General features: G+C 39.2%; 2 protein-coding genes across 6 annotated transcripts; one reads left to right on the top strand and one right to left on the bottom strand.

The window, feature by feature from the left end:
* The first annotated feature begins 1,395 nt into the window (after window positions 1-1,395).
* On the top strand, window positions 1,396-7,662 carry LOC148868954 (uncharacterized). The gene is made up of 5 exons (XM_088972882.1): window positions 1,396-2,267; window positions 2,660-2,771; window positions 4,405-4,519; window positions 5,469-6,482; window positions 7,048-7,662. The coding sequence occupies exons 1-5, from the start codon at window positions 2,072-2,074 to the stop codon at window positions 7,315-7,317; spliced, it is 1,707 nt and encodes a 568-aa protein (XP_088829008.1). The 5' UTR covers window positions 1,396-2,071; the 3' UTR covers window positions 7,318-7,662.
* Window positions 7,663-13,482: 5,820 nt separating this feature from the next.
* VLN1 (villin-like 1) lies at window positions 13,483-71,633 on the bottom strand. Of its 5 annotated transcripts, none has more exons than XM_088967367.1 (19): window positions 71,453-71,633; window positions 70,540-70,717; window positions 70,332-70,461; window positions 69,063-69,228; window positions 57,603-57,753; window positions 57,431-57,516; window positions 57,185-57,340; window positions 55,738-55,806; window positions 51,916-51,984; window positions 51,680-51,817; window positions 49,680-49,808; window positions 31,020-31,167; window positions 30,852-30,862; window positions 29,629-29,766; window positions 29,171-29,296; window positions 28,921-28,983; window positions 27,805-28,075; window positions 14,385-14,557; window positions 13,483-13,793 (listed from the first exon to the last, which is right to left on the bottom strand). In XM_088967367.1, exons 1-19 carry the CDS (start codon window positions 71,594-71,596, stop codon window positions 13,680-13,682), a joined length of 2,460 nt encoding a protein of 819 aa, XP_088823493.1. In that variant the 5' UTR covers window positions 71,597-71,633; the 3' UTR covers window positions 13,483-13,679. The 5 variants fall into 5 exon arrangements, with proteins under 5 accessions (XP_088823493.1, XP_088823494.1, XP_088823497.1 ...); XM_088967368.1 differs by having other exon boundaries at window positions 14,385-14,554; XM_088967371.1 differs by having other exon boundaries at window positions 69,063-69,215; window positions 71,453-71,629.
* Window positions 71,634-72,089: the final 456 nt, after the last annotated feature.

The raw sequence follows: 72,089 nt of genomic DNA, 5'->3' as shown, positions 1-72,089 counted from the left end.
ATGAAAAAATATAACTACAAAAATATTTGAAATGCACGGGTTAATGTTATGAGAACTGTACGAAAACAAATTTTATGAGGACTAAATCTAGTTTCCCCATGGAGATGGAGTTTTAGTCCTTGCAAATGGTGAATAAGGGCAAAATTAGAATTTTCTTTTAAATTAATAGTCACGTGTTATTACATGTAAATGGAAATCAACATGGCATTTACATCATCACCCCAAAGGTGCTTTACATTTATATCTCAGCATACATTTGAGATGGTTCTCAATACACGGTTGTGATGTGCTGTGAGACACGCCCGAGGTACTGATGTGAATTGCAACGAAAAGCGAAAAAGGTCTATTCATCCAATTGTCAGAAAATGTAGAGATGTTTAAGTAATTTTGCAAACAGTACGGATAAAATTAATTTGTTAATTCCTTGTAATTATATTTGTTTTAAAAGAAAAGATAGAATCCGGATATGCCCTTCACACATGCGCCACACACTGACTTCATAGCCTTTCTTGACCACACATCAGGAACATCTTCCATACTTAGGAAAAGAAAGAGAAAAATAAGAAAACCTTTACAAGTTAACCAAACACACCATCCAGGCATACAATTTTAACGCCCGAAGGAATGGGATCAAACCAGAACCACCTTAAATGAGTAAAATAGTTCGTGGAAGCTACCCACTTCCCCATGATTCAAAGTTTCACCAATCAGTGGCGACTATCACATTTAAGTTTTAACCATATTGTTAGTAAGACACGTGGAATACATCAAAAGGCTGAGTCATCGTATCTTCAATGTATTATTTTTATTGGATCGTCGATTTATATTTTATACAGTAATACTACTTTGCTCTGCTCCATCCACCACTCCCATGAGGCCATGACGTGTCTTGCACGCCGCCCAATTCCTAAAATTTGTTGGAAGCATTTTGATTTTTTGAGGGGTTACTCACATGAGGAGTAGTGGAGTACTTTCCTTCCTGACGTCGGATTAGGATCTAGCTTAACACCATGCCCCACCTTGTACTGGAACCAAAGTCCCATCTGACAGCAGCCCCGTTGATCGGTGCGTCCTCATCAAAAGAGGCTCTCTTTTTGCCACGTGGCAGAAGCAGCTGCACGGTAAAATCTCTGGGTGGTACAATATGAAATTGGTAACACTGTAACATCTTGGGCATCTACATCACATGCCATGCTCAGCATTAAAGTCTCCCATTTAGGACTTATTTGGGCGGCTCAGATCATCATATCATGGTGGGTCCCAAAGAATTTGTTGACTCGGCACTGTGCTGAAGCAAGCGCGAGAGATCATTGAATCATTCAAAAGAGGAGGGTGTTTGCGTAATTATGCTCACAAAGGCGGGTGTTTTTAAGTCAGTCCATTAAAGCTTCTATTAAATTCAATTTTGTATTCCTATTTTAAAAATCTGAAAACGTAGGCTTCAAGTGAGAGAAAACACAGACGAGAGAGAGAGAGAGAGAGCTGTTGTTGCTCCTCTTGTCCCGGTCTAAAGAAATCAAAAAACAAAACGGGCTCCTGATCTTCCATTGTTTCTCCCCTAAAAGCTCACATCGTTCGAATCGCAGAGTCCGAAGTCCCAACAACAGCACGGCAAAATATTACAAAATCCACTGGCTTTTATTTCACTCATCTCGCATTTTCATCTTTTAAAGCTCCGGAGCTCTGTGTTCAGATCTCTCCATCTCTCCGACCTCTGATTTTGCGACATTGGCGGTGGATTCGTTCTAACGGTTTCCATATGAAATCTAGCGGCGTGGAAACTGGTGTGGTAGGAATGGTGCAGTAACGGCAGAGATCGGGAAGTAGAGACAGCTTTGATCGTTCAAGCACCTGGAAATGCCGTTTCGTTTTCTTCAAGTTTCTCTTTTTCTGTTTACAGCTTTCGAGCTATGCGTCTGATCTGTCTTTCTTGATTTGGCCTTTTGTGAAATTTGAGGGTTTCTGTCTGGCGTTTAACCGGTTGTCCTCGGAGAAGTAGATGAGAAGTTAGATTTTAGGTGGGAGATTTCTTTCTTTTACTCGTTTCTGTTGGTAGAAGCTAGGTTCGGCTATGAATCGCAGTTTCCGGGCTCAGGAATCGCAAATGCAGGCGTCCATACAGCAGAGACAGCAAGGGAGGAATCTTGGTAGTGTAATGAAGGAGAAGGAAGAGGAGCTCGCTTTGTTTCTCGAGATGCGGAAACGCGAGAAGGAGCGGAACAATCTTCTTCTGCTTCAGAACTCAGAGGAGTTTGACGCGCCTCTAGGTAAGCTTTTGCTGTTCCTTGGTGACGTTAGGTTTTTCATTATTCATTTACGAGTTGAAGATTTTGTGCTTTAGCTTACTGTTAATTGATCCGTGAATGGGGTGTCCAGTGTTGAACGTTTTAGTAGTCCGCTTTTAGAAATAATACATTCTTGTAATTTCAAGTGTTTGCCCTCATTTTTTTTAAACCTTTTGTAAAAGTCTCAGAACAAATTCTTGCACTGCCAATAACATACAACGAGGGTAATTCCTCTAAGCTTTATAGTGGAATTTCAAAGGACCAATCTGATTTTCCTCTTTGATGAGTACTACAAAGTGATTGTGTGAGGCTAATGAAAATTTTTCTGTTCAGTCCTTTAGTTTTACTTTTACCTCACACTTTTTTGGCTACAGGATCTAAACCTGGAAGTTCTCCCATATTCAAGATCGTATCGTCTACTCCTGCCCGCAAGACTGGTGCTGATGATTTCCTGAATTCTGACAATGACAAAAATGATTATGATTGGTAATGTGGAAATGAGTCTTCAATTTGCATTAACGTTGATCCTTTAGTTGCATTTTTTCCCTATAAATTGGGAATACATAAATTGCCATTATCTTCTCAGAGAATGTCATGAAGTAAAATTAGCTTTCCCAAGTTCAGAAAGGCCTGTTTTTCTTTAGTTCAAACTATAATTTGTATTAACAAGGAAAGAGAGGGATGCAGTGCCCAATTGTTCATCTAGCTTAATGGTCCCGTCTTAGATGATTAGTTCGTCTTCCATTGGTGGACTATTCATCTTCATGGATTAAAATGAGAAAGCAAAGTTAGAGAGTATATTTTAAGTAAATGTCCTACGGTAGTTAGTAGATGGGCAACTTCCTTTCTCAGTGACTAATCCATTTTATTGGCTTCCTTGGTAAAAGATCTCCCTTGAAATTTGTGTGAAGAGGAATGTCATGATATGTTTGGAAGCCTTAGAAATCCATAGGTTGCCATAAATGCTCAGAAAATTGCATTGTAGAAACTTCATTAAGCATGTATATAGGAGCATTGCGATATATAAGCCTTATTATCACCTCATTGTATCTGCATTTGAGCCAATGAATTCATTAGCTCCTCTAGGTTGGGGAACATCATCTAACTACATTTGACAATCTTTCAATACAGCTTTTGTTGACAGTGAGGTCGGGTTCACTAATAGGTCTTCTGTTAGTTGTGGTTTGGTTTTGATTCCTGACTCCAGATATTTTTACTCCTCAACAGAGTTGAAGGTCCCTCTTTTTATTTTTCATTCACTCCCTCTAGCTTATTGCTAGGACATCAATTTGCGTTTCTGTTGTAGTTGAACTTCTTCAATGTCCCATTGTTTTTGTTTTTGCTTTCCTTTTCCTATCTATCCCGTACCTCTGATGTTCCCAACACCCTCCAAGAAGCAGATCTGGAGGCCATTCTCTCAATAAACCATCCCCATGAGAATACCATTGTCATTGCTCAGGAGTGTCAGCAATTGATTTTCAAGCATTTCAGCAATAAATAACAAATGCATCTCCTGAACAAGATTCTGGAGATCTTGTCCAACATGCAAGTAGACCCAATGGTTAATGTGATCTGGGCATGAAAAGAGACACCAGGATCTTTTTGACCTTAGTTATAGTTTAACTAAATGCTTAAATAACATATGTGCAATACAAACACTTCAAGGCATAAGCTTCATACTCTTTCAGAAAGTGCAAAATTCCTAGGATGCTGAATTTGGTAATAGACACTGCTGGTACTTTTGGGGTAGGAGGGTTTATTATTATTATTTTTGTTATTAAACAGTAGGATCTCTATACTGATCAGTTTACATACTTTTTATAGTGGGTTGACCAGCTGTCCTTGCATTGTGCATCCCCACACATCCTCACATATATTCTCACAATTTTGATATTTTTTTACACCCTTGTCATCTCTCTCTCTCTCTCTCTCTATCTCTTTCTTTCTCAAAAAGAACAAAGATTTCTGACAATAATTTTTATGTACATTTGATAGTTTTGATAGTAATTTATGATAAAGGATGTATTGGGACTATTCTAGATCAAATTTAGCTTGATGAACACAAGGCTTTGGACATATCTTTTGATTTGGTATTTATTGAATTCTCTTTGGTTTTCAGGCTTCTTACACCACCTGGTACTCCTCTTTTTCCTTCACTGGAGATGGAATCTCAGAAAACCATTATGAGTCAGCTTGGCACTCCCAAAGCTAGGCCAACTGCTCTGAAGTCTAGGGTAAGAATCTTAACCCATGGGGGGCATTATATTGGATCTGCTGCTAAATTTGTACATGCTGTTATATGTATTATTTATAGTTGGTTGGCCCATGACATTAACATTCCTACTAATCATATACATCAATTCATTACACTTACGGCGTGGATGCTCCTGTCTAAGGTGGCCATTGAGGTTCTTAGGTGGCTTTACAGTGTTAGGCAATGGATTACATCATTTAGTATCTTTATGCTATTAATAACATAATAACATAATAATACATAGATTTATGTATTAAACATGATTTGGTGACTTTTACCTTTTAATTATATAAATAACTGTATATTCTTATATATTTTTTGCTAGATATTAAATAAGTTGTTGATTAGTTTATATGCAATTCGCTGTTGCTTACTGTGTTATTGCCTCAATGATAACCTTAATTGTGGCCTCTAGGGCAGTGAGTGACAAACCTGATCTTGTAATAAATATCTAGATACTGTGAATATAACATGCATAAGCCAACATACAAACATCCAGAATCACCAGGTTAATTGATAAAACTGTTGAACTATTAAGATATTTCGGAAACTGTGTTGGTGGGTGTATCCCTTTGAAAATGTCAAGTTTAGAGTTGCACCCTTAGAATATAAATTTTGTCCAACAAGACTGGAGTTAGATTTTCATATATTTTAGAATTTCTTTTATATATGCCTATTCCAGTATTGGTTACTGCAGCCTCTGTAAACTTCAATCTCAACTCATTGCATTTTTGAGCTTTATATCATGTGGTTAAATGCTGGTATAAGGGAGAACCAAAACTTGGGAGCTTAATTTGCACTCTGAGTTGCAAAATGATAGAGTTGATCCTAATTATTACTACACCTAGTGTTCAAGAAAAAAGCTTTGCTGAGATCCTTGCAGTTTAATTTATTCTTGATGATCTTTTGATTAAAACTCGTCCCTGCAGTTGGCAAATCCTCAAACAGAACCTGCTTCAAGGGGCAATTTATCTAGGCCTACATTGTCTCCTGGGTTGAATTCCTCCAGTGCAGGAACACGCAGGCCTTCATCATCAGGAGGACCAGGTTCAACTGCATCTAGACCTGCAACACCAACTGGGCGACCAACATTATCCACAACAGCAAAACCCATGACAGCAAAACCCTTGAGACCTTCTACTCCTACTTCGAGGGCCACTTTGCCTTCTTCTAAGTCCACAGCTCCAGCAGCTCCTGCAAGATCGTCAACCCCTTCCTCACGATCTACTGCTCGGTCTTCAACTCCAACAGCCAGATCCTCAATTCCAGCATCCAAATCTACATCAAGGTCAGCAACACCAACACGTCGACCATCAATACCATCCAGTGTATCTACTGTCTCTGCTCCTCCTGTGCGGTCTTCTTCAATCTCCAAGTCAGCTCCAACAGCAGTCACCAAGCCAGCTCCAACAGCAGCAGTCACGAAGCCAGCTCCAACAGCAGCAAGAAATCCAGTGCCATCACGTGGCACTTCACCAACTGTTAAATCCAGACCTTGGAAGCCATCAGAGATGCCTGGTTTCTCACTGGATGCTCCTCCAAATTTAAGGACATCAATGCCAGAAAGGCCAGTTTCAGCCTCTAGAGGTAGGCCTGGAGCTCCGAGCTCTCGATCATCTTCTGTTGAGCCTGGTTCTAACGGAAGACCTAGACGACAATCATGTTCTCCTTCACGAGGCCGGGCTCCCAATGGTAGTATCCATAGTAGTGGGAGTTCTGTTCCTGCAGTGAGTCGATCACATTCAAATGGTAGTGACAATGTGAGCCCTGTTCTTATTGGAACAAAGATGGTTGAAAGGGTAATAAACATGCGAAAATTGGCTCCCCCAAGGCTAGATGACCGCTCTTCCAACTCTGCAGGGAAGTCCACATCGTCCCCAGATAGCTCAGGCTTTGGGAGAACACTTTCAAAGAAATCATTAGATATGGCTCTGAGGCACATGGTATGTAATTCTTTTCCCTTTTACCTAGTAACCAGGTAGGTCACCAAAATGATTATCCATGCAGAAGGTACATGCATGACATTCCAAAAATCCTTGAAAAACCCCAAGAGAAGCCATATCATTTGACACTCGTCTTTTCTAGCTAATCTAATTGGATATGGCTTAATTGAGTGCTCTTCATTCACAGAAATTTCTTTTTTCAAAGATCATAATGTTAAACATAGCTTTGTGTTTAAATATCTCAAATATTTATAATTTGTCAAGTTCTAGAATTTAGAATTACAGGTCCATACACCCAAACTTGGGTAGGATTCTGTTAAGGTTGACCACTTAATGAGTCTCCCCTAGAATGGATTTGATATGGTGACACGGTCTATTCACACCACCATCCCCATGCATGTGCATTAATTGGTTGTTCCTTCTCCTTGGAATGTAGCTGGTTGGTGCCATTACAACATCTTTTTTTGGTACCCGTAATAGCTTTTATTAAACAAAAGTAGAGGTGTGACCTCTATGAACCATTTGGCTTTGGCACATTCCAATTTATGGATTTCCTTTTGAACAGGATATAAGGAGAAGTATACCAGGTAGCCTTCGACCTTTGATGACAAACATTCCGGCCTCGTCCATGTATAGTGTGAGATCTGGGCCAGCAAGGAGCAGGACAGTCAGTGTTTCAGACTCCCCTCTTGCCACAAGCAGTAATGCCAGTTCTGAAAGTGTCAATAACAATGCTCTCTGCTTGGATGGGAGTGACATAGGAGATGATGATCTTGGGAGCGAAAGAGGTGAGAGAGGTGGTCGATCCTCTCCAGCCAGTCAGCATGGCAGGTGATCTTATGGGTTTTGTTCACTAGCTGAAGATGTCACCGCTTATTCTTTACTTGGAAACCTGACCGGCTGGAGATTGGCAAAGCAGGCAGTTTTCATGGTGATCTGTAAGACATGCATCTACGGTTTATGTAAAGTGTATCAGATGGGTTGGCAGCTAAATTATTTTCATGGCCATTTGTACTATTACTAAAACCGGTTAGGCATGTGCCAAACATTCCTCAATCCTCGGTTCAGAATCTATACCATTTGGTGAACTTGTATTCATGCAAATCTCAAATATTATGTCTGGAAATGCAATGTTTGGTAAACTTGAAAAACAAAACTAAAAAAGCACTTTCCCAATTCCCATCTTCTGCTTCAGCCTTCAGGGAGTAGAAATTACTAATTATCCAACTTCTTGTTTATAGTTTTTTTGATTCACCTACATCTACATGCTAAAGAAACTGTTGTGAAAATATTTTCCTCTCGTATTTCCCTCAATTATTGCATTGGTTTAGTTTGTCTTTTAGAGCGTATTTGAAGCCATTGCCAGGACCTTGTGAGTTATAGTGTCAGTGTCCGTGGTATGGGATCTTTCAGTCTTCATATAAAGAAAGGGTATCAAGTGGCAGTGGGGGAGGTTTCAAGTTTCGATCAGCCACCCCACCTCCACCTGTTCACTCCCTCAGCGGTTCAGCCTACATCGTCTCATTTTCATCAAAATTCAAAAGTAAAAACTTCTGTTTTCAAAAGATAGAAAAAAAAAATAATAATAATAAAAAGAGTTTCCATTTTCAACGGCTGGCTTTACAACTCAACCAACCCAACTACTATTAATGGTTGCCGCTTACCCAAAATTGAAAGTGAGGGTTGGGCGGAAGGTCGAAGATGATGGCACAATGCCCCAATTGTGTTGCCGAAAAGTCTGACCAGTCCAAACGAGTTATTTATGTGATGGGCGGTCTAGATTTGGTTTCCTCATCGCTCCCGTGGCTGAGAGGGAGAGGCGGTGAGCTGGAAAAAGGAGCTGAGCACGTTGGGTAGGCGAAAGGCAAATGAATGATTAGTATTAGGGTAGCGCGGTGGGAGCACCGGCACGTGAAGTTCCGAGATGTCAGTGTCTAGGGAACTTGCTCTGGAAAACGGAGAGAGAGAGAGAGAAGTGTTGGATTCAGTGAACCTTGGTTGGGGTGGGGCTAGCCATCGGATACCTTCTTGGCCTTCTTATTTGTGCATTCAAGTCGAATGGTTCCAAGCATCAGCCCTACAAGGCAGGGCAACCAAAGGCATCTTTTGAGGCGAATATATGCCCCTAAAAGTACATAAATATATATTGATGCACGACGGAGGGAGTGGGTGTGGGTCGTAAAGTCACACATTTCACTACTCTTCTCTTCTCTTCTGGCCTTCTGGGACTTCAGGGGGACGAGAAGAATAAGATAGTAACATCAAAGAATACTCTGCAGTCTGCTTCAATTCAAATACTTTGTCTATTGCCTACCCTGACCCTGCCCTTGATTTTCTTTCTGGGGTTTTTAAAATTTTCAAGTTTCAACAACTACCTACATGAACATGGTTCCCAAAACAGAAGCTGAATAATCATTAACCAGTGTTACCACCCTCGTATTCCATTTTCGAAAATGTTTGAAAATTTGTGACACGAGTCCCTAGTTATCTCTCTATTACAAGTAAATGAATAATAAAAGTAAAATAAAATAGCCTATTTAACATACTCCCTGCCTTCTGTCTGAAAATTATCAACACCAAACCACTCTTTCCACGGAACATATTCAATTATTCATCCCCAAATCTTGAACGAGGGCACTAGAGGGTTGGAAGGTCCCACCCGGTTGTGGGTTTTGAGACCGTTACAGATGAAGCAAGTGGGCTGCTTCTCTAATGGTTGTACTATCAGGCCTAATTTGACCTCAGCTCCCCCAACAATTGATAATTTTAATTTGTTCATCTTGGCTCGTGCCTACAAATCTGAGAACACATCTTTTATAAAAGTTTTAGTATATATTTTTTTAAATGGGCTACACAACAGTGCTGCCCTGGCCCAAACCCAAACTCTCCTAACCTGGGTGAAGTCGGGGAATCTATTCCAACAAAATGCGTTCCAACAAACTTCCAACATGACCTGACACCGCACATCCCGTGCATCGTAGGTCTCAGTTTCATGGTGTGAGGTGCAGTTTGGAAGCGTGTCAGAACAGGTTTTATCAGGAGCAGATCCGACTTAAAGCAGGGACTCAATCCCAGGTCTTCACTACATCCAGGCACTGGCCTGAGGCTTTACCAACAGGTTAACAATTGGGGCTAACACTTGTTTTGAATTAACTAGTGACTACTGACTAACCAGATGGATGGTTGTGTTTAGTTTTTTTATAACAGTTAATTAAGAGGTTTACAGATTTACTTAACTACAAGAGTGATTCTCTCTCTCTCTCTCTCTCTCTCTCTCTCTCTCTCTCTCTCTTTTTCTCTTTATATATATATATTAATCCTTAGGGAAATTGTTCAAAAATCACCGTGAATTTTCAGCATTTCTCTTAAACTCACCACAACTTTTCAAAATGTCTAAAACTCATCATGTCTCTAACTTGACGTTAAACTGACTAACGGGTGTTAATATATTACAATTTTAACCTTCATATAAAATATAAAATATATACAAAATAAATTAACGGTGTTAATATGTTACCATTTTAATATTTAGACATGAAAAAAAGAAAAAAATTTAAAAAATATTTTCAAATATAAAATACATAAAAACATAGAAATTACAAAAAATATATAAAAAATTATAAAAATTTCAAAGAATTTTTTTTTTCAAATTATAGAAACTATAGAAATTGAAAACAAAATCAGAAAATAAAAATTGTAGAAAAAACACAAAAATTACAAATAAATAACAAAAATACAGGAAATATTTATAGATTGTAGAAAATAGAAAATGTAAAAAAAACAGAAATTATAAAACATTAGAAATTATAACAAAATACTAAAAATGCAAAAAAAAAAACAAGAAAATAAAAAACTGAAAAAGACCATTTTTCCTCTAACTCACTATTCAAGGGTAATTTGGTCATGAAAATTGTTATTTATGTTGACATGAACACCTCTGTTAAGAAGCATTAACAGAAAGTGAGTTTTGGAAAATAAAAACTTAATGGCATGGTGTGTTTTAGACATTTTGAAAAGTTGTGATATTGAGGGAAATGTTGAGAACTCATGGTGAGTTTTAGACAATTTCCCTAATTTCTAATGTACTTTAGCATTAATTGTACATAGCAAGATCAATAATTTTTTTCGTTTTTTAATAAAATGGGTACTTGAGTTTAGAAGCTAATGATACTAAACAATTAATTTTATGATAATATTCTTCATTTATTGAAATTAGAATAGAGCTGTAATGGTTAAAAAGGTTTGTTGTTGTAATAAAAATATAAAAACTTGTTGGTTATCTAATTGCATGATATCTAATGTTTAAACTTCAAACCCTATCTATACAAAATATGTAATGATTCTCACTTTATAAATATTATAAAAAAATTGTTAGACTATAATCTTGTATTTTCTAATATTAATGAAATATAATAAAAAGTTATATTCTTTGCATGCTTACACAAATGGAGTTTGTTTTCAGTTGCTTCTTTTTACTCATTGAGCAATTTTTAATAAATAAATATTTTAGATTGAATAATTAATCTCTCAACTGATATAACAAACAATGAACTAAAAAAAAAAGAAAATTACCCAATAATTTACTCTAGTTGCTGCATCTACAATAGATGTTCTTTTTTTTTTTTTCTTTTTTTTTCTGCATAAACATCAATGTAGGAACCGTAGAAAACAAATATAAATTTAAGTGGGTATAGTGTGAGAAAAAGTAGAAGTTATCAGGCAATTAGTAGTTTCGGAATTTTTGGTTTGAAATTTGAACAAAACGACAATCAGCGTTGCCTTTACTCAAAATAGAGAATGATATGAATTTTGGAGTGGTGAAAGGAATGGGAGAGGGGACTGTCGGAACAATGGGACCCACCTCTCTCTATTTCAATTGTCTGGAAAGATTCTTTCTGTCAGGTTTAGTGTGTTGGTATCTAAACACAGTCATGAAGCAGATTGAATCCTTATCGGTTTTAGAGACCATGACCTAAGACCTCATGCTTTTGGGAACGGGATCTGCTCCTCACAGTTGGGCGCCTCACATGCACTTCCACCGTGCATTGAAAAATTTTAAGAAAAATAGTATATAGTCGTACTATTTGGTGGAACTCTTTGCTTACGTGGCTAGTTTAAAAACCCCATTTTCTGAACAGTGAACCTGACCACATGATGGAAGAAACCTATTTGAGGGACTCAAATGCGGCTGTAAAAGCTGTGGGTGTGAAGACTGATTTTGTGAGTAACAAATCCTAATTCAGTACTAAGGGCCCATTTTAGGAGGGTTGAAGCATTCATTGAACTGCTTTCACAGAACCGTTTTGAAATTTGAAGAAGCCAGAAGATTTACCAGAAAACCTTTTTTTTTTTTTTTTTACTTTTGCTGAATGACAACATATTTAGGCTTTTTTTTTGTTTTTTAAATTTTCAGCAATCATATAACTTATAGGAGTCTACCTTGTAAAGCCAGAAGGCGCTGCACAAAAGCCCAGCTGCTTCTGTTTTTCAAGGTGAGCCCCACATGAACAGCCTTTAAGCTATGTTTGATGAAAAATCCTCCGGATCCAAATCATCTGTCAGTCATTTATTGGGCTGTCTACATTGGATCATGGCTTATCCGGAACACTTCAAAGCAGTTGATGAGAGGGCTGAAGTGCAAATTGTAGAGCCCAAATTGGAAGCATTTTTATGCTTGGTGAAAGTAAGTATTGCATGCTATATATTATGCCTTAAAAAACCATGGTTTTGAAAACCGGACCGGATCTGATGATCGGACCGATTTACCCAAAAACTGGTCATAGCTCCAGATCTGGTTTTGGACCCCGAAATCATCCAATCAAATTTTAAATAAGATGTTTGGACCGTTTGACCCAGGAACCAGTGGCCAAAATGGTTCCATTAGGGTTGGTTTTTAAAACCATGATGAATTAACTAAAATAGCACTAAATTGATATAGAACGGAATGCTTTAACACCAATTAACGTAAGATAGACTCTTATTTTTCTTATTTCATACAAACTTCTTGTCTTCTCTATTTTGAACTTGAATTTTCTCTATGGATTAGATTATTGGTTCCTTTTCACATACCAAGTTCATTTGAGAAAGATTTTCTTTTTCATCCTACATTAATTTGGTACTAAAGTCAATCATAGAGATTAGCTGGACAGCTACCCTACTACCTTATGCTTGCCAGAAAAAACTAATTTCAATTTTCGAGGCTTATTCTTTAAGCATGAGGCTAAACCACACAAGAAATGCTAGAAATTCAAGATGAATGCAGAGAGATAACTAGAGAGTGCCAAAAAATAGCTGAAATTTGTAAAGCATCAGAGATGATAATTCTTAAAGCTAGAAATGACTAAAAATAGTTTAATAAAGCCTTTGAGGAGAATTGATTTGCTATTATTTTCATCCCTACGGTTCCCATTACTGAATCCATAATTCGTGACTTGGAACAATTACTTGAAAATTCGTGGACGACCCTTTGTTTGTGGGAGCAGAGGGAATATGATGTAGGCAACTAGGCATTGAAGCAGAAAAATGGTGGCATTCCCATGATTTTTGGTGCTCTGAATTTTAATATTCTGAATGATTGACCCAAAGAAATAGGAGACCAAATCCTAATTAATATCGTGGTCTTATTGGATGGATAACTCAATGACGTGTCTAATTATACTATAAGTCATGCAAAATGGACGAGACCCTGAGAAACAGGTTATAAGAAAAATGACGTGGTTGCATATTCAGATTCTCAAAAATGCAAAACCTCTCTGACATGACTCTTTAAATTAATTTGACCTTTTAATTAATCCTATTTCTGAGCACTAACGAAGCAGATTGTTTTTTATTTCTTTAGTTTTAATAGGACTTGTTTAAGTGTCATTAGAGTTATTTTAGCAGTCGTAATCCTTGAGTCTTCCTGTGGCTTACCTATAGGTTTGTCTTAGTCTCAAAGCAACAAGAAGTTTTTATGGATAAGTTTCATTTTGGTCTAAACTGAAATATGCAATAGAAGATCTCTTAATAGTTATTCTAACCATGGGGATTTTTTAGGTAGCAAACTGAACCATTGACTATTGCCAGGATGTACCAAGTCGTGCTTTTTCAGAGATGATAAAAAGTTTAGATGAAAAACCATCCACAGGTTATCCAGAGAGAGAGATGCATTTCCACAAACTGATGCAGGCACCTATCTGTGATTCCAGGTCAAATTTTCTAGAAAAGATTAAGGCTTATCTTGTGTTTGTTCTGTCTCCATTTAGGAAGCTCATAGAAGGCTCTTTTTGTCATCCCAAACATCACTTGGAATTCTTCATGAGATAGATATGCCTGCATATCACCAGAAGTGCAGAAATCTTAATAAAAGTATTTACTAAGGTGGCAGCAACATTGGAACTACTTAGAGCACAAATCCAAAATTAACTACTCACGAGGAAAAGCAAAATGTCCAGAAGGGCCAAAAAGCTATTGAAGAAAGCAAACATAATAACAATCATGAGAAGCTTTAAGTGGATAAGTTCCCTTAAATGGTTTATATGCACCAACTATTATTCCTTCTTACTTGGTCAAAACATAAATCCTTTAACCAGCAAGACTTGCAGCATTACATGCTCAAGTATGGGACAGTACCAAGTAGCATTAAAATATCTTGTTTTTATCATAAATATGACTAAGAGGAAGAACCAACATATAATTATAAATTTAAAGACTCATGGAGGAAAATACACAGACCTCCCCACCCCACCACACACACACATTTAAAGACTGACAAGGATCAAACCATATATCAGAAGATTGCAAAGAGTTTTGATGAATGAAATAGTTTACTTATCAAACATATTAATATTACACTAAGCAAAAATAACTTCTTTTGGAATGTCTAAACCATACACTGAAGGAGGGTTTATTAAAAAGTGATACCTCTCTTCTAGTCACATCTATGCCCTGTACTGGGTCGTCTGATGTCACCTTCAAGCGTTCATATGGGTAAGTGTTCAAGTCATCAAGTTCAGCCTCATCAAGCTTCATGTCATGCCCCTTCCTTGAACTGAAACTTGGCTCCTTACCTGTTTGAGATATAACTGACCCATCTGCTGAAGAAAACATTTCAAAGGTTAGTTCTGTCAAGAGTGACACACGGACTAATTATAATTATAAAGTTCTCTGTGATTCAATGGAAGAGAAAACAAAAAATGAAGTAGCTGTAAATTCCCTATTAAGCAAATAATTGATTCAGGACCAAGGATTTAGATTTCATACCAGGCCAAAACCAAAATTTTCTCCAAAGTTTCAGGAGAAAATTTTGCTTTCAGACATTAACTAGTAATAGTAGTTTTGTTTAAAACGAATTCTTTATTTTCTTTTCCTATTTTTTGTATCTTATCTCTTCTGATCATACCTCATCTAAACAACTTGAATTTTTCTAGTTTTTCTATACTTTAGCACAAAATTAATTGCTCTATATATCTTGTTCCTATCCCTCCTGAAACAGGAATGAATTCTCAAATTTTCAAAAATTTCATCAAAGTTTTAATCCTTGGTCAGGAGATGAAATTTCATAAAAAAATTGCTCTGTATATTTTGTTCCCATCCCTCCTGAAGCCAGAGACCTTCTATAAAATGGCTAACTTGCAGAGGGACTATGCAAAAGAATTGTCATGAGTGGATCAACCAATTTATTCATTATATAGACAATCCTTTTCTTCTCCACCTTGTACACATTTTATTGTCTAAAAGAATGCAATATATTAAACATTAAGGGACATTTGATTGGATTAAGTCTTGGGCTACAAGATCTGACAAGGAGGATATGCCCTCCTTACATCTATGGCAAGGATGGGGAGGTAAAATAGAATAAACCTTGACCCCAAAGAAGCTGACTGCATAGATAAAAAAATGAAAGATATGGAAATATCAGATGCTGAATTATAAGTTAAAGCTGAACCTCGATGGGAGCTCTATAGGAAATCCGGGTATGGTGGGCATTGGTGGTGTGATCAAAGACTCCTCAAACAAAGTGTTGGCTATGTACTCAGGACCTTTAGGGGAAGGTGACTCTTTAAAGGCTGAACTGTTAGCTCTACTTCAAGGGCTAAAGATTGCCAAGCAAGCAGATTTTAGGAACTTGGAAATAGAAGGGGATTCAAAAACAGTGATATCTTGGACCAATTCAAGCAGCAATGTTCCTTGGTACTACAGACATCAGTTAAGGGAGATAATAACCATAGCAAGGGAACTTAATGCTTCGTTTACATGGGTTAGGAGAACTGCAAATGGAATGGCTATTTCTCTAGCTAAACAGGGAGTTCAAAGGCAACAGTTTTTTGGGCTTTATTGTAAAAATTCTCTGTTGGAATGTCTATGTTTTTATCTGCTGTATCTCTGTATTAATACTCTTAATTGAATAAAATTCCCATTTTCACTGATAAAAAAAAAAAAGATCAGATGCTGAATAAAGACAAAAAAAAAAATGATAACTGCTATCCCCATACCCAGAATTAATACTGCGGATAGAATGTTATTGGGAGCTTATAGAAAAAGGGAAATTCATGGTCAAATCTGTATACAAGCCTGCTGGCCCTCAAAATATCAACCCGGTATGGAAAATAAAATAATAAAATGCCCCCCCCCCCCCTCTTGTCATCCATAGGAATAAACATTGATCCAGATTGTGTGACTTGTGGCACTGAAGTAGAAAGTATAAACACATCTTCAAAAATTGTTTTGCACCAATCTTATTTGGCAAACTGCCCAGGGCCCAATGAGAGGGATGAATCCATAAATGATTGGTGGGAAAAATGATTGAACAGAAAAATCAAGAATTTGATAGAAAAGTACTAGGAAAAAGGTGGCCAGATGTGGAAGAGTAGAAATGACATGATCTTCAATAGGATGCAGCATAACTCAAGCCAGATCATAGAAAAGGCTTGGTCAGATTTCAATGAGATGATGGAGGGCCTAACACCATCAAGATTAACTTCAATACATCAAAAAGAGATGACGGCACTGCTTCTAATGGCTGCATCATTTGGAATCAGAGAGGAGAAATTATCAAGTGTATGTCCAAAATAATTGAGAAAACCATGTTAGCAAAGAAGAGCAGATACAGATGAATTCGGATAGAGGGAAACTCCAAGATGGTGTTCGATTGCTTATAGAAGAAAGCCGACCCCCCTGTGGACGTTAGGCATTGTTAGTGTCGACTAAATAAGGGTAGAATAGTCATTTGAGTTTTATTAATATGGTGATGTGTCTTTTAGTTAGTGCTGATGTGTCCCAACTTAAATAGGGGCATAAAAGACATTTGCTATTTATTTTAGTAAACTATATTATCCTGGCCGACCTAAGAGAGAATTTGAACTATTCTCTTCTCTTGGGTTCGAACAGGTTTCTTCTTCGATTTCTCCTTCTCTTCTTCTCTCCCTCTCCCTCTCCCTCTTACATCTTCTCTTTTACACCAAGTTCAGATCTGAAACTGACGACTATAAATCATCACATGGTATCAGAGCCAGGTTAAGTCAGTCCAGATCTGTTCGTAATCTCTCAGTTTTCTTTTTTTTTTTGGAGTTTCGTAAAAGGGCTGAAAAGAAGTTTCCGTATCTTCATTCTGGAGGTTTTAATGTATTCAGTTGGGTGTGAAGTTGTGGTTTCAGGTGATTGGTAGAGAACCCTCTAATCGATGGAACGAATAGGGTAGGTTTCGTGGTAGGTCCATGTGTGGTTCAGATCAGTGGCTCGAAGGCTTAGTATCAGTCGTATGGTGGTAGGTTCAGATGTGTGGTACTCTTGTGTGTGATGCGTTTGTGAGGTGCCGAAAGTGACACTAGTGGGGGTTAACATTGCTTAAACCTGTGACTTTCTGCAATGGTCAGTCGTATGGTGGTGAGTGATTAACTTGAGGAGTGAACTACAATGTAATGATTACTGGGTAAGGCAAGTTGAAACAGAAAAAGAGTTTTTGTTTTTTTTAACAACCATGGGAGATAATGAACATAAGTCGGTTATGATCCCTCAAGACCATTTGAATGTACATATTAAATTGAATGGAGAAAATTACATACCTTGGACCAAACTGTTTTAGTGTTTGTCAGAGCCAAGAAGAAAGTAAAGCATATAAGAGAATAAAAACCCGAGTTGATTCCTAGGAGTATGATGATTGGGAGTAAGAAGATGCACAAATTATGACTTGGCTGTGGAACGGTATGAAACCTAAGATTAGTATAAACTTCATGTTCTTAGACAGCCAAGGAAATTTGGGATCATGCAAGGAAGCTTTATTCAGGAAAGGATAACGCCACTAGAGTATATCAGCTCTATCAAGAGTATTTTAGTCTGCAGCAGGGTAACCAGAGTCTTGAAGAGTATTATGCTAGTCTAAGAAATTTGAGGAATGAGTTGAGTGTGTATCACCCCCTTACATTTGATAAAACTCAGCAACAACAGAGAGAGCAACTTGATGTAACCAGATTTCTAGTGGGACTAAAGACTGAATATCCAGTGAGGGCTCAGATACTAGGTGGGTCTGCCCTCACCTCTCTTGAGGTGTTTTCCCATCTCCTAAGGATTTCAGTTGGCCCTCCAGAGAACCCCACCATATCTGGTAGGACTGCCCTTTTCGTGGCTAGAGGGGGTGGCTTTGGTGGAAGAGGAGTAGCTCATCAGGGCCAGCCAGGCCGTGGTGGTAGAGGTGGACACATGTATAGTTGTGGTGGTGGGCATATTGGAGGTCGAGATTCAGGGGGAGCTCGTGGTAGAGGACGTAATCATGGTCCAAGAAGGTGTACGCGTTGTGGTATGGATGGGCACACTGTTAATTTTTGCTATGATCTACATGGCCCATCGTCATCCTGGGCAAATCATGCAGTGGCAAGTGGTGATATGGAACAAGGGAGTCAATAGACCGGTCAGACACCTTCACCTATAGATGCCTCCGGACAAGAGATGATGAGTATTTCAAGTACTGAATATGAGTGGTTGATCCAGGCTACTTCTCAGTCGAGTACAGCTACACTTGCCCACTCAGGCATTGCTTGTCTAGCATCTAAACCCTCTCACTGGATCATTGATTCTGGAGCTTCCGATCACATGACTGGGACTTCGGGTGTGTTCTCTTCAATTTCTTCGTCCTCTACAACCCACACTGTCACCCTTGCTAATGGTTTCACTTCTTCCATAAATGGTATTGGTGATGTTAAAACTAGTTCATTATCTTTGTCTTCAATTCTGTATGTACCCAAATTTCCTTTTAATCTTATGTCAGTAAATTGACCAAGTCTCTTAATTGCTCTATCACCTTTTACCTTTCATCTTTTGTGTATTTCAGGATCTCAAGATGGGGATGAAGATTGGTGGAGGGCATGAAGCTGGTGGACTATATTACCTTGATGGTGGTGGTGGTGGTTCTTCAACAGCTCTTCAGTCGTCTCTCACCCCTCTAGTGGCATTGCAGACTTGGGCACCTGTCTCTTAAAGCACTTAAACAACTTGTTCAGAAACATCATCGGGTTTCCTTCATCCCTAGAGTCGATTATCGTATGTCAAGTCCTTTTTCTTTGGTCCATTCGAACATTTGGGGTCCAAATGAAATAGTGTCACACAATGGATACAAGTACTTTGTTATTTTTGTTGATGATTATTCAAGGATGACATGGCTTTATCTTATGAAAGAAAGAAGTGAATTATTTTCTATTTTCCAAAAGTTTCATGCTGAAATCCGCACTCAATTTGGTATTCACATTAAGACCCTACGTTCAGCAATATTTAGAACAAAATTGTATTATTCACCAAACTTCTTGCTCTTACACCCCCTAACAAAATGGGGTAGATGAACGGAAAAATCGCCATCTCTTAGAAACCACTCGGTCCCTGTTGCACCATATGAATGTATCCAAACGTTTCTGGAGTGATGCTATGCTTACATCTTGCTTTCTTATTAACAGAATGCCCATGTCCATCCTTGATGGTCAGTCTCCCTTCTCTGTTCTGTTTCTACGTTGTCTCATTTTCCTCATACTCTTCGGGTTTTTGGGTGTATGTGCTTTGTTCATAATCTTGGTCCTAGACTAGACAAATTAGATGCACGATCTACGAAGTGTGTATTTCTTGGCTATTCTAGGACCCAGAAAGGGTAGAAGTGTTACAGTCTCAGTTCTCGACGTTGTTTTGTGTGTCCCGATGTTACCTTCTTTGAGTCGGTTTCGTTCTTTTCTGGGCTAGATGTCTCTTCCCCTTCTTCTTTCCTTCCGCTTCTAGTTCCTGTTGCGGGCCCCATTCCTCTTGTTCCAGCTGCACCTAAGTCTTTACCTCCGGTGCCACTTCCTCCTGCACGGCCACCTATCCATCAAGTGTATACGCATCGACATGCACCGACCCCTCTAGCTTCTTCATCGTCGACGGATCCACAAGTGACTTCCGCAACACCATCACCCCCCCATTTCTGACCTTTACCTTCCCATTGCTCTACGGAAAGGTAAACGTAGTTGTACCCTTCATCATATCTCCAATTATGTTTTTGTTTCTCACCTATCTCCTTCCCATCGATAATTTGTTTCGTTGTTATCTTCCGTTTCTGTTCCTAAGGATGTCCAGGAAGCCCTTATCTCTCCGGAGTGGCATCAGGTGATGGAAGAAGAACTCTCCGCTCTAGCTCATAATCATACGTGGGATCTCACCACTCTTCCCTTGGGTAAGCATACTGTAGGATGTAAGTGGGTATATACGGTCAAGTATTTGCCAGATGGTATTGTTGAGAGATTGAAAGCTCGGTTGGTTGCTAAGGGTTATTCACAGTTATATGGTATTGACTATATAGAGACCTTCTCTCCTGTTGCCAAGATCGGTTTTGTTTGTGTTTTGATCTCCCTAGCTGCTATACATGATTGGCCCTTGTTTCAGCTTGATATTAAGAAAGCTTTTTTGCATGGTGATTTTCTTGAAGAGGTATATATGGAGTAACCACCCGGGTTTGTTGCTCAAGGGGAGGATAGTAAGGTGTGTAGGCTCAAGAAAGATATTTATGGACTTAAACAGTCCCCTTGTGCTTGGTTTGGCAAATTCAATGAAGTTGTAAAGAAGTTTGGCATGAAACAGTGTCAGGTTGACCATTCAATATTCAACTATGATTCTGATGTGGGAAAGATTTTGTTAGTGGTTTATGTTGATGATATTGTTATTACTGGTAGTGATAAGCTCAGAATTGACAGGTTGAAAATATTTCTGCATGATCATTTTAAAACAAAAGACCTTGGCAAATTGAAATACTTCTTAGGGATAGAAGTGGCAAGGTCCAAGTATGGTATTAATTTGTGCCAGAGGAAATATGTTCTTGATCTATTGGAGGAGACAGGCTTATTGGGTGCCAAACTAGCGGAAACACCCATGGAATTGAATGTCAAGTTGAGCAAAGATACAGGTGAGGAGTTTAAAGATCCATGAAGGTACAAAAGGTTGGTGGGCAAGCTAAACTATCTAACTATCACTCGGCCAGATATCTCATTTGCAGTGAGTGTAGTGAGCCAGTTTATGCAGAATCCTCGGATTCCACATTGGGACATGGTCCTAAGGATTGTAAGGTATTTGAAGTGAGCTCCTAGTCGTGGTTTGCTATATAAGAGTGGTGGAAATATTGAAATAGAGGGATATACAGATGTTGATTGGGTTTGATCTATATCTGACAGAAGGTCTACTACAGGTTATTATACTTTCCTTGGGGGTAACTTAGTGACATGGAAGAGCAAGAAGCAGACCGTGGTGGCAAGAAGTAGTGCAGAAGCTGAATACAGAGCCATGGCACATACAACTTGTGAACTAGTGTGGCTAAGAAATCTCCTGCAAGAGATGGGGTAATCGATTACCACTCCGATGAAGCTATATTGTGACAACCAAGCTGCAGTTCACATCTCCTCTAACCCAGTTTTTCATGAGAGAACAAAACACATAGAGGTTGATTGTCACTTTGTGAGAGAAAAGGTTCTTAGTGGAATGATAAGTACAACATAGGGCAGACTTATTCACCAAAGGGTTGAGTTGGGCAAAAGTGGATTACATATGTAACAAGCTGGGACTATATGATATATACTTTCCAGCTTGAGGGGGAGTGTTGGTGTCGACTAAATAAGGGTAGAATAGTCATTTGAGTTTTATTAATATGGTGATGTGTCTTTTAGTTAGTGTTGATGTGTCCCAACTTAAATAGGGGCATAAAAGATATTTGCTATTTATTTCAGTAAACTATATATCCTGGCCGACCTAAGAGAGAATTTGAATTATTCACTTCTCTTGGGTTCGAACAGGTTTCTTTTTCTTCTTCGATTTCTCCTTCTCTTCTTCTCTCCCTCTCTCTCTTACATCTTCTCTTTTACATCAAGTTCAGATCTGAAATTGACGAATATAAATCATCACAAGCATTATCTTCAGGGACTGCTTTGACTTGGTCTGAGAACATATGGACATTGTTTTCTTCTAGGAAGAGAAGAGAGAAGGAAGAAGAGGAGAGGAGAGAAAGACTACTTGGGAGCCAAAACTGTAGCTGGCAGCGTCCCATTCTTTTGTTATAACAATGAGATTAAAAATAAAAGTAAGAAATTACATACTTGCCCCTAGCGACACACCCTAATAAAAAAACAATAAGAGAGGTTGTAAACAAGCTGACAATACCCTAGAACTGACAACAAGGATTAAAGTATCGGTATCGGATATCGTATCAGACAACTTGGATACGAATATGCTTGGGAAACACATGGATTCGATACACCTCTATATCGGTGCGCATTGGCCGATACTATGCAATACATGCCGATACGGTGGCATATTGGACCGATACACATGACTAGAACGATACAGTGCCAATCGTGGTGTATCTCATATCCTCCCCTACCAATACCGATACGATACGCCCCGTATCGGGCATATCGTGTCGATATTTTAATCCTTGACTGACAACAGGAATAACTGTAATAACAGAAATAATTCTCAAATCATTCTAACAACAAACATAAAATACACACACACACAAGGAAGCAAACCAGGAAGGCCGATAGATAACAAGAATGACCGTATAAGTTAAATCTCTTTTAAAGATTTGTGGGATTGGCTACTCCCCATTTTGTGTTGTAGAGAGGATGAGGGATAACTTTGTAATTTTATGTTCTTTTATTTGGCTCTTTTGTATATCTCTTTGTACATTATTGTACATATCTCACACTTGGAAGGACAGAACTGTCCATTCTCACATTAATATATAAATATCTTTTTCTGGGCGTGTGGTACTGTACACACCCATCCATTTTCATGTGACTCTTTTGCTCTTCTCTTCTTCGACTGAAACTGACATGGTATCAGAGCAGGTTGCTCTCTGATCTTATTCTTGCTTCTTTATCACTTTCTGTGGGTTGTAATCTCATTTCTCTACTGAGATCTATTGAACCCTTCAACTGGTGGAGTGTATAGGGTTGTTTTTGATCAACCCTACCTGCTGTACAGACAGAGTTCGAACTCTGCATGAGAGATTTCATTAGATCTCTCTTGGAAGATCTCAGATCAGGGCCAAACTTCAGATCTGGTGTCGCCTAGACCAGATCTATTTGCTGTACAAATATCTCTTGATTTGGTGAAGTTTTGAAGGGATTTTGATCTTCTTCCTTGGGCGGCTGCTACTGAGGTTTCAGACTTCGTTTTCTTACTCTAAGGGTCTTAGTGATTCCCAATGATTATTATCTCCTTCTCAAGGTATTCCTCTTGACTTCTAGTGATTGTTATCATCTTTTCTATAGTCTTCCTTTGGTTTCTTGACTGAATATGGGATCTGAAAGGAATGACATCATATCTATGAAATTTGATGGAACAAACTATGCTCTCTGGAAATTCCATTTCCAATTTTTTGTTGAAGGGAAGGGTATGTGGGGCTATCTAGATGGTACCACAACCATTCCTGATGTTACAGATGCTAAAGGGTTGAAACAGTGGAAAATCAGTAACGCCCAAATAGTTTCCTAGATATTAAGTTCAGTCACTATCGATGTAGTTATTCCTATGAGAGGCCTAAAAACTGCTAAGGAGATGTATGACCTTGAGAAGGTGTATCAACAGTCAAATATGTCCAAACAATATCAGATTGGAATGGACATATTCTCATACACCCACGGGGAGAAGAATACGGGAATATTATGATGGTTTTGTTAATCTATTAACAGAATATGAACCTGTTCATCTTGGGGCCACAACGACTGATTGTTGTGTGACAACTATGAAAAGGCATTTCGATCAAAGGAAGATCATGCACTTTCTTATGCTCCTTAGACCCGATTATGAGTTGATAAGATCCAACATACTCAGTAGGGAAAATGTGCCTGATTTGGACACCATATTGGGTGAACTATTAAGGGAGGAGACTAGACTATACACTCAATCCTCCCTTGACAGCAAGAAAGAACATGGACATGATACAGGTTTTCTAGCTACCAAGCCAAAGAGAAAAAATGACCTCTCCAAGATATAGTGCTATGAGCGCAAGGAGTTCAGACATGTGGCCTCACTGTAAGAAAAGGAATTTTTGTACCTACTGCAAACAACAGGGTCACATCATTACTGAATGCCCTAGCCGACCTCCCAAGAAGGGTCAATACAAGGCACTTCAGACAGTTACATAGCCTTCATCTAACATTACTGTCTCCTCCAACTCGGACTCAAAAGGGGGAGCCTTTTGGTACTCTGACTGAGGATAAGATACGACAGCTTGTGTCTTCAGCTATTTCATCTGCCTTCTCTGCTATCTGCTTGTCTGGTAAGTCTTCTACCACTTGCTCCTCTCCTAGCCATATGTGGATTATAGATTCTGGGCCTCAAATCATATGATTGTGGCCTCTTTTGGTCAGACTCCTAACCCTACCCTTCTAATGACCAGATTATTACTGCTACTGGTGAGTCATTGAAGATTGCTGGTTGTGATGATTTATTTCTTTCTGCCTCTCAATCATCTTCCTTTCATCTCCCAAAAATCTTCTTTATTCCTCAGTTAACTACCAATCTTATTTCTATGGGTAAACTTGTTGATGATGGTAATTGGTTCTATTTTCTCGTGATGGTTGTGTCATACAAGATCAACGCACTGGGGAGGTGAAGGGAAAGGGGAGTAGGCTTGGGAGGCTATTTGCACTTGAGTTCGAGAAGAGACCTACATCCTCATCTTGTTTTCTTTCTACTACTAGTGATGTGTTACATTCTCGTTGTAAAAATGTGTGGCATTTATGGCATAGACATTTAGGCCACACACATGCTAAGAACTTGGATCATCTATTTTCTTCTGGTTGTTTACCTACTGTTAATTTTGTTTCTAAGAATATTGATAAATCTTGCATAACTTGTGGTCTTAGTAAAAGTCGTATTTTACCTTTTCCATCTTCATTTGTGCATGCTACTATTCCTTTCCAAGTAATACTTAGTGATGTTTGGTCGTCTCCTATTATATCCACACTTGGATACAAATACTTTGTTTTATTTATCGATGATTGCACTAAATATATTTGGATTTATTTCCTTTGGAAGAAATCAGATGTACTTCCCACCTTTTAGAACTTTCACACCATGATAATGACCCAACACAATGCCACCATTCGTATTCTACATTCTGACTCAAGGGGAGAATATTTTGATGGGGAAAATGGAGAATTTCAGACCTATTTAAAGAAATATGGTATTATATCCCAAAGATCTTGTCTAGGAACTCATCAACAAAATGGAGTTGCTGAGCGCAAGAACCGATACATCTTGAGTATGGTGAGATCCCTTCTGCTTGACTCCCATGTTCCCGTTTCCTTTTGGGTGGAGGCGGCCAACACTGCTGTGTGTCTCATTAACATCATTCCATCTTCAATTCTTGGTAATCAATCATCTTTCTATTGTCTTTTCATCGTTCTCCAAATTACTCTACACTTCATGTTTTTGGTTGCATTTGCCTTGTACATCTTCCTCCCCATGAGCGCACTAAGCTTACTGCTCAATCAGCTATGTGTGCCTTTATGGGGTACAATTTAGAACATAAAGGATTTCTCTATTATGATCCTAAAGTTCGTCATCTCCGTATATATCGAAACATTATCTTTCTTGAGAATTTGTCCTTTTTTGAATATGTTGTTAAATTACTTGCACCATCCTTCTCTATTCTACACAACTTACTCTTGCAGGTGATTCAGTCTTGCCTCTTCAAGTCTATAACAGGAAGTATCCAGCTGCACCAATGCCTATGCCTCCTCCTCCTTCATCGACCCCGATGCATGTTCCTCTGACATCCTCAGACCCTGTACCATCCACATCTACTTCTCATGTAAGTGATCCTTCACCTCCTACTCCCACTTCTTTACAACGCTCTTCCAGAGTTATTCGTCCTCTTGACCGCTATGGATATTCTGCTAACCATAGTTCCCTTTCTGCTACTTTGTCTTCTACAGATATCCCTAAGTCTTACTAGCAGGCTGCAGCAATTGGGCATTGGAAAGCTGCAATGGACTTGGAAATTTAGGACCTATTGGAAAATGATACTTGGGAGCTTGTCTCTCCTCCACCAAATGCCTCAATTATTGGCAGTCGTTGGGTGTACTTAGTCAAATTGAATTCTGATGGGAGCCTAGATAGATATAAAGCCCGCCTTGTTGCTCAAGGGTACAAACAAGAACATGGCATCAACTATGAGGAGACGTTTGCGCCGGTGGCTAAGATGACTATTGTTCGGTTTATTCTTGCTATCACTGCTATTAAACAATGGACTGTTCATCAGATGGATTTCAAGAATGCCTTTCTTCATGGGCATCTCCATGAGACAGTGTATATGAAGCCTCCTCCAGGCTACTGTGATGATTCTACTCTTGTCTGCAAACTAAAGAAGTCCTTGTATGGGCTTAAACAAGCCCCACGGGCCTGGTTTGAGAAGTTCAAAGGGGTTATTATTGAAGCAGGATTTCAGCAAAGTGCCTCAGATTATTCCCTCTTTATTCTCCGTCGTCCCCAAGGAGTGACTCTTCTACTAGTGCATGTTGACGATATACTTATTATTGGTGATGACTTGGAAGGGATCACTCAGTTGAAGCAACTTCTTAGTCAATCCTTCAAAATAAAGGATCTTGGTCCTGTGACCTACTTTCTTGGTCTTGAGATCACTAGAAGTACTCGAGGATATTTTGTTAATCAACACAAATATGCTAATGACCTAATTAAGATGGCCAATCTCTCTGATTCGAAGCAAGTTGATACCCCATTGGAACTCAACCTTAAGCTCAGTAAGGATGATGGACAACTCCTTCCTGATGCTACATTATATCGTCAACTTGTTGGAAGCCTTATTTACCTTACTATGACTCAGCCAGACATATCATATGCTTTGCAGATAGTTAGCCAATTTGTATCAGCCCCTCGACAATCTCATTTCTCTGTTGTGCTCCGAATTATCAGATATGTTAAAGGCACCTTATCTCATGGACTTTTCTTCTCATCTTCCTCATCTCCTCAATTGACTGCTTATGCTGATGCTGATTGGGCTGGTTGCCCTGACACCAGACGGTCCACCACTGGCTGGTGTGTTTTTTTAGGTGATTCCCTCATCTCTTGGAAGTGTAAGAAGCAACAGACAGCCTCCAAATCATCTACTGAAGCCAACTACCATGCCATGTCCTCTATTTGCAGTGAGCTTGTCTGGCTTAAAGCTCTTCTTCATGATTTGATCATTGATCACTCCGCTCCCATCCCTTTATTTGCTGACAAGATGAGTGCGATCAAAATTGCCTCAAATCTAGTCTTCCATGAACGGACTAAGCATATAGAGGTGGACTGCCATTTCATTCGAGACCTTCTCACTACTGGTCACATCACATTGCCTCATGTGTCTTCCAATCTTCAGCTGGCTGATCTCTTTACTAAGGCTATGACATGCACTCGACACATTTTTCTTGTAGACAAACTAATGCTCTTACCTAAGCATCAATTTGAGGGGGAGTGTAGAGAGGATGAGGGGTAACCTTGTAATTTTACTTTCTTTTATTTGGCTCTTTTGTATATCTCTTTGTACATTACTGTACATATCTCACAATTGTAAGGACAGAACTGTCCATTCTCACATTAATATATAAATATCTTTTTCTGGACATGTGGTACTGTACACACCCATCCATTTTCGTGTGACTCTCTTGCTCTTCTCTTCTTCGACTGAAACTGACGTGTGTAGCCCTCCTTCCCTCAGCACCAAAAAAAAAAAGAAAGAAAAAAAAAGGCTTATGCATGTCTAACCACAAATTAAAAGAATCAATGAAGAACAGGAGACCATTTTCACCCTAACAATATTTCAAGAATGAACTACCTTTTATTTCCTTGGTGCATGGATCTATGAATGCTTTGTTATTAGCACTGCTATGATCAGGGGATGTTCCTGAAAAGAGTTTCCTGGCAATTGGAGTTGGACTGGAGAATCGGCGGCTGTTGGGGGCATTAAATTTTGAGCTTGAAATATGTGCTGCAGGAGAGACACTTCTTCGGAGCTCATCAGAACCAATGGACTTGCTTCTAGAACGGTCAAGGGTTGTTCTGGTGGAGTGAAAATCATATGCTTTCCATGGACTTCTTTTTGATACCTGTATAAGGTATTGCCTCAATAAAGAATTCAACGAAACATGAAAACTAGCAAATTAAAAGGGAAAAACAGCAAGTTCGGATATTTGCTCATGAAAAGATGCATATCCTATACCATTATCAGTCAAAATGCAATTTCATCATTTATCAAAAGGAAAAATAATTCATTAGTACATTTATATATTTCCAAAAAATATTCGTGACAATTCCATGGAGTTTCAAAGAAAATAAAATGCATTTACTTGGGAGAAAATAGCCACCCAATAAAATTTTGTACTTTTGTTTTTCTCCACGAACTTTTAAAATAGATTCTCACGTTTATAAATGAAACTTGATATCTAAAATACAGTAATTAAAGGGGTGTTCATCAACATGGTTGGTTTTGTTTTTGAAGATAAAAACAAAACTAACCACGTTGTTGAACACCCCCTAAACAAGTATAATTTTATAGTTCTAAATGAAAGTGTCTTTTTCTTCCTTTTTTTTTTTTTGATTTCCCTATATCTTCTGTAAAATCTGACAGATGCAAATAAAGTTCCAATCTCATTATTGTCTTGGCAAGAATTTACCAGGAATGAGATCTGTGACAATGCTACTAGTGATAAGGTGCACAATGATGGTTGCCACTCTTTAGTTAATGTGTGTGTATTAATCCTGAGGCAGTTATAACAATTCAAGGGTTCAGTCCCAAATATTTCAGGTTTGCAATGGTAAAATATGAAGTAGAATGACTAAAGTTTCTAAATCAAATAGTACCTTTCAAGACTTGTTTAATAGGGAAAAAGCAGACAAATACAAAATAGTGTTCAATGGGACTGGTGAGAAGCCAATAAATGTAGTGATTTACCTCCATCTTTTGCATTTGTCCTTTTAAAATAGCAAGCTTCCTCTCAAATGAATTTCCATGCATCTACAAGATAAACCAAGTTCAAATTCTATATTTATGCAGCTGGCAGAGCTTCTAAATCACATAAAAGGGAACTAGGAAAATTTCATCAATGTATGATAGAAAAAAAAATGCATCTCCTAAAACAATAGGGGAAATAACAAGAATTTGTAAAAAAGATCTCCAACGAGAACCACTCAGGGATACTTACACATGCTTTTAAGGAATCCCATTCAAAGAACCGAGTAAAGAAAGATGGTTCATGTCCTTCAGCAACAACATATATAGGAGTCTCCAAAGATAGACCTTCAACAAGAATGTCTTTCTCAAGGAATTTCTGCTAGGTTTGAGCAAAACATAATGTATACATGTAAGTGGTTAAATTAGTAATAAAAAATAGTGCAAAGGGGTGGACTCTCATTTTTTTTATCGGTGGTACAAGATGAACTATCGGGATACTGGTGCCTCTGCTTACATGTGGTCCACCAAAGCATTAGTTTGGGAGGGGGGCTAAAAGGCAATAGGCAAAGTCCAACCATTGAAGGATTTGGATAAATGAATAGTCAGGCCTGACTAATGTATATCTTCAAGGATGCACAATTACAACACCAAAGTGTTCCCTATAATCATAAGTTAGTAACAAAATAAAAGACCAGTTTGCTGTTATACCATGCCTAGACTGAGGGCTTGTTTTGATCTAACATTTGCATGCTGCCCTATCCACACATAGATTTCATTATGGCAGTCTAATATTAAAACATCTTCTGTAGTTAAATCGTCCTGACTGAAATTGAAGATCTCTTTAACCTGTAAAATTTGTGACAAGAGAAAAAAGTAAAGTGAGAAGTATCTCTCATAGCCTCAAAACAATTTTATGACTTGATTCCCAATCTTTTCATTTCACATCAGTCACAAAAATCAATGGAGATCCCACAGATTTTACAAAAAAAGATAAGGAGAAACAAAAAGGTGGATTTCTACATGCATATCTTACAAAAACAATGAGGTAAGAATCTCTTGGGTAATGGGTTGAGCCACTTCTGAGTGAGCTGGTACTTCTTGGACATTGATATCCAAAATTCCAATTGTAAAGTGGTGCAAGGCAGGGGTATTGTTGTTGCTCCAAGTAGGGACAAATTAGACATTGTACCACATATAATGAACATTTATATAAATAGTAGCCAACTGGAGGAAGAAATATATGTTCATACTCTTGAATTTCCTTCTCTATTATTCTCTTCTTAGAAAAAGGCCATTACTCAAAGAGTTGAACTAGGTTTCAGGAAACATAAGGGCTAGGTTGTTAATCTAGAAAAAAAGTTCATGGTAGAAAATAGCAGGGAAGGTTGCAAAAGTCAAAAAAAAAAGGTTCAAGAACTAGATGCAGGTTGTGTCACACCTTTCAGAAATGGCTGCATCAGGATATTTGAAGGGGAAGAAAAGAGGCTGGAAAAGTAAGGACGTTCTTGAGTTTATCAGTAGTAACTAATGGTTTAAAAGGCATGTAAGGATGAACATCTGAAAATTCTAGGGTCTAGGATTGCTGATGTGGCCCATGTGGGGTTGATAATCATTGCAAAAAAAAAAAAAAAAAAAAACACTAAATCTGAGTGAACATAGGAGGACTTTAACAGCAAGAAAAAAAAAAATGGAGATAGAGCATCATAATGTATTCTAGAGAAACTAAACCTTTGTCATATTATTCTACAGAAATGTAACACTGCTATCTCTACCATCCTAACAAAAGTAACTTTTTAAGCTACAGAAAAGAAAAAGAACTATTTACTATGCTGTTTTTTTACTAATCACCCACACGAATTTAGGGGAACAATAAGAGAATGAATGCTTTTGAGTCTTGAATAAGAGAAGTGCAGACACACTGTGATGCATACCTGGATACCACCTAAGGATATAAAACCCGAAGAAGTAGCAAAAGAAAATTAATCCACCATTAAGCATGTTTGCACATCCATTTATAGCTGCAAAAGTTCTCAATCAAAGAAGCAGCTCATTATCTTTTGAATGAAAAGAATTACAGCAAACAGAGGTAATTTGTTCACCTTCTGTAATGGTACAGACAAACAAATATGGATCTTCGACATAGCCTTTGATGTCCCTTTCCCCTGGGTACTCTAACTTTCCACCAAGTGCATCCCAAAAGGCATCAGGTTCACTACCTTCTCTCACTGATATGGGCTGCCATGTAGGCTGGATTACAAGAGAAAATCAGGTTCAATAAAATTTTAGAACTTCAATCAGTAATGCTTAGTTCATGAAAGTTGAATACAACACCAACTACTTTTCTGGTCATTTCCCTATAGACAGGATTGATGGATTCTCCTAAATGGACAATATGTCCTTGAGCATGTGTCAGATTCTGATGTTCCATTGATTCTTCAGTGATGCTTTTGCCTATTTCTTTCTTTGTTCTCTTTCCTTGACTATTACCAATGAGTTTCTGGCATATATTGTGAACTACATCTTCCTATACACCTAATTAACGAAGCTATATCTTTACATTTTACTTGCATATGCACATTCTACAAGTTTACATATATGGCCATTATAAGGTACCTGAATTTTTGACAATAAATGTATTATCTCATGTGTCCCCACACCCTTGTTTTTTCAACTAATGGAGTTAGTCTCCCTAACCATGTCAATGTTTGACTCTCATGTCCATATTCATGCTAAATGTAAGATAATAACCTAAAAATGATAATCATTATATAGGATTAAACTTTGGAAAAAGGCATTCATCTTCATATTTGTCTTATGTGCAAATCAAATGGTGGTGTTTACTTAGCAGTCTACCAAACTTGTTTGAAGCTCACTTCTTCTCCCCTACAAAGGGAGACAAAATACTATGGAGTTTCACAAGGGCTGCAGTATTGTGGTGTACTTGGGAAGGAAGGAACACAAGACTCTTCATGAACAAGACAGAAGGAACTGAGGAAGTAATAGAAAACATTACTATGAAGGTGGCACACTGGGTGAAGGAAATGGGCATCTTTGCTCCATTCAAAACTGATGATGCCAACAGAAACTGGAAAATAGTGGGAGATTGAGCCCTCAATGGGCAGACCAAGTGTAAGGGTTGAATGGACACCACCACCTCCATCATTTCTCAAATTCAACTTTGATGGTTGCAAGTTAGGCAACCCAGGAGCTTCTGGGCCACTCACAAGTTTTTCTCTAATAAAATGCTTGTCCACTTCAATGTGTTTCGTCCTATCATGGAGGACTAGATTAGCAGCGATGTTGATAGCAACTTTATTGTTGCAATAGAGTGACATAGGGTTGTTAGCTGCAAAACCCAGTTCACCTAACAGGTTTCTTATCCACATGATTTCAATAATTCCATGAGACATAGCTCTATATTCTGCTTTAGCACTGGATCTAGCCACCACACTTTGCTTCTTATTTCTCCAGGTGACCAAGTTTCCTCCTACAAAGATACAATACCCACTGTAGACTTTTGGTCATCGACTGCCCCTGCCCAATTAGCATCAATATATACTTCCACCTTTAAATGCCCATGTTTCTGGAACAACAAACCAACTCCTGAAAACTTATTGAGGTATCTAAGGATCCTCTCTGCAGCTTCAAAGTGAGTTGTCTTAGGATTGTGCATGAACTGACTAAGGACACCCACTGCATAAGCAATATCAGGCCTGGTCATAGACAAATATAAGAGTCTCCCTACGAGTCTTTGAAACTTCTTCACATCTTTCAAGAACTCCCCCTAACTGTCTCTCAGCTGATGGTTAGGTTCAATTGGTAAGTCAATTGGTTTCACCCCTAGCTTGTCTGTATCTTCTAGTAGATCTAGTACATATTTCTGTTGGGAAATAAAGATGCCCTTTTGAGAGCTGGCAACTTTAATTCCAGGGAAATAATGTAAGGGTCCTAGATCTTTCACCTCAAATTGAGTGGCTAAGAATTTCTTCAGTTTCTGTATTTTAGTCTCCTAGTATCCTGTGATCACTGTCATTGTTTGAACCCCATCTAGTGAACTGCTAAGTGGAACTTACTAAACCAGGCCCGAGGTGATTGTTTCAACCCATATAAAGATTTTTTAAACCTGCACACCTTCTACTCATTGCCTTTGGCACAAAAACCTAGAGGTTGAGTCATGTACACTTCCTCTTCTAAGTTACCATTCAAAAAAGTATTTTTATGTCCAACTGGTGAAGTTCCTAGTCAAGATTTGTTGCCAATGAGAGAAGAATCCTGATAGAGTTCATCTTGGCTACTAGAGCAAATGTCTTTGCATAGTCTACTCCATATACCTGTGTAAAACTTTTTGCCACCAATCTAACCTTGTACCTTTCAACAATTCCATCAATCTTATGCTTCACTGTGAACACCCACTTGCATCCCACTAGTTCCTTCCCTTCAGGAAGATCCACTAACTCCCGTGCAATGCATCGATTTCTTCCTTCATTGCATTTGTCCATTTAGGTTAGGATAAACCTTCTGCCACATTCTTAGGAATAGAGACACTGCCAACGGAAGAGAGGAATGCACAATAAGAAGGTGAAATATGGTCATAGAACACAAAGTGAGAGATAGGATGATTAGTAGCACAGGATCTAACACCCTTTCTCTTAGCCATAGGAACATCAAGATCATTAATGGCAGGGGGATCAACATTAAGAGGTTCAGGCATATCAATAGGAACAAGTGTACCTAGCTGATGAGGAAGATCTACCTCTGGAGAATCCTATAATGTTGGTTGCATAGATTCAGGTTCCACAACTCTTGAACTCTATTGGCTCTTGTGGCGGCGAAGAAAGACACGAAATGGAGAAGAATTAGGAAGAGGAGGTAATCGAGCCTGAGCCTGGGTGTGTTTCTCCTCAACCCTACTCTCCCCCTAAGGAGAAACCGAGAAGAAAGGTTGACTCTCAAAGAAGGATACATCTACAGAGACATAGTACTTGCGAGAGGTGGGATCGTAGCAATGATAACCCTTTTGACATAAAGGGTAACCAAGGAAAATACAAGGAATAGCACAAGGATCAAGTTTACCGCGAGTAGGGGACAAGTCATGAACAAAACAACGACACCGAAAAACATGCATTGGAATGGGGGACAACAAAGCTGTAGGAAACAAAAGTTGATGTGGGGCCTTATACTCTAGTAACTGAGATGGCATACGGTTGATGATGTATGTAGCACACAAAACAACATCAATCTAAAAGTGTTTCGGAACATTCATATGGAGTAATAAACCACGAGCTACTTTGAGAAGGTGACAGTTTTTCCTTTCAGCAACACCGCTTTGCTAGGGTGTCCTAGCACAAGAGCTTCAATGAAGAGATTCACACGAAGCAAAGAACTCCGTGAGATCACTATGGAAGTACTCTTTTGCATTGTCCGACTGGAAAATATGAATTTCAATTTGGAACTGAGTGAAAACCATGCGTTGAAAGTTTTTCACAATTTTGGGCACTTCATCTCTAGATCACATAGGGTAAACCCAAGTATATCTAGAGTAGTCATCAATCAAAATAATGAAGTACTTATGTTTAGCCTCAATAAGTAGAGTAATAGGGCCCCAAACATCATAATAGACAATATGAAATGAAAATTCAGATCTTTTATTTCTTAAAGGAAAAGAACTTCTACAATGTTTGCTCAATTGACATGTCTGACACTGCAACTTACTAGCTGACAAAGACTTACATAATTCTAGAAACATAACTTTTAATGACTCAAAAGAAAGATGACCAAGACAACTGTGCCATAAGTAGGCTTGACTCTTCTTGGCAGTGTAGCCGGCCAGAGATAGGTGGAAGAGGAGAGAAGAGAAGAGAAGAGAAGAGAAGAGAAAAGAGAGAGTTTGCATTGCAACAGTACTGGCGGCGCCAGTGTTTATTTAATATATATAGGGCGATAGAAATAACAAGGGAAAAGACCCTTGTGCCCCTAAGTACAATAACAGACATAACAGAAATAAAAAACAAAATAAAAAAAACACTTTAATTAGACAAACAGGCCCTAACAACTGCAACTAAGTTATTCTAACATTATTCCAACACTCCCCCTCAAGTTGGAGCATAGATGTCAATCATGCCCAACTTGTCACACAAATCTTTGTGCCGCACATGATGAAGACCTTTGGTGAAGATATCTGCAAGTTGCTCTTCCGAGTTGACATATGGTGTGCACACTTCTCCACTTTCAAGTTTCTCTTTGATAAAATGTTTGTCCACTTCAATGTGTTTCGTCCTATCATGCAGAACTGGATTAGCAGCAATATTGATGGCTGCTTTATTGTCACAGTAGAGTGAAGTAGGATTGTTTACCACAAAACCCAGTTTACCTAACATATTTCTTATCCACATGATTTCCGCAACCCCATGAGCCATCGCTCTATATTCTGCTTCAGCACTGGATCTAGCCACCACACTTTGTTTTTTGCTTCTCCATGTGACAAGGTTTCCTCCTACAAAGGCACAATAACCACTGGTGGACTTTCGGTCATTGACTGTTCCTGCCCAATCTGCATCAGTATATACTTCCACTTTTAAGTGACTGTGTTTCTGGAACAACAAACCAGCCCCAGGAAACTTCTTGAGATATCTCAAGATCCTCTCTGCAGCTTCAAAGTGAGTTGTCATCGGGCTATGCATGAATTGACTAAGGACACCCACTGCATAAGCAATATCAGGCCTGGTCATAGACAAATACAGAAGTCTCCCCACAAGTCTCTGGAACATCTTTACATCTTTCAAAAACTCTCCCTGACTGTCTCCCAGATGGTGATTAGGTTCAATAGGTGAATCAGATGGTTTTACCCCCAACTTGCCTGTATCTTCTAGTAGATCTAGTACATACTTCTGTTGGGAAATAAAGATGCCCTTGTGAGAGCGTGCAACTTCAATTCCAAGGAAGTATCGTAAGGAGCCTAGATCCTTCACCTCAAATTTAGTGGCTAAGAATTTTTTTAGTCTCTAGATTTCAGCCTCCCAATCTCCTGTGATCACTATGTCATCCACATACACAATAAGAGCTGCAATTTTACCTTCACCTCTTTTTACAAACAAGGTATGATCTGATTGGCATCGTTTGAATCCCATTTGTTGGACTGCTACGTGGAACTTACTAAACCAAGCCCGAGGTGATTATTTCAATCCATATAGGGACTTTTTTAACCTGCACACCTTTTGTTCACTGCCTCTGGCACAGAACCCTGGGGGTTGGGTCATGTACACCTCCTCTTCCAAGTCACCATTCAAGAAGGCATTCTTGATGTCCAATTGGTGAAGATCCCAGTCAAGATTTGCTGCCAAGGAAAGGAGAATCCGGATGGAGTTCATCTTCGCTACAGGGGCAAAAGTCTCTACATAGTCCACTCCATATACCTATGTGAAGCCTCTTGCTACCAGTCTAGCCTTGTACCTTTCAATAGTTCCATCAGCTTTGTGTTTCACTGTGAACACCCACTGGTTCCTTCCCCTCAGGAAGATCTACCAACTCCCACGTACCATTTTTATGTAAGGCATCAATTTCTTCCTGCATTGCATCTGTCCATTCAGGTTTTGACAAAGCTTCTGCCACGGTCTTAGGGATGGGAACACTGTCCACAGAGGAGAGCAAGGCACGGTATGAGGGTGAAACATGCTCATAGGACACAAAGTTAGAGATAGGATGATTAGTGGTACAAGATCTAACACCCTTTCTCTTAGCAATAGGAATATTAAGGTCACTGGGGACATGTGAATCAACATTTAAAGGAGCAATGGGAGCAAGTGTACCTGGCTGATGAGACAGATTTGCCTCGGGTGAATCCGATGATGTTGGTTGCATAGTGTCCAGCTCCACGACTCTTGAACTCTGCTGGCTCTTATGACGACGATGGAAAACCCGGAACAGAGGAGGATCGGGTAAAGGAGGTAGTTGAATCTGAGTCGTCGCCTGTTTCTCCTCAACCCTACTCTCCCCCTGAGGAGAAACCGAGAAGAATGGTTGACTCTCAAAGAATGAGACATCAATGGAAACATAGTACTTACGGGCAATGGGATCATAGCAACGATACCCCTTTTGAGATGAGGGGTAACCAAGAAAAACACAAGGAATAGCCCGAGGGTCAAGTTTACCACGAGTAGGTGATAGGTTGTGGACAAAACAATGGCACCCAAAGACACGCATCGGAATGGTGGACAGCGGGGCTGTAGGGAACAGGAGCTGATGTGGGGCCTTATACTCTGGTAGCCGAGAGGGCATGCGATTGATGATATATGTCGCACACAATACTGCATCCATCCAGAACTGTTTCGGCACATTCATATGAATCAGCAAGCCACGAGCAACTTCGAGTAGATGACGATTTTTTCGTTCAGCCACACCATTTTGTTGGGGTGTCCTGGCACAAGAGCTTCGCTGAAGTGACCCACTCAAAGCAAAGAACTTCGTGAGATCACTATGGAAATATTCCTTTGCATTGTCCGACTGGAAAATATGAATTTCCGTTTGGAACTGAGTGAACACCATGCGTTGGAAATCTTTCACAAATTGTGGCACTTCATCTCGAGATCGCATAGGATAAACCCAAGTGTATCGAGAATAATCATCAATCAACGTAACAAAATACTTATAGCCAGCCGCAGTAGGTAGAGTAACAGGGCCCCAAACATCAGAATAAACAATATGAAATGGAAATTCAGATCTTTTATTTCTTAAAGGTAAAGAGCTTCTACAATGCTTACTCAATTGACAAGTTTGACACTGTAATTGACTCACTGACAAGGACTCAAAAATCTTTGGGAACATAACTTTTAACGACTCAAAAGAAAGATGACCTAAACGACTATGCCATAAATAGGCCTGACTCTCACTCGTCGAACTTGTGGACTCAGTCGCCACTAGACCAGCATTATTCTCCAACACGTAGAGACTATCCACCATGCTTCCTCTACCAATCGTCTTCCCCGAGGTCAAATCCTGAAACACACATGAAGACGGAAAAAAGGTGACTGAGCAGTTCAAAGAGTGAGTAATACTACTAATGGACAACAAATTAATAGGTAATTTCGGAACATGCAGGACATTTGGTAGAGTAAGGCCAAGTGGGAGAGATATGGTGCCTCGGCCAGCTATGGTAGAAAATGAACCATCAGCCAGTCTTACCTTATCTCTCCCAGAGAGAAGGTTATATGTCTGGAACAAATTTGACTTACCGGTCATGTGATTTGAGGCTCCGGAGTCAATAATCCAAGGTGAATCAGTAGTATGAGATGACACATGGAAGGCTGTGGCATTACCTGATGTAGATGCAAATGAGGTAGAAGGAGTAGGCTCAGAATCCACCTGGCGGAGAGTCCTACCATACAATTCCAAATGTTCACGGAAGGAATTGATAATATCTTCCTTAGGGTCAGAACCGGGATGTCTCTCCTGAGTTACGGAAGGACTAGTTTATGTCGATGCCAGATTAGCTGAGTTATACCTTCTTTGATTCTGCTGGTCTGGTTTCTTGCCCTGATCCGGTGCTGACTTCTTACCCAAATCCTGTGCCCATTTAGGTTTTCCATGGAGATCCCAGCATGTATCTTTAGTGTGTCGTGTCTTCTGGCAGTGAGTGCACCAAAGCTTGCTTTTATCTTCTGTTTTTTTCTGAGTGCCACCCCTTTTAAAACCACCTCCGAAATTTGCATCTGAATTTCCCCAGACCGCTAGGGCAACTAACTCCCCTTCTACACCATTCATCACACTTCTTCTACTTTCTTCTGACTGCACCAAGGCATACACCTCCTGGACTGATGGCAAGTCTTTACTACCCAAGATCTGTACCCTGATGGACTCATATGACTGATTCAGACCTAGGAGAAAGGCAAACACACGTTGCTGTGATACAAGTGACTTATAGGCTTTTGCATCTTCATCACACTTCCAATTCACATTCTGATAGTGATCAAGTTCTTTCCATATTGATGTCAAATCAGAATAGTACATTGAGAGACTCCTCTCCCCTTGCTTGCAAGTAGAAGATTCTGCTTGTAGTTGATATATCTTGGCATAGTGTCTTTGTTCTGAATAAGTGGACTTCGCTTGTTCCCATATCTCACAAGCAGTTTCAGCCCACATAAAGGTCTTCCTTACTTGTGGCAGCATTGAAACCAAGAGCCAAGACATCACCATACTATTCTCTTGGTCCCACCTATCATGCTCAGCACTTCCATGCTTCGGTTCCTTTACTCTCCCATTGATGTATCCTATTCGTTCCCTAGCAGTGATGTAGAGTTTTATCCCCCTAGACCACTCAAGGTAATTCAGATCATCAAAGGGAATGACAGCCATGGGAAAGCTCATATCCATTCCCCCACTCACTCCATTGTGGCTCCCTGAGATTTCTGAAGTAGCAGAATTCTCAGTCGACATGGTCAAGCAATTACTCAGTCCCACACACCGGATTTAGGACCCCTCCTTACTCCACAAAGCAATGCTCCACTCAGTTCACACCCACACACTAGGGTTTACCAACCAGATTGTGCACAAACCGTACCAAATTCTGGACAAAACTGAGGTAATAATCGGCAGTTTCAGACCTGCCTATCAGAATTCTAGAATGGCTAACAGTCACTAATCAGCAGGAGAGATCCTTCTTGCTTATAGTCAACTCAAACCATTGAGAAGACAGGTCAGCATTGACCTACAGTTGTCTTAACACATCAACAGGATCACACCATCCAAGACAACTAAGGTTACACAGGTTCGATAGCATTCAGCCGCCCCAGATTCATAGGGTTTTCACTCGGCCCATGATCAAGGAGAGTAAAGAGGAGAAAAATAGAGGAAGAACTGTACCAGCGTAGCTATTCTGTAGTCCAGAATCAGATTTCCTTTCTGCTAGCCTGTTCCACTAATCAGTAGGGTTGATCGATCTTCTCTTGACAGTAGGGTTGATCGGTCTGCTCTCTTTTAATCAGTATTCCTGCTCTGATACCATCTTGGCAGTGTAGTCGGCCAGAGATAGGTGGAAGAGGAGAGAAGAGAAGAGAAGTGAAGAGAAGAGAAGAGAAAAGAGAGAGTTTGCAATGCAACAGTACTGGCGGCGCCAGTGTTTATTTAATATATATAGGGCGATAGAAATAACAAGGGAAAAGACCCTTGTGCCCCTGAGTACAATAACAGACATAACAGAAATAAAAAATGAAATAAAAAAACACTTTAATTAGACAAACATGCCCTAACAACTGCAACTAAGTTATTCTAACATTATTCCAACAACTCTCATTGGACGAACTCAAGGACTCTGTAACCACAAGACCAGCTTTATTCCCCAACACATAGAGACCATCCACCATGCTTCCTCTACCAATCATCTTCCCCAAGGCCAAATCCTAAAACACACATGAAGACGAAAAGAAAGTCAATGAACAATTCAATGAGTGAGTAATACTGCTAATGGAGAGCAAATTTATAGGTAATTTAGGAGAGGGTAAGGCCAAGTGGGAGAGATATGGTTCCTTGGCCGGCTATGGTGGAGAATGAACTATGAACCAGTCACACCTTATCTCTCCCAAAGAGGAGGTTATATGCCTGGAATAAATTTGACTTACTAGTCATGTGGTTTGAGGCTCCAAAGTCAATTATCCAAGGGGAATCAGATGTATGAGATGACACATGAAAAGCAGTGGTAGTGTTACTTGATGTAGACGCAAAGGAGGTAGGAGTAGGACCAGAATCCATCTGGCAAAGAGTCCTACCATATAACTCCAAATGGTCATAAAAGGAGTTGATAATCTCTTCCTTAGGGTCAGAACTAGGGTGCCTTTCCTCAATTATCATGGGACTAGTCTCTTGAATTGCCATATTAGCTGAGTTGTACTTTTTCTAATTCTGCTAGATTGGTTTCTTACCTTGATCAGTTGTTGACTTCTTACCCAGTTCCTGTGCCCATCTAGGTTTCCCATGGAGGTCCCACCATGTATCTCTGGTGTGTCTTGTCTTCTGACAGTGAGTGCACCAAAGTTTACTCTTGTCATCCACTCTCTTCTAAGGCATAAACCTCCTGAATTGATGGCAAGTCTTTACCCCCCAAGATTTATACTCTAATAGACTCGTATGAAGGGTTCAACCCCAAAAAAAGAAGAAAATACCCGTTGCTGAGAGACAAGTGACTTGTATGCCTTTGCATCTTCATCACATTTCCAATTCACATTTTGATAGTGATCCAATTCTTTCCAGATTGATGTCAGATCTGAGTAGTACACTGAGAGACTCCTCTCCCCCTGCTTTCAAGTAGAGGATTCAACTTGCAGTTGGTATATCTTAGCATAGTGCCTTTGCTTTGAATAAATAGTTTTTTTTGCTTGTTCCCATATTTCACGAACTGTTTCATCCCACATGAATGTTTTTCTTATTTGTGGTAGCATGGAAACCAAGAGCCATGACATCACCATACCATTTTCTTGGTTCCACCTATCATATTCAGCACTTCCATTCTTAGGTTCCTTTACTTTCCCATTAATATATCTTATTTTCCCCCTAGAAGTGATCTAGATTTTTATTCCCCTAGACCATTCAAGGCAGTTTAGTCCATCAAAGGGAATTACAGCCATGGGAAAACTCATATCCATTCCCCCACTCACTCCATTTTGACTTCCTAAAACCCCCGAAGTAGCAGAATTCTCAGAGGACATGGTCAAAAAATAATTTCAGTCTCAACACTCAACTTAGGATCCCTCCTTATACCAAAAAAAACTTAGCTCCACACAAGTAAGCAGTCCACACACACACTTTGGTTTGGACTCAAACTGAGCACAAAACAGCACCAATTTCCAGAAAAAAAGGGGGCAAGATCAGACTGATTTCAGACCTGTACGGGTTAACAGTCCCAACCTACCAACCTTCCAGAATGTCTAAGAACATTAACCATCAGGAGAGATCCTTAAACACTTGTAATCATACCAAAAACTGGAGATAACAGGTCATCCGTGACCTACAGTCACCTTTTCATAGGTACAGGATCACACAGTCCATAAAAAAGAGGTATAAACCTCACAGAGGTCTGACAACATTCAGCAGCCCAGATTCATTTGATTTTTCTCTTGGTACACGACCAAGAAAGGTAAAAGAGAAAAAAAAGGACTGTACCTGTCATAGACCAGTTTTGTTCAGCCCAGATTCAGTTCTCTGTTCCGCCCAGATTCAGCAAGTCAAAATAGAAAAAAAAAAAAAACTTGTTCAATCTGCTCTCACAATCAGTAACCTGGCTATGATACCATCTTGACAGTAAAGTCGACTAGAAATAAGAAAGAGAAGGGAAGAGAGGAAGGAGAAGGTAGAAGAGAAGAAGAGAGATTGGCGACAATGGAATAATTCTGGTGGTGCCAGATTCTATTAACATTTATAGGGCGACTAAAATAAAAGGGAAAAAGACCCTTGTGCCCCTGCTGTAAATAAAATACAATAACAGCAAATAAAAAAGACTTTAAACCGACCAAACGGACCCTAACAAGACAGAAAATAATAAACAAGAAATAAAACAAACTATTTCAGCACAGTCTATGTCTAATTTTAATATAATTGGGCTTTTTGCTTATTTAAGCTATTTGTTGTGTGGGGTTAGGGTTGAGTGAGAGTGAACATTTTATTGTGAGACTGTAGAGAGGCCAGCCATGCATCTCTTACTCTCATAGTGGATATTTTGCCCACTCTTCTCATTGATGTAGGCAATTGATCTGAACCACCTTAAATCTTGGTGCTTTTTCTCTTTCTTCTTCCTATTTTCTTCCTGGTTTATTATACTGTTTTCTATTGGTTGACAAACCTATGTTCCAAGTATTAGAAATTGTAATATCGCCATGTATAACATTAGTATTGCAATATAAAGGCTTGTGTGATCAGATGTTGCAATCGATCAGATAAGTCAAGATTAGAAAACGTGATAAACTCAAAAGAGGAGACCTAATTGGTGCTCAGCCCCTAGTGTTTGTTCTCTATGCATGGCAAGTGATGAAGCTACTTTCCACTTGCTAATCTCCTACCCCTGTGCATCTAGTATTCCAGAGAGTGTTTTTGATCTTTTTGGTTGTTGGTCAACTCCGAGGAACATGCAAAGCATCTTTAAACAAAGACATTTTTAACCCAAGGAAGAGAGACAAAATGATGTGGAGATGTATTAGGGTGGCTATACACTGGATGAATTGGGAAGAAAGGAACTCAAGAATTTTCAGAGAGGAAAATCAATCAAGAGAAAGAGAATATTTTGGTCAAGGTGACAAATTGGCTGAATGCTGTGATAGGCCCCCAATTAATTTTACATGTGCCAGGAAGGGGAAAGGTCAGTTTTCGGCCAAGGGGGGAAATAATTGAACATGGGGGAACTTATGGCTGGAGGGAATAAGGAGAGTTTTGTAGCATTTATAGCTTGTCAATTGGGAATAAGAAGAGTGTGGGGCATTTATAAGTAGGCCAGCTGGGCATTTATTATGGAGGGCAGTTATGCTGTAAGATGTGTATAAGAAGGGGCTTTGGGGGATGGAGGAGACAGAATTTTGTTGAGTACAGAATTCTGAGAATGCTTGGGAGAGCCGGCGGTCTCTCGAAGAACCGACCTACTGTAAGTGATCTTCTTTTCTTCTTAATGAATATCAGTTCCCTGTTGATGTACTAGTGGTTTGGATTCTGCTGTGAGTCTGTGAACCGCGTGTCAAATTTCTGGGTCATATCAGTGGTATCAGAGCACGTCTTTCCTCGGCCATGGTGACAGCTAAGGAAGTGGCATCGCAGGTGGAGGGTTTCGAAGAACGCCTGTCTTCTCTGCATTCTGGATTTCGTTTGGAGATGGATGGCTTACGCAATGAGTTTCAGCGACTCAATCCAGATAAGGTAGCTGTTGGACTTTCGAAGATCTCGTCCCTAGAGAACTCGGTACAATCTCTGGAAGGAGGTGTTCAAGATCTGGTGGGACGATTTGATTTGTTGCTTCAGCAACAGGCCTATTCAGCTCCTTTGTCTGCAACTGACATTGCTCCTCCTTTACTCACATCGAGTCATGCGGCTGACAAAGGGAAGAGTGCAGCTTTCCCGACGTCTTCTTCAATGTCAGTGCCGAAACATACTTCTGATCCACTTCCTCGGAAGTTGGAGTTGCTCATTTTTTATGGGGAAAATCCGAATGGCTGGCTTTTTCGCACAGAGCGCCATATTGAGATTAATGGCTTGCTTCCGGCGGAACGTCTGTGGGCGGCAGTGGTCTGTTTAGAGGGTGATGCACTGGCTTGGTATTATTGGGAGGATGGTAGGCGACCTTTTCGTAGTTGGGCAGAATTCAAGGAACTCCTGGAACGTTTCCAATCAACTCAAGAGGGAAACTTGCAGGAGCAGCTTCTATCATTACGTCAATCCACTACTGTCAAGGAATATTGTCGCCATTTCGAGGTGCTTTCTGCCCCCTTACGTGACCTACCAGAATCAGTCCTTGAAGCAGCCTTTGTGAATGGGTTGCGCCCAGATATCAAGGCTGAACTCTGACAGATGGAACCCGTTGGGCTGATTAGAAAAATGGTTGCAGCCCAGAAAATTGAGGAAAAGAATCAGGCCTTATGGGCCTATCAATCAAGTTCATTTCCTCGGGGGTCCGCAGTGTCCCTCCCTGGAACCCACTTTAACTCACGGGTTTCGCAAGTGACTACTTCTGTTGTCACCAGACCTGCACGTGCCGCAATCCCTCCTCCTTCATCAGCCCCTATTATTAAGGCCCCACCTCCTGCTTTCAAAAAGATGACTGACAAAGAGATGCCGCAGAAACGTGTGAAGGGTCTATGCTTCCGTTGCGACGAGAAATACAGCCCGGGACATCGTTGTGCTCAGAAATCACTCCAGGTTTTATGGGTTCAAGATGATGTGGAGGAAATTGCTTTTGATGCGTCTAATTGGGACTGCACTCCCAGGGACACTGAAATTGCTCCGGCTCCAGAATCAGCCGCACTTTGTGTTTCGTCTCTTGTTGGGTTGTGTGCGGCAAATTCACTTAAGTTGCGTGGACGCATTTTGTCACATAAGGTGGTCATATTGGTAGACTCGGGTGCATCCCACAACTTTATCTCCGAAACTTTAGTGGAAGAATTGAAATTACCCCGCTCCCCTACACACGAATTTGGAGTTCAGATAGGAAATGGTGATGAGGTGAGAACTTTCGGAGTCTACCGTCAGGTTTGCCTCAACTTACCGAATTGGATGTCATTGCTGATTTCTTTCCCTTAAAGTTGGGTTCTACGGATGCCTTTCTTGGTTTTCCTTGGTTAGCATCCCTCGGGGACTCGGTGGTGAATTGGGGCAACATGTCTATGAAGCTCAATTTGGGAGGTGTCCGGGTAAAGTTGCAGGGCGACCCTTCTCTCTGTTCCTCTCAGGTATCTTTGCATGCTATGATGCGTAACTTACAACATGAGGGACAAGGGGTTTTGTTAGAAATAAAACAATTGCAGATAGTGGATTCTCCGTTGAACTCTATCTTGCCTACATCCCCGCCAATCTCCGCTTTACTAGATGAGTTCAAAGATGTTTTTGACATGCCTACGGGCTTACCCCCTACACGGGCTACGGAACATGCTATTGTCTTGCGGGAGGGCACTTCTCCTATCTCTGTTCGTCCTTACAGATATCCTCAATTCCAGAAAGATGAAATTGAACGCCTTGTCTCTGAAATGCTGGTTGTGGGTATTATTCAGCCAAGTAATAGCCCCTACTCGAGCCTGGTCCTTTTAGTCAAGAAGAAATACGGAAGTTGGTGTTTTTGTGTGGATTATAGAGCCCTTAACTGTGCTACGGTTCCGGATAAATTCCCCATTCTGGTTATCGAAGAACTTCTCGATGAGCTCCATGGTGCTTCTATTTTCAACAAAATTGATCTTAAATCAAGCTACCACCAGGTTCGGGTCCGCAGTGAGGACATTCCCAAGACTGCATTTCGCACCCACGAGGGCCATTACGAATTCCTTGTCATGCCCTTCGGTCCCACCAATGCGCCCTCGACCTTCCAGTCATTAATGAATACGGTATTCCATGATTTCCTCCGTCGCTTTATGCTGGTATTTTTTGATGATAGTCTGGTTTATAGTGCTTCCAAAGTTGCCCATTTGGATCACCTTTGACAAGTCTTCTCTGTATTGCACGCCCACCGTCTCTTTACCAACTCAGCATTGAGTACCTGGGTCATATTATTAGCGCGGCTGGTGTTTCTGTCGATCCTTCTAAAATCCAGGCCATGGTTGACTGGCCTCAACCATCTTCACTTAAAGCTCTTCGCGGTTTTATGGGACTTACAGGCTATTATCGTCGTTTTGTGCGTAACTACAGTAAAATAGCATGGCCATTGACACAACAGCTTAAAAAGGATGCCTTCTCATGGAATGTGGAAGCTAAGAATGCCTTTCAGGAGTTGAAACGGGCTATGACGACCGTACCTGTGTTGGCCCTTCCAGATTTTTCCCAGCCCTTCTTGATCAAGACGGATGCATCCGGTGTAGGTCTCAAGGCGGTATTAATGCAGAATAATCGGCCTATAGCTTTTTATAGCCACAAGCTTAACCCGTCTGCACAATCAAAATCTGTCTACGAGTGGGAATTAATGGCCATTGTCTTTGCCATTAAAAAATGGCGCCCCTATCTTCTTGGAAGACGCTTTAATGTTCGGACCGACCAACGTAGTCTCAAGTATCTGTTGGAGTAGCGGATTGTCGAAGGTGAGTATCATAAGTGGCTTCTTAAGCTTATGAATTATGACTTTGAGATTCAGTACAAACCGGGTGCCAATAATACCGTGGCTGACGCCCTATCCAGAGTTCTTGCTAAAATGCACTTAGACTCTCTTGCAGTCCCTATTTTCCTTGATTTTGATGACCCTAAGGAGCAAGTTGATGCTGATCCTTTCCTGGCCCCCATCAAGCATGCCATACAGCATGATCTGGCGTCCTATCCCGCCTATTCTTTAGTTGGAGAACACCTACGTTATCATGGTAAATTGGTTATGCCGGCTTCTTCCCCATTTATTCCCTTCTTACTGAAGGAGGTTCATTCGGGATTTGTGGGAGGTCACGCGGGTATCCGCCAGACATACAGGAGAATAGCAGCTGAATTTTTCTGGCGGGGGATCAGGCGTTCTGTCCAGGAGTTTGTGCAGGCCTGCGATGTGTGTCAACACAGTAAATATGAAGCCATGTCCCCCGCTGGCCTTTTACAACCTTTACCCGTACCTGAACAAATCTGGGAGGATATTGCTATGGACTTTATTGAGGCTCTTCCTAAGTCAAAGGGGTTTGACACAATTATGGTGGTGGTCGATCATCTCTCCAAGTATGCCCATTTTATCCCTCTCAGTCATCCATTCTCAGCTCTCACGGTTGCTCGGGCCTTCCTGCACAACATAGTCCGTTTACATGGCATTCCCCGCTCGATTATATCTGATCGTGATAAAGTCTTTATGAGCTTCTTCTGGCACGAGCTTTTTACCCTGCAGGGTTCAGAATTGCGTTGTAGTTCAGCTTACCATCCTCAGACAGATGGACAGTCGGAGGTGGTTAATCACTGTTTGGAGACTTATTTGAGGCGCTTTGTGGCTGATTCCCCCTCCCACTGGTCTTCTTGGATATCGTGAGCAAAATACAGCTATAATACCTCTTTTCACACAGCCGCTGGCATGACACCTTTCAAGGTGGTTTATGGGCACAATCCTCCTCCATTAATCCGCTATGAGCTTGGCTCTACAGCTAATGCTGATGTTGAAGCTGTTCTCCTTCAGCGAGATGCTATACTTAGGGAGCTGCGTGCTCATCTACACTGTGCACAACAAAAGATGAAAGACTCGGCTGATGTTAGCCGCCGTGATGTTAATTTTGAGGTTGGAGATTCGGTATATGTGCGAGTGTGACCTTATCGCCAGCAGTTTCTAGCTCGCTGAGCCAATGAAAAGCTCGATTTTATGGACCATTTGCTATTGTGGAAAGAATTGGTGTTGTCACTTATAAACTTCAACTTCCTCCAAAGGCAAGGATTCATCCTGTTTTTCATGTCTCGCAACTCAAGAAGGCAATTGGCAATCATGTCTCTTCTCCTGTGATTCCTTCCACTCTGTCAGCTGATATGGAAATGCTGGTGGAACCTGCGGCCGTTCGAGGGGTGCGTCCATCCACTATGCCTGGAGTTACTGGTTTGGAAGTGCTTATCCATTGGCAGGACCTGCCTGATTTTGAAGATTCATGGGAGCCTTTTGACTTACTTCGTGACCAATTTCCTCATTTCAACCTTGAGGACAAAGTTAGACTTTGGGCGGCGGGTAATGATAGGCCCCCAATTAATTTTACATATGCCAGGAAGGGGAAAGGTCAGCTTTCGGCCAAGGGGGGAAATAATTGAACATGGGGGAACTTATGGCTGGAGGGAATAAGGAGAGTTTTGTAGCATTTATGGCTTGTCAGTTGGGAATAAGAAGAGTGGCATTTATAGCTTGTCAGTTGGGAATAAGAAGAGTGTGGGGCATTTATAAGTTGGCCAGCTGGGCATTTATTATGGAGGGCAGTTATGCTGTAAGATGTGTATAAGAAGGGGCTTTGGGGGGTGGAGTCAGACTTTTGTTGAGTACAGAATTCTGAGAGTGCTTGGGAGAGCCGGCGGTCTCTCAAAGAACCGACCTACTGTAAGTGATCTTCTTTTCTTCTGAATGAATATCAGTTCCCTGTTGATGTACTATTGGTTTGGATTCTGGTGAGTCTGTAAACTGCGTGTCAAATTTCTGGGTCATATCAGTGCTACTTTGTTCAAGGATTTTTCAGTGGATGACAAAATTAGAGGATGTAGACAGATTGCTGATTCATTTTCTTGTAATCAACCTGTAACCTGAAGTTGGAATCCACCGCCTTTGAATTGGGTAGAACTCAACTTTAATGGATGCAGCCTAGAAAAATCCAGGACCATCCGTGTGAGGAGAGTCATTAGAAATCATGTGAGTGCTATCATTACTATTTACTCAGGCCCTATGGGCCATGACAACTCAGCAAAAGCAAAGCTCAAGGCATTACTACAGGCTGAGGCTTAGCAGATCCCAACACATCACAAACTTGCTAGTAGAAGGCGACTCATGGACTGTCATTGGGTGGATGAAGTATGATAAGCGGGTTTACAGTGGTTTAGACAAAACATAAGGGAGATATGGAGGCTGTCAAGGGAGATGAATGCAATATTCAACTGGATACAGAGATTAGCAAATGACATGGATGATTTGCTACAAGGCTAGGGGTAAATAGTGAGAAATTGTAATGGGGAACAACTTGAAGGGGTTGAATGTAACAGGGAGCTACTATTAGTAGCCTAGTGAAACTACTTATCAACTTGTACACATATTTTTCCAACAAATCAATAAAAGTTTATCCATCAAAAAACTCAAATGGTCAACTTATTCTTTTCTATTACCATAGTTATGCAGCAAAATCTTTCTATTGCCAAATATGATTATATAACTATTTTGAAGTACTAACAAGCTAAAACCTGGGGCTTATCAAAAATAAATAAATAAATAAATAAAAACTAAAACATGATATACTGTAGTTGTACCATTGTTCCAAGCAAGTGAACTATGTATGAATATTTCAGGAGACAATACATGGAATGCCATTCACATACCCTTTAAGGGAAAATGCGTAATTCCTGATTAATGAACATGATGGAGCATGCTTTAGGTTCAAGGTTTAAATGGGATAATTACATACATTTATTAAATTCAACATTCTGTCAAGAAGACTTTGGTCACTAATTGACGAGAGTGTCCCAACCCAGGTAAATACCGATGCTCCACTTTGCAAGATGTAGCAATAGGATGAATTGAGTGAACTTGAGACCTGAAAATGAAGACCTATAATTTTCAAAATCAACATAGGACAAATGAAATAAGTATTTATGCACTCCTCCCACCCATTCACCCTGCCATTTTTAATAAGCCCTGGAAAGCAATATGTGGACACTTCTTTCTTGTAGTTGTAGATATTATTATCTAAAAAGGTCTGCAGTTCAGGAAGTGTAGTACAATTTTTAAAAGCACAGTAGAATTACATACATACATACATATGTATGGGAAAACTTTTCTCCCACACAAATGTTTAAATGTTGAAACGGATGTGTGGAGGGAGAGAATGCAATGTGAAAATGGATGAGTAGGAAAACTAGAAAGAAAAGGATCAAAAATGAACTTTTTTCAGGGAAGCAAGGAGTAGCTCCAGTAGGTGAAAAACAAGGGAAAGTAGACTAAAATTGTTTGGTCACGTGCAGCGAAGACCATCTACAGTTCCAGTAAGAGGTGATCAGTTACATGTTAAAGGGGCTAGAAGAGCTGGGAGCAGACCTAAAAGGACATGGGTTGCAGAAGTGAGAAATGAATTAAGGGCCCATAGTTTAACAATGGACATGGCATTTAACAGAATGGAATGGCGGAACAGGACTATGTAGCCAATACCTTATAGTTGGGACAAGGCTTAGCTGATGATTATTATTACTCAAAACAAAATTAATTCTTCACCAACTTCAAAATGAAAGAAGAAACTATAACCTACTTGCTATAGTCAAGCAACCCAATAAAGTAAAACAAAAAACACAAATATCATCACCCCATCAATTTAGAATATTCTCTTCTAGATTCTTCAATATTGGATTTACTGTAGTGATAATCCTGGTTTGGCTAGGAGGCTCGATGGCCTTAAGGGATAGGTAGATTGGTTGTCCATCAAGACCTTTTCTAATTGTATATGGTAGACCATAAGAGGACACAAGACGGACTGCCTTAAACCAAGATGCTTTCCATGGCTTGAGAAGTGATTTTACTTTAGAAGTCATGCCAAAGTTGTAATGAATCAGTGGGAAAGAAGGTTGGCTAATGGGATAGATGACCGTTTAGCTAAACAAAGGATGCATAGTGATCATCTTTTCTCGGCTCAATTGTAATTTGGTGCTTTTTAGGAGGCTGCATCTCACACCTCCTTTTGGGAAGTTCTTTGTATAATTTGCTTCTGCTGTTCTATTAATAAAATCTTTTCTATTACTGATTAAAAAAGTTGTAATGAATCAAGAAATCATTTTTGGGAAATTTTTTATCTTGAAATCTTCCATTTACAGGGCATGCTTGTCTCTAGAAGCCTCTAGAATACATAAATAAGATACTTTGGATCTTAAAATGACTTTAGATCATTTATCAAAAAAAAAGTCTTTTGATCATGGAAATAAGTCCACAAAAGGTCCATAATTTTGTAAAAAGCAATGCAAGATTCGGAAAAAGAAAAAGATTTTGCCTTTGGCTTTTGTTTTATATGGTGCTGATTCTATATAATTTAGGTTTGACACTTGAGATTGAGAACCACCTTGGTGGGGTTAACTCCGATGCCTTGATTCAAGAAAAGGTGTTGACTCTAGAGGTGCTCATGGCCTAGTCTGGACCTTGCTCTATATGGGCCTACGAACATATATGCTATATTCTTATATTTAATAAAAATATATGTATTATGTATGCATATAATACATACATACATACATAGGTAAATTGCTGTGCTTCACAGCCAGGCTAAGAATGATCACCCTGGCTGACTCTGATTCTTGTTCAAGAATGCTGCCCAGGAATATTGTTTGCATTTAAGATTAGAGAAAAAAAGATGATAAACCAAAAATGCTTTTATTGTTTGCATTTAAGATGTACAATCTTGCATATCCCTCTATTCAAACTTACAATATCAACTTGGACAGCTTGCATGTTATTAGGACCCAATCCTTGAACACGGAAAAGAACCGTCCTTTTTTTATCATAAGTTTCATCTGTAATTCCTTTTTCTTGTATGAACCTCTTATATCGTGCACTGATCCCACCCTACATGAAATGACAAAACAAAACACAAGTCATCTCAGAACACATTCTGTATGATCATATAAAAGAAAGAAGCTTGTGGCATAGGGTTTGAGACACACCTTCAAGACAATCAGTGCCTGGAAAATCGCATAAAATTGAATTGGCTCCTTATCTCCAATTACTTGAGCCTAAAATTGAGTTTGAACAGTTAAAAGAGTAGATAGTTATCTGATTGACTCATTAGGAAGGAGAATCCTGAAGACTATAGTTGAACCAGAAAAAATCCATTATAAGGTTACATTAAGTGATGCTACATAAATCAACAGAAAGCTAAGTGGGAAGCAAAATATTTGGTTATTATTTAGGTTAGAATTGTAATTTCCTTTTTGTTGCTTGATACAGTGGTAAAATATCAGGTTTACATGCAATGAGAACATGAGTTTGAGTCTGAGACTGAGAGTGGTCACTTTGTGCTAAAATGCCAGAAGTTAGGTTTGTACCCAGTCCACCTATCCTAAAACTCCCAATAGAAGGGACCAGAATTGAGTCATGGCCCCTTTTCATTTACATTAGATTTTCTAAAATAGTACTATATATATATATACACTCCATGAAAATGATAAGTATTCATAAAGTTTAAGTTGAGTACCCATGCACCTGAATTAAATTCTGGATTTCATAAAAAGAAAAGTTAAACTATTAAGCATTCAGCTTCTTCTCTTATAATACACCAGGTACTAATGGTATAACTCAGTGTTTTAAAAGCGCAAGGTGGAAAAGAAAAGCACAAAGTGGTTTGGGGGGGCAAGAGGTTCCTGTTAATAGGATCTGGTGCAAAAATGTGCCATCTAAGGTGGCTTTCTTGGTCTGGAAAGACTATCTGAACAAAATTCTAACAAGAAATAGCCTGTCTAGAAGAGGCATGGCCTTAACAGACACAAGCTGTGTTTTTCTGAAGGACCTTTGGAATCAACAGATCATCTTCTTATTCATTGTACTTTTTCTACTTCAATTAGAAACAGAGTCTTTGCTTTGTTTGGGGCAAGATGTTGTTGTCTAGAAACAGTGAAGGATTTTATAGATGGCTGGTACCAGGAGGGTTTGACTCGGAAAGAGAAAGTTGCTTGAAGTATAATTCTGGGTTTCCAACACCATTGTTCCGGGTAATTTGGCAAGAAAGAAATGGAAGAATCTTCTGCAATCGACTTTGTTCTGCTGATACAGTGCTTCAAAAAGTAGTTGGAAAAATACTTACGTGGCCGAGTATTCATAGATACTATAAAGAAAGAAATCTTGGTTCTTTTTTTTTCTTTGGAAATCTTTTTTGTAAACAGTCAAGGGATAGTGGCTTTGCAAGGTTTTTGGGAAGATTATTTGGTTTCCTTGTCTACATTTCTTGTACAGGGTTTTTTGCCTATCGGGCCATATCGGGGCCTTCCTGATACAATTTGAACTGAATCATGTCATCCCTCCATACATGACCAAGGATGAAAAGGAAGGAGTAGGCATGTGAGCTGCAAAATTTTGCCCATTTAGGAGTTGCAAGTTTAAATCTTAGTGCCCAAAACTATGGACATGCCACTCGTTCAATAAGATGGTATGTGAATCACATTCCAAAAATCTTACAATACATACTATGCATTATTTAAATTAGAAAATGACATAAAAAATAAATAAATGCACTCTTAGATGACCAAAATACGGTATATTTTGATCCTAATTACAATAATTGCTCCTTCAGTAAAAACTTTTTAAAATCCTAATACATTAGCACAGATTTTATAGTTCCAAACAGTGGTTTCCAGTATCAACATCAGTACTACAAATCTCTATAGAGCTCTGAATGGTGCACAAAGAGGCTGGAGGATGTAAATGTTGCACCCATGTTTTGATAGAAGTGAGCTGGAAACTGATAAAACTGCAGATATTGTTGGCTTGTGATATGAAAACCCACTGGTAGCACTGGTTATAACTTACAACTTGAGAACATGTTTTATATAGCATCACACAACTCTACAACAAGTTTTAGTACAAGTATTAAAGACAACTACTCGGAACTGTAAAAAGGCTTCATGTATTATATGCAAGGTACAAAGTAGAAACTACTCATATGTCTAAATCCTCACTAGAAACTAGAATTAGATACATGCAAACAAACTAACATACAAATAACCCACAAATTTTTCTTTTTCTATGTCTGTGTATATATAGAAACAAGCACATTGGTCGGGGGTGCTTCCAAATTCTAATATTTGTCTCATCATAATATCAACTGCTACATGTGTATCAACAGAAAAGAAAAGAATAGAAATGAAAAAAACAACATAGAAGAATTTCACAGTGGTGAAAACTTCTTGTAAGTGGATGCAATTTAAAAAGGGTTGAGTTATTTCACCTGGAATTTTACCTTCTATTGATTCCATCCTGGTGTGGGCATCACATGGTCCTAGAATCAGCCTAGGAGTATTTTTAGATTTCTTTTGAACATTTCTGATTTTCTAAGTTTTTTTTTTCTAAATTTAGGGGTAATTTGGTAATTATACTTACCACGAAAAGGGTTCAGCCTTAGAGTCATGTTAACCTTTAAGTTACATTTAAAGTCTCAAAGACATAGAAATAAGTAGAGCAGAAGTTATGATGTTTTCTGTGGGATGAAGTTTGTTAGTGGCAATTCTGTGATTTGGGTTAACAGTAACTTGATATTTAAACCAAATGAATTGAAAGTATGTTTTAGTAGAGCAATTCTTCCCTTCTCCAATGTAAAACTCTATTAACTCTTTTCTTTCTTCTTTCCCATTTCTCTTTGCAGGTTTGACCAAGATCTTCTGTTCAACAGCTCTTCCAGCTGTATCCCAGGATTTCTTTTATGAGTGCTCTACCCTAGGATTCAAATCACATCTTATAACCCTCCAAACAACCCAAATCACATCTTGTTATTTGGAAAATATTGATCTGAATAAGGTAAGAGATGAGAGAAAAAGGAGAGAAGAGTGGAAAACATTAATTTCTTCATAGTTAATAAAATTTTTCAGTTACTAATAAAAAAAGATTCTAGCATGGCAACAACCAACTCTTACACCATACCAACCGGGAGTGCAAGGCAGGTTGCCTGATTTGAAGAATTTCAATTACATTGGGCTCAGGTCCATGCTTGGGCCCATTTAAAATTTAACAAAATCTCAACCTAACCTGACCCAAGTTGCATCCCTAACCAATAAGGATCCTATCAGCTTGATTGCATTCACAGAAACACTTAAGGCTCTTATCCATGGCAAGACAAGTCTTCAACTGCTTAGATGGTACCCATGGTGGTTCACAACTCTTACCTAAGACACAATTAACACGGTATTCGTGGAGGCCCAAAGCTCTTACATAGGAAATGACCAATTACCAATTCCACCTCTAAACATATTCCCAATCATTAAAGTATACTACCACAAATATGACAATATGAGGAACACTCTTCCAGAGACTGAAACATATAAAATAGCCAAATGACATGCAACAATAACTAAAAATAAATTGTGCTTAGACAAGAAAAAGACTCCCCTTAACCAAAACTTATGGTGCTTTAAGTATTCCATCATACATGTGTGAAGCGTAATGAGTTGATGCTAGAAATACAAAGAGGATAAATTGAAACTAAGATTGGGGAGATCAAACTAATAAGATTGTTGACAAGTAATAAAAAAAATCAAACAATAAACATGAACTAAATGAAAGATAACAAGAAATATATAGAAATACCTACGTGACAAATTCCTTTTTTGTACTTGTGAATTCATAAATACCTATGGAACAAATTCATGAAACTAAGTCGAAGTTTTTTTTCTATTTGACAGTTACTGCCTTGTATGACTACCGGATACAGAAAATCATCATAGGAAAAAACAATTGCAAGAGCTTTTGCAAATCAGGATGGAAAGACAGGGAAGACACACCAGAACAGAATTACCCTTGGTTGAATCAACCATAGCGCTCATATGATAGATTGCATCATCCCTGTCTTCCTGAAAGGAAACAAAATTAGTAATAAGAAAATATTTGTATGAGTTAAATCAAACTTGAATGAAGTTCTCATGATTTCAACATATATAACCATAAGAGTTGGCTCAAGATCAGCATTAGTAAGCAAAAGTAAATGAGCTCTAGATTACGATTTTCTATCATTATGGGGGGGGGGGGGGGGGAGAAAATATCTCAACTTATGCATTAAAGCATCTTGTTGACACTTTGAAATTCAGAAAAAGGAAGTTACAAAGAAGTGTAAATTAGTTAAGCTATCGATCCTAATAGGGATGCTAGTTGGGTTGACCATGTTGGAGATTTTCAACAGTTCAACTATACCAGGCTAGGTTCATGCTTGGTCCCATTCAAATTTAAATAAATGCTCGACCTAACCCAACCCACATTGCAACTCGAGATCCTAAACTAAATGATCAATAACTATGTGCAGTCCTCATAGATGGTGTCAAATATTATCAGCAATAAATAAGTAGCTTGTGGTTTAAGCTTCATCTTTGCTGGAAAATTTTAATTAATGCAAAGTAAAGCTCACCTTCAAAATTCCTTTTCCCAAGGGTACCACCACTTCTTTAGGTGTTATTACCAAGGAATGCTACTTGAATTAGTCCTAATCTAATCCAGCCTGATCAAACCCAAGCTTGGTTGTGCTGGGATTGAGGTCTTATCAAACCCAATCCAAGTTATCCAACTATATATGTAAATATGCTCTTTTATGTACATGTTCTAGCAACTTCAGTTTATGGTGTAATGGGCCAAGTTTCAAATGCCTTTACAATATACAAGGTTCAAGTTTTCCTAGACTCAAGTATCTTTCTTTACTTATGACATTATATTTCAATCCAAACCCTACCTAACCAAAATCAACCATTGTTGTGATTGGACTTAAATTTAGCACCTTGATTTGGGGCTCAGGGTTTATTTGGTTGGGCTCCATTTGGCCCTAAATTGATCCAAACTGTCTAAGTTTCATTGTTATTTTTACCCGTATCTTACATCAGTGATAAAGTGATGAGATTGTTTTGCAACTTACTAGGTAGATATGCATTGCATTGTATATGTTATCTACAATTAATTAGTAATATCCTTATGATGGATTTAATATGCACTTAGACTTTGAGGCAACACAGTTTCACACACATCTAAACTAAGATTCATATGTCAAAGTTATCATGCTCATGTTTTATGTGGCAAGGGGCCTTCCATCTTGCTACGCAACCAAATTTAACCTTGCTGAAAGTTGTTCCTTGGCTTGAGTAAGATTTAGGACAATGAAGAAGCATATTTTTATATGAATATAGATAAACAGGTAAAAATATAATTGATCAAAAACACTAATTATTTTACATAAAGCAGAAAGATTACCATCATACTGTTACAACCAAGCCATGCATAAAATAGATGCTCATCCTTTTCATTTCCAGGATACGTATACTGCACAATATAGCAGTCTCCACTGAAAAGCTTGTGTTGTTCCACAACTGGAACAATGGAAACTTCATTTCCATTTACCCGCCAAACCTAAAAAGGTAATGAACAAATGCATCAAGTTAATAAATTAAATTATGTAAGCTAATATAATTAAAACTGATATCTTTAGTAAAGAGTTACTTTCAGAATGCCACGACAATTTATAAATGGTTGCCAATCTTCTTCAGGAAGTTCCTTTACATCATAACCCTGCTTCTTAAATATTGCTGTACATAAAGAAAGTGAAAGTGATAAGAGTTATAATTGTTTAGTTACTTCACTTCTGATGTTTTTGTTGCAAGAGAAACCAAACCTGCTACTTTTCCTCGGCCTTCTTCATACAAATTTTGCTCCACCTTTTGAGGCCAGCCTTCAAAATACGACCTAAACGTCACAGTTTCGGATCCTTCAGTCAAGAAAGTTATATGCGTACCTGTTGACCTTCCCTGAGAATACAGGGTACCCTGAAAAGTAACCCAGCAGGAATATCATAAACCAGTGCCCAAAACATGCATTCAGTGAGCATGGATAAAAAGCAACTTCCTTGCAGGTCTAAAGGATCACCCCCTATGATGTTCATTAGACACTTTAGCAGTATTTACACTAATAACCTTTTGGCATTGCATACATATAAGGTGACTTTTTTTTGATAAGCAGATATAAGTGATTCTTTTTATTACATAAGGACAGATTATGGAAGACATCAACATTATATGTAAATTTGAAGATGCAACCCCATCTATGTCATCCACTGGGAACATATATTTGTGTGTTTAAGTATGCATGTAAAAGGCTATTACCCAATGCTGGTCCAGTCTATTTGGGGTCATGGGAGTGTTTTAAAAGTGCAAGGCACAAAAAAAACGCAAGGGGCATTTTGTGCCCAAGGCACGAGGTGCAAAAAAAATTCAAAAAAGCCAAAAAGCTAAAATTTTCAAAAGCCAAAGAATTCAAAAAAGCAAAAAAAAAAGATATTAAACATAATATTAATTAAAAATATGAACTTAAATTTTAAAAGATATTTGCCAAAATGGACATGACACTAGGAAATTTTTCGCTTTGGAGCAGAGAGGATCCCATATTTGCTAATGTTGCTCATTCATTCACCTTAACAAAAGATATTTTCAAAAGACAATTAAAGTTATAAAATCTTTTTTATAGTTATTAGGAATTTAAGGCTTTGATATGGACTTGTTTGGGCTTGCCTTGAGGGGCTTCGTTTGGTGTCCATCTCTAGCAGCTAGGGAAAAAAAAAACAGAAAAAAATTAAAAAAGGAACAAAGTTTCAAAAGGCACACACCTTTTGAAAGTGCTGCACCTGGAGGCTAGGCAAGGCACATACCTTAAAATGCACCTCGCCTGTGCGCCTAAGGCATGCCTCTTAAATCACTAGGGAGTGGTAGACAAGATGCAAAATTACCACTCTTAGACTCAAATCCATGTTCTCATGGTTGTCAGCCCAAAATTACCACCTTGCTTCACGTATACTGAAAATTTAGGCCTTCTATCGAGAGATTTATCACATGAAGATTAATTCTACTAGTAGAAATCACTAATTGCAGATTTAGTCGAGTTTCTTGTGAAAGGAAAGAGGGGGAAGATGAAGATTTCAGCAATAGAGAAGAAAGGAGAAGAAGAAAAGAGTAGGAAGTCAACCAATATTGTAAAATTAACCCTAACCGCCTACCTCTTATTATATTTATACTTAACTTAAAGGATGAGATATTATAAGGATGCCCTTAGTAGGGCGGCTACTAATATAGTTGAACAGTCACAACTTAAAAAAACATAAACTAATGGGCCTAAAGCCCAACAACTTCCTAACTAAATAAAAAACAACTCGGACCAACTCAACACTCCCCCTCAAGTTGGGAGTAAATGCCACACATTCCCAACTTGCGTAGATCATGCTCCAGCTTGTTCTTTGCAACACCTTTTGTGAGAACATCAACGAACTACAGATCAGAAGCAATGTATGGAAGATAAACTTCTCCAGAAGTTACCATTTCTCTAATAAAATGTCTATCCACTTCAATGTGCTCAGTTCGGTCATGTTGGATTGGGTTATGGGCAATGTTAATTGCTGCCTGGTTACCACATTATAGCATCATAGGTTCTTTTGCCTGTACACCAATTTCTTCTAACAGGGAACGGATCCAGAGAAGTTCTGAAACTCCATGTGCCATGGCCCTGTATTTGGCTTCAGCACTTGATCTTGCCACCACTGTTTGTTTCTTACTCTTCCACGAGACAAGGTTATCCCCAAAAAGGGTGCACACTCCTGAAGTTGATCTCCTGTCATCAAGGCATCCTGCCCAACAAGGTGTCTTTCAAAATATTCCCTAGCACTGTCGGATCTGAACACCTTTATTCTTGTTCCAAACTGTGTTAGTACCATCTGATGAAATTGCCTCACCAAGGATGGTACTTCATCACGGGATCTCATCATGTAAATCCAAGAGTATCGTGAAAAATCATCCACAAATAAGAGAAAATAGCGATAGCCTCCCATAAAAGGAACATGGTAAGGGCCCCACACATCCGAATGAATAACATCAAAAGAAGAAGAACATCTTTTATTACTAGGTTTAAATGAATGTCTACAATGATTTTGTTTTGGAATAGTAGAATACTAATGTATTTCATTCTATTGCCAATCGGCATATTTATACAGTAAGCTACTGCAATAAATAGAAAGAAGAAAAAAATAGAAAGAAAAGAAAATATAAAGTAGAAAAATAGAAAGAAAAGAAAATAGAAAGTACAAGAATAGAAAGAAAGAAATAGAAAGAAAAACTTTCTAAATCAACCCTTCCACAATCCTAGGAATATATACAATTCTATTTTTACACAACTACCAAATATAGATCTGCACCAGTAACCCCACGTTTTCCAACACTCCCCCTCAAGCTGGTGAATAGAGATCCACCATTCCCAGCTTGGCTATAATTCTTCAAAAGTCTGTACTATTGAGCCCTTTAGTAAGTACATCGGCCAGTTGTCCTTTTGTAGACACATAGGGAGTGCAAATCAACTTGCTGTCAAGTTTCTCTTTTATAAAGTGTCGATCAATTTCGATGTGCTTCGTCCTGTCATGTTGAACAGGATTGTGAACAATATTGATGGCTGACTTGTTATCACAATATAGTTTCATAGGCTCTTCTCGTGGAATCTTCAGGTCTTCTAAAATTATCTTCAACCAGAGTAATTCACACACTCCTGGTGCCATAGCCCTGAATTCTGCCTCTGCACTTGACCGAGCCACTACATTTTGCTTCTTACTCCTCCAAGTGACTAAGTTTCCTCCCAAGAAGGTACAGTAACCAGAAATGGACCGTCCATCTACTGGAGATCCTGCATAACCGGCATCTATATATGCTTCAAGAGCCAATCCCCCATTTCTTCTTAATAAAATTCCTTTTCCTGGATTGGCTTTCAAATAGTGCAGAATTCGATGAGAAGCCTGTAGATGCATAAACTGACTTATTACACTTATAGCGTATGCAATATCTAGCCATGTATGTGCAAGATAAATGATGTTTCCAACCAGTCTTTGGAACATCTCCTTGTCTACACTTGCATTCTCTCTGGCTTCTCCAAGTTTATGATTGGGATCTATAGGCGTGGAAGCTGGTTTACATGCTATATTTCCCGTTTCTCTCAAAAGATCAACAACATACTTTTGTTGAGAGATAAAGATGCCTTGTTTAGAATGTGCAACTTCAATTCCGAGAAAATACTTTAGTCTCCCCAAGTCTTTTATCTCAAATTCTCTGGAAAGGCAGTTTTTCAATGCTTCCTTCTCCTTTTTATCATTCCCAATAACGATTATATTGTCCACATAGACAAATAGTGCAGTAACTCCCCCTGAGGCTGTGTGTTTGATAAACAATGTGTGGTCACCTTGACTTTGCTTGTAACCAGTACTAAGCATCACCTTTGTAAACCTTCCAAACCATGCTCTCGGAGATTGTTTGAGGCCGTATAGTGCTTTCTTCAACCTACAAACTTTGTTCCCCTTAATGCCTTCTCCAAAACCCGGTGGAATGACCATGTATATCTCCTCTTCTAGATCACCATGGAGAAATGCATTATTTACATCAAACTATTGCAAATCCCAATTATAGTTAGCAGCCAAAGACAGCAACACCCTTATTGTATTCATTTTAGCTACTGGGGCAAAAGTTTCCTGATAATCTACCCCATAAGTTTGTGTGTATCCCTTGGCTACCAGTCGTGTTTTGTACCTTTCTAACGACCCATCAGATTTGTACTTAATTGTGAACACCCATTTACAACCTACAGCCTTCTTGTTTCTTGGTAAATCCACAACTTCCCATGTGTTGTTCTTTTCTAGTGCCTCCATTTCCACTCTCATGATCTTTCTCCATTCCTTATTAGAAAGTACCTCGGCTAGAGTATTAGGAATTGGAATGGTGTTAAGGCTGGCTGGAAAACTTTTATGGGATTTAGAGAATCTTTGGAACGACACAGATTTGGCTAAAGGGTACAATGGGCATTTGGTACATTCTCTGGTTCCTTTTCTCGGTGCAATAGGTAGGTCATACTCAGACTGTGAAGGTGCAGGTTCAGGTTCTGCATATCCCTCAGTTCCAAGATTAGGAGTTGAATCTTGGACTTGCACAAGTTGAGGATCTGGATTTCTTCTCCTAGAGTAAACCTGCATATATCTCACATCATCATGCACATTATTGATGGGGTTAACAGTGTCTAAATTTGGTTCAATGGTCGGGTTGTTTGACTCTTGTTGAGACTCGGGAATGTGGGGCTCAGAGGATTGTGACTCAGAGAGATGTGATTCTTGACGGTTGGATGACTATGAAGAGGGTAATACATCTAAGGAGAGTAGATTCGAGGCCTTATCTTCCATTAATGAGAGCTCCCCCTGAAGATAAGGTTGAGTGAAAAAGGATTGTCCCTCCTCAAATGTGACATCGATGGAGGTGTAGAATTTTCTAGTGGCTGGATGATAACATTTATAACCTTTCTGAGTTGGGGAATATCCCAAGAAGACACACCTGATTGCTCGTGGATCCAATTTTCCCTTATTATGGACATGAACAAAGGCAGTGCAGCCAAAAATTCTTGGTGTGAGATTATTTGAGGTTCGAATATCAGGGTAGAATTGAGAAAGGACTTGTATTGGGCTTCGGTTGTCAAGAACTTTAGATGGTAGTCTGTTTATGGTGTATGCAGTAGTAAGGACAGCTTCCCCCCAATATTGTTTTGGCACCCGGTTTTGAAAGAGAAAGGCTCGGGTGATTTGCAAAAGATGGTCATTTTTCCTCTCAGCTATCCCATTCTGTTGGGGAGTATTAACACAGGAGGATTCATGCACAATGCCTTCTTTCTGAAAAAATGGGGACAAATTCTGATTAAAATAATTTGTAGCATTATCAGATCGAAACCTTTTAATTCTCACACCAAACTGAGTTTGGACCATGTTATGAAAGTTGAAAAGAATGGTACCCACATCAGATTTAGACTTAAGAAGAAAGATCCATGTGACCCTAGTGCAATCGTCAATAAAGGTGACAAACCATCTAGAACCAGTAATGTTGGGAATTTGAGAAGGGCCCCATATATCCGAATGAATCAAATAAAAAGGAGTTGAAGATCTTTTATTGCTGATTGGGAAAAAAACCCTTTTGTGCTTAGCAAGTTCACAAACATCACAATGAAAGGTTTCAACATCAATTCCTTTAAACAAGGAAGGAAGCATTGTTTTTAAAACAGGAAATGAATGATGACCGAAACGGAAGTGATGACACCAAATTAAATCTTTATTGGAGGTAGATAAGAATGACTCATGTGTGACAGGCATAACAGTGTGAGATGGTTTGTTGGTTGCTTCAAGGTAGTAGAGTCCATCCCTTTCCTTAGCAAGTCCAATCTTCTTCCCCGAAACCTGGTCCTGAAATACACAATAAGAAGGAAAGAACACAACATTGCAGTTCACATCCTAGGTGAGTTTATGTATAGAGATAAGGCTAGTGGATAACTTAGGAACATGAAGCACATTTTTAAGCAATAGGGATGGAGTAATTTGAATATTCCCAATCCCTGCCACTGTGGTGAAAGAACCATCAGCAACAGAAACTTTTCTATTACTAGGACAGGGTGTATAGGTGAGAAAATGTAGTGAAGAGGGTGTCATGTGGTCAGTAGCTCCAGAATCAATAATCCATGGAAAAACACTAGCCGAGGCATGTAATCCTAGAGATAAAGACTCACCTGAGAGAGCAAGAGAGATAGAACCACTTCCCAGTTTCAAGGATTTCAGGAAGCTCCTTAGCCTTTCAATTTCTTCATCATTAAATGGTCCCTAACTTGAGTGTTCTTGCTACGGGGTTGTGGAGACATTATGGGCCTGTTGAACTCCTTTTGAAACTCCTTGATTTCCCCATTCCTTGCTGGATGTGGGAGGTTTCCCATGAAGTTTCCAGCACCGATCTTTTGTGTGTCTGGGCTTCTTGCAATAGGTGCACCAGAGGTTATCGTTAGAGTCACGGGTAGTTGTGTCACGAGCCAAGTTGTGATTGTTCTCACTTTTTGAACCACTGTAACTTCCTCCCCTTGCCACCATGGCTGATCCTTCGGGATCTTTAGGCTCAAGCATGATTCCACGGCGGCTTTCCTCAGCTCTGACAAGGGCTATGACTTCATTCAATGGAGGCACTTTTTCTTTGCCAAGAATTTGTATTCGGACCTAATCAAATTCAGCATTCAGTCCGACCAAAAAATCATACACCCTATCTCTTTCAATAAAATTCTTCAAGATCACAGCATCATTAGGGCACTTTGTCTCAAGAACCCGATAATGATCAAACTCATGCCATAAATTTGCAGCAGATTTGCATACTCTCTGTAACACTTCTGCTCCCTTGTTTGGCCGCCACTGTCTTCACTTTGACCTCATAGACACGAGCAGCGTCATGGGCTTTGGAATAGGTTTGTCGGACAGCATCCCAAATAGCCTTTGCAGAGGGAAGAAACATACAAGTATCACTGATCTCGGGTGTCATTGAACTCCACAACCATGACATAATCATGGAGTCCTCTTCGTCCCAAGAATCAAAATTTGGCTCACCCAACTTTGGCCTTGTTCCAAGAAGGTGACTAATTTTTCGTTTTCCCTTCAAATAGGTACGCACTAGTTATGACCACTTCAAGTAGTTCTGGCCATTCAATCTATATATTGTCTGAACATTCTGCAAATCACCAGTGTGAGGATGAGAATTTGTTGCTCCTTCATCGGTTTGGACAGGAGCATTTGTTGCAGTCATGTCGGATATGGTTAATGGAGGAAAAATAAGGTCAGCGGGAAAGGAGAATAAAGGAGGGAAGAACTGGCCGAAATAAAGGAGAATAAAATGAACACTTCTAGTTACAAATCAACACTGAAGGCCAAAAGAGAAAAACACGAAAAACTAGCAATGAAGGCCGAAAAGAAAATCTCAAGGTTGACAAACCTAGAGCTCTGATACCATGTTTTGGAATGGTAGAATACTAATGTATTTCATTCTATTGCCAATCGGCATATTTATACAGTAAGTTGCTGCAATAAATAGAAAGAAGAAAAAATAGAAAGAAAAGAAAATAGAAAGTAGAAAAATAGAAAGAAAAGAAAATAGAAAGTACAAGAATAGAAAGAAAGAAATAGAAAGAAAAGCTTTCTAAATCAATCCTTCCACAATCCTAGGAATATATACAATTCTATTTTTACACAACTACCAAATATAGATCTGCACCAGTAACCCCACGTTTTCCAACAGATTTCCAAGTTGACAACCTTCACACTCCAGACATGACAAACTAATAGACTCAAAAAGTTTTGGAAACAAAAAACTCAAAGAAGAAAAAGGTAAATGGCCCAAACGATTATGCCAAAGCATAATTTGACCCACAGACCCTGACTCACTATCCCTGCTAACATGATGACTCTGATGAGGAGGAAGTACATCCAGGAGGTAGATTCCATTCACTTCACGACCACTCCCAATCGTCCTCTTCGAATCTAGATCCTACAAAATACAATGACCAGGAGAAAAAATTACTGAGCAGTTCAGGTTCTTAGTCAAACTACTAACAGATAACAAATTAGTGCTCAATCTGGGAACATGAAGGACAGAGAGTAGAGAAATAGAATCACTAATCTTGACAGATCCCTTCCCAGCAATAGGAAAATGGGATCCATCAGTTGTGGAGACCCTATCTCTGCCAGAACTGAGCTGGTAAGTTGAAAAAATAGTAGAGCTCTGGGTCATGTGCTCTGAGGCTCCAGAATCTATAATCCAAGGAGGTCCCTCCTTACCTAAAGTAGAAACATAATTTGCAGTGACGTGTGAACTACCTGTGTGAGCAAAGGAAGTAGAGTGGACTCTCTACCAGTGCCACCTGTACCTTGTTGTCCGCTTGCGGCTGAACTGGAACTGGTTGTATCCCGCTGGTTCAGAAGTAACCCATACCTCTCAAGTTCGGCCCTTACTGCAACAGCTGCAACAGACTTCGGAGCAGTTGTAGTAGGAGGGACCGGAATGTCACCAGTAACTGCCATGTGTGCATTTCCCTTCTTATTTTTCAATCTAGTCGGCACAAGATGTGGGTGAAGCTTCCAGCAAGTATCTCTTGTGTGTTTAGGCTTCTTACAGTAGTCACAGATCAACTCTCTTTTATCTTCCTTCTTGATTTCACTGCCACCCCGATCTCCACTTTGTTTAGGTTTCACAGCACTTACCATGGCAGGCTGATCAGGAATAAGGTTTTCATCATCACATCTCTCCTACACTCCTCCCCTGACACAAAGGCATATGCCTGGGAGAGAGTAACACTGTCCCTGGAAAGAAGGTGTTGTCATGCAATATCATACTCAGGATTAAGGCCAGCAAGAAATTCAAACACCCTATACTTCTCTAGATGTTTCTGATAGGTAGTTGCATCCTTAGTGGTTTCCCAAGAAAATGTCTCTAAATGGTCAATCTCCTGCCACAGGGTTTTAAGGGCTGAAAAATAGGCTGCAACAGATCTATCTCCCTGCCTTGTAGAAATAATCTGATTTCTCAACCGATAAGCCCTAGCAATATTCTCCCTCTGTGAATAGGTTTCTGCAACCCCATATCATATTTCCTTAGTTGTATTTGCCCATAAAAAATTTTTACTTATATAGGGCAACATGGAATTACACAACCAAGTCATCACCATATAATTCTCCTGTACCCACCGGGAGTTGCTAATTTTGGGTTTCACCTCTTCACTAGTGATATACCCTAATTTCCCACGAGCACCAATGGCCATCTTTGCAGATTGTGACCATTCTAAGTAATTTGCACCATCCAAAACAAACTTCATAGCGGATTTGTCACAGAAGGTAGGAAGTAGAGCTAAAATGGCTTTCTAAGAAGATGCATGAGTTGCTCTATTATCCACCCTAGCATCTCACCATTAGAATCCCAACCATGAATCCTACCAATTACATCATGCCACGGATTTTGTTATTGAGATGAAACTGCCAAAGTCAAGGGCAAGAATGTGTCTTTCAAGGCTTCCTTCTTTCACCCCTAAAGAAGATAAGAAAGATCATTTGGAGGTGTACAAGGGATTCACTTCTTTGGTGGTCTATATGGAAGGGGAGGAATGGTATAATTTTCAAGGAAAAGACAAAAAACAAGGGAGGTTGTAATAGTGAACATAGCAACCCATGATGATATTATTTTTTTTATAGTACAAGAAATTTTTCATTAAAAAGAAATAAGAGATACAACCAAACCAGGTGTTGAGGCAACACCCCCAAACAAGTTCAAACATTACAATTTACCCATGGAAAAACAATAATATCTAGATTACACATTTAATCCCCAAAATTCCAAAGGTTGATCCCAACGATCCTCTTGATTATTTGTCAAGCTCACCAATTTGACCAAGAAAACCTGCAGCCAATTCAACCTCCTTCATCTTTCTTCTATCAAATCCTCTGACATGCCAAGATACCATCTCCTTGTTAAATTTTCAGCCTTCTCCCCCTTCCCTATTAATTCTTCCCCGACCTCCCTTTGCTCTTCCTCAACAAATTCTTCTTCCCTCCCTTCTCCTTCCTCCCATATCTCACCCCTTCCCCGACTATTTTCTTTTCGTTATATTCTTCCTTTTTACTTCTTTCAAATTGTTCAATTGCCTTCCTCACCAGCCCTTTCCCCCTAGAAAGAAGAGGAAAAGAGAGTTACCGATCTCCACTTGTCTATCCACTAGCTGATCAATACCCACCTTCCCCTTCTCAGTGTTCTCTTCTCCTGTAACCTCAATAGCTTCAGGCCCCAAAATCTCCGCACCCCCCTCCTTATTTTCCTTTCCGCCCTCCTCCTGCTCATCCATTTCTTTCCTTTCAACCCTTTCCCCTATAGCTCCTTTTACCACCGATCTTCTCTTTCTGTTATAAACCCTCTGTTGATCGTTCTCCACTCTTTTCCTCTTTAAACTCCTTTCCCCTTTATCCACTCCATCAAACCACTAACCCCCAACTCTTCTCTAATAGAGCCACCCCAACCCATTGCAGAAGGTAGAGAGGATGGAAAGCCATGAGAAACTAAGCATACCTAGCTGTTCAATTGTGCAATAATTTCCAAAGGTTTCTCTTCTATGATTTGTCTGTCAACACTCTCCAACGTCAGTCTAGGTATCCCCAGACTTCCACTCGTTAAATCTCATTCAACATATTCTTTTTCCCCATGGCCAAACTTCTCGACTTCGATTCACCTCTCGAGCGATCGATCCTCATTCGAAGAGATACCCTTGTGTGGTGAGATCCGCTTCTTGTACTTCTGGTTTTTAACCTTCCCCTTAATGATATTATTAGAGGTTGGAAAAGCATTGCTGCTTTTTTCCATGGCAAGGAATTCTATATATACTGACTGGTTCTCCCCACCCTCTTAAGGGAGGTTCTAACAGAGAACATAGCAATCAAGGTAGCACATTGAGTTAAGATAGTGAACAATTCTACCCAATTCACAGTGATGATATTATTAGAGGTTGGCAAAGCATTGCTGCTTTTTTCCATGGCAAGGAATTATATATAATGATCGGTTCTCCCCACCCTCTCTTTATTTAAGTTCAACTTTGCTGAATGAAACTTGGGCAATCAAGGAGCATCAAGAATAGTAGGTGTTTTCTGAAATGAAGAAAAAATATTATGACTATCATCTCAACACCAGTAGGCCATGGTGACTCCACTAGAGAAGAACTCCCAACCTCAATGCAGGGACTTAGAATGGGCTATTCTCTCAACTACAGCAACCTAATAGTGGAAGAAGGCCTAAATTGGTAGTGGGGTGATTTATAAATGACAACTCGTGAACTTGGCAACACAAGCATCTCATAAGAGAAGAAACATGGTTGGCAACATGAAAGGGTATAAGGTGTACTTAGACTCAAAGGTATGCTAATAACCTAACCAATACCTTGGCTAAATAAGGAGGTGAAAAGAAGCTAATTGTATTGGGAAAATGCTTTTTAGTAATAAAAAACAATTTAGGAAAAGAACAAAATGGGTAAGGTTGCATGGACTAGCTCTATCTCAAGGGATGTCTTTCAATAGTTGTAGTTATATATCATTCTTTCACTATAATTAATAAAATTATGATTGGTTATTGATCAAAAATTTCCCCTTGTTCATATGCATGTATGCATATGTGTACGTGTGTGTGCATGCACATAACTGTGTGTGTGTGTATAAAAGAGGATGGAGGTTCAAATTTTTTACTTCTATAGTTGAGACAGATGTTTTTCGTTCAGTGACCGAGGTACTTCTCCCCATCCACACAAATATCTCAGTATCACAATCCAACATATAGCACTTGTCTGAGTTAAGCATTTCTTTCTTCAATGAATCAGTACCAACTTGACATAATTTTCCCTGAAAAGAAATCCTGTTGATACATGAAGTGTAAGGAAATTTAAAGAAATAATACCATCAAGTAACTACAACTGATGGGACTCAATTAGAAACTTAACTAGAACTGTGGGTGAGTAAACTTGGGCTCATTAATTCTGATAAGTGATGATCTAGCCAGAAAACTCAAATTAGTGTATGAGAAGCCAAATTTTCCAATCCATACCACCAAGTTAAAAATAAATAAAAATAAAAATAAAGATTATTCTTAAACTTACTGATTACTGACTACTGAGTCTTTTCCTTTGGCTCTTGGTGGGAGGGCTCTGTCCCTATTACTAGGTATAACACTGTCAATGAAGGTAGGGGGTTTGTCTGAAAGTCTCTTCTGGTTTAAAAAACAAAAAACCATTACCCAATGTTGGTCCCAGCTATCTGGGGTCTTGGGAGGAGTAGACTGGATATGGCCCTAACCTTTTGGCATTTTTTGCACGAAGTGGAAGCTCTTGGACTCAAACCCACATTCTTACACTTGACAACCCAAGATTTTACCATTACACCAAGTAATGGCATCTTCTCTGCTGACATTTTTTTAACTTTTCATAAAAGAAAATAAAATGTTTTAAACTTGTCAACATGGAAATACCTATTAAAATGGCAAAGTTTTTTATCCAGATTCCCATATGTATATATGGCTGCATTCGGTAAGGGTGGAAAAAGCATATGTATCAATGTAAATGAAATTTTGGTCAGAAAGTACAAATGCAAACTTGATTCAATTTATACATTGATAAATTTCGTATTGAGTTTGGTTGCAATGGGTATAAACATGAATTTCAAGACTAGAATATACTTATTTTACATTGGCCAACTATAAGTGTAAAGTTTGATTCCATTTTTTAATGCAAACTTTGCTCCCATTTTGAATGAAAAAACATCTAAAAAACAAATTTACTTTCATTTTCAGTACAAAAACGTATTCTTACCAAACAACTGCAAAACCAAACCAGAGTACAAATTCACCTTAGTTCTGCATTTGCACTCTTACCAAACACAGACTATAGGTTTTATGGTCTCTAAGACCAGACACACAAACAAGTCAAAATTAGTATATAATTGCATGATCTGAATATTACCCACCAGAATAGCTTCACAGGTTGAATTTCAGGTTTCTGAATTGTAGGTAGTGTGCCCTGAGTAATTGGAGCATAACCACCAAATAAACTCCAAAACTCCCCAACATCAGAATCACCAACAAACTTGCCATCCTCTACACCATAAAAAGGAACAATTAGTATTTGCAGCATCAAATACCTTTAGAAACCATGGTATAAATGTATAATCATACCTATGGTTGCCACTTCACACCTTCCACCATGCTTGTTGTCTTTGATATACTGGACAACCTCCAAAGCTTTAGCTCGTTCTTGTATGCTAGAGTTGCATCCACTAAATAGAAATATTTTTGAAGCAGTATCGAGTATAAATACATCGTTGTGATTCAAGGATGATCGAGAAAAAGGCACCTGGGCAAATTATAACTGTACTTAGACATATGATAGTGGGACAAGAAAATTTTGAGGTGTTTCCAATGTAGGACCAATTGAGAACAAAACAAGTACATGGAATCTCAAATTCCTGGATGCAACATCATAACTCAAAACTTAATATGATTGTAAGAACTTGACTTGTGCAATTGAAGTAGATAACTTGGATCCTCAATTTCATTGCTAATTTTTCTTCTATATGAGCTAAAGATGGTTTGTTGTGCTATGTAATCATCATATACCATTGAGATTTAAAGGAAAACTTATAAGACAACCATAAGACCAGCGTTTTTATTATAAGAAAGTGCTGGACATTTGGATGGGGAGAAAATCAACCCTAGGAGGGACAATTGGATTGAAGGACACCCTCCCATCAATAGGGAAGATGGAGATCCAACTGATGACTCAGTTCAAAAAGTAAAGGACCACATGGATGGTTCTCGGAAGAAATGGGATGATGCAAAGATCTGTCGTTTGATGGGAGATGAAAATTGGAACAAAAGAAGATGTACCCGAATCCGAAAATACAACCAATGATATCATGGGAAATAGTGGAAAAATAGTCTGGACATTGAAATGCCCCCCCCCCCCCCCCCCAAAAAAAAAAAAAAAAAAAAAAAAAAAAACTAAAATACTTTGTTTAGTTTATGTGAGGAAATAGAAGACTGTAACCATATTTTCATTGAGTATGAATTTGCTAAGTAGGTATGGAACCTTCTTCATTGGGAAGAGTGGAAGAATGATTTTCAAAGATAAAATCATCCCTCCAGCCACTCTATTCAATGGTGGTAGAGAAAGTTGGGAAGAGTGTAGTAGTCTCCTTATTCTCATGGAAAGGGAGAATTTAAAAGGGAGCATATGGGTGCGGCGGATCTCTCCTCCAGGATATACAATCAAAATAAACTTTGATGCCTTAAGAAAGTTTATGGAGGGACTGCAATAGGGTGTATAGATGGGCCAATGCTCAAAAAATATCGATAACGCTTGGGCTTCCTTAGAGGCCCATGAAATTGCCAAAAGGTTTATAGGTACAAATATCAGCGTCAAAAGGGAATTCCAAACTAGTGATTGATTGACTAAGAGGTCGATATTAGGGGTGTTAATGGACTAGTTTTGGGTTGGACTTCATCCAAATCAAAATCTATTTGGGCAGATTGAAGGGACTGATAACACATATTGAATTTGTACAGACTGGACGAACCAGTATGACATATTGGATTGGACCTGGTCCATCCATAATGAATTTATATTAGATTGAGCCAATATCTGATTCATTAATAGAAGATAAGAACATAGGTGTCAATAGACCAGATTTGAGTTGAAACCAATCTAAATAAACAGAAATTTGAAC

This window comes from Nelumbo lutea, chromosome 2, assembly GCF_056320005.1.
Source record: "Nelumbo lutea isolate HS-2025 chromosome 2, American lotus-T2T, whole genome shotgun sequence".
Lineage (NCBI taxonomy): Eukaryota > Viridiplantae > Streptophyta > Magnoliopsida > Proteales > Nelumbonaceae > Nelumbo > Nelumbo lutea.
This window is presented reverse-complemented; position numbering and strand designations above follow the sequence as displayed.

What these genes read in the sequence shown, in the direction of transcription:
- LOC148868954 (XM_088972882.1), top strand. Translation starts at nt 2,072, where the DNA reads ATGAATCGCAGTTTCCGGGCTCAGGAATCGCAAATGCAGGCGTCCATA. An exon ending in GGAGTTTGACGCGCCTCTAG is followed by an intron (nt 2,268 to 2,659) that starts GTAAGCTTTTGC and finishes TTTTGGCTACAG; the next exon opens with GATCTAAACCTGGAAGTTCT. An exon ending in CAACTGCTCTGAAGTCTAGG is followed by an intron (nt 4,520 to 5,468) that starts GTAAGAATCTTA and finishes TCGTCCCTGCAG; the next exon opens with TTGGCAAATCCTCAAACAGA.
- VLN1 (XM_088967367.1), bottom strand. Translation starts at nt 71,596, where the DNA reads ATGCTCCCTTTTAAATTCTCCCTTTCCATGAGAATAAGGAGACTACTA. An exon ending in AAGCCCTCAGTCTAGGCATG is followed by an intron (nt 29,297 to 29,628) that starts GTATAACAGCAA and finishes CAAACCTAGCAG; the next exon opens with AAATTCCTTGAGAAAGACAT. An exon ending in TAGATGTGACTAGAAGAGAG is followed by an intron (nt 13,794 to 14,384) that starts GTATCACTTTTT and finishes GGTGATATGCAG; the next exon opens with GCATATCTATCTCATGAAGA.